The 72,089-nt window shown below is 48.6% G+C and overlaps 1 protein-coding gene and 1 long non-coding RNA gene across 5 annotated transcripts; one reads left to right on the forward strand and one right to left on the reverse strand.

Moving 5' to 3' along the window:
• Window positions 1–4,633: 4,633 nt before the first annotated feature.
• Window positions 4,634–27,204, reverse strand: LOC115083537. The gene is made up of 2 exons (XR_003854353.1): window positions 27,145–27,204; window positions 4,634–7,700 (listed from the first exon to the last, which is right to left on the reverse strand). It is a non-coding gene; the product is annotated as an uncharacterized LOC115083537 (long non-coding RNA).
• An 8,396-nt stretch (window positions 27,205–35,600) lies between these two features.
• Window positions 35,601–53,233, forward strand: LOC115083536. 4 transcript variants are annotated; one of them, XR_003854352.1, is made up of 4 exons: window positions 35,601–35,652; window positions 38,254–38,369; window positions 44,845–44,950; window positions 50,912–51,962. XR_003854352.1 is itself a non-coding variant. In XM_029587419.1 (4 exons), the coding sequence occupies exons 3-4, from the start codon at window positions 45,064–45,066 to the stop codon at window positions 52,035–52,037; spliced, it is 6,042 nt and encodes a 2,013-aa protein (XP_029443279.1). In that variant the 5' UTR covers window positions 35,601–35,652; window positions 38,254–38,369; window positions 44,845–45,063; the 3' UTR covers window positions 52,038–53,233. The 4 variants fall into 4 exon arrangements, 3 of the variants coding, with proteins under 3 accessions (XP_029443279.1, XP_029443277.1, XP_029443278.1); XM_029587419.1 differs by adding an exon at window positions 51,987–53,233 and having other exon boundaries at window positions 44,845–51,054; XM_029587417.1 differs by having other exon boundaries at window positions 44,845–51,962.
• Window positions 53,234–72,089: the final 18,856 nt, after the last annotated feature.

Genomic DNA, 72,089 nt, shown 5'->3' on the forward strand with positions numbered 1-72,089 from the left:
TTTTGATCACTGCTATGCAACCTTGGATGGATAAAGGAAGAGACTGCCATTCCGCCAGTTTCTTAGCCGCCTTCTCAATAGCAGGAGGAACATTAAGAGGTAGATCTTCAAACAATACGCGCGCGCGAACAAAAGTACACCAGATTTTATAAGATACGCGCGTATCTTATAAAATCCAGGGTCGGCGCGCGCAAGGCTGCGCAAAATCGGCAGCCTGCTCGCACCGAGCCGCGCAGCCTGCCTCCATTCCCTCCGAGGCCGCTCCAAAATCAGAGCGGCCTCGGAGGGAACTTTCCTTCCAATCCCCGCACCTTCCCTTCCCCTACCTAACCCCCCCTACCTTTGTCAGCAAAGTTACGCCTGCTTTCAGCAGGCGTAACTTTACGCGCGCCGGCTGCCCTGCTTCGTGTTCCGGTCCCGGGGGCTGGTCCGGAGGCCGCAACCACGCTCCCGGAATGCCCCTGGGCCGAAACCACGCCTACATCGCCGCCCCCAAAATGCCGTGTCATTCGGCAACGCCCCCGACACGCCCCTTTTACAAAGCCCCGGGACTTACACGCGTCCTGGAGCTGTGCGCGCGCCGGCGGCCTATGCAAAATAGGCCGCCGGCGCGCGAGGGCCCTGCGCGCGTAAATCCGGGCGGATTTACGTGCGCAGGGCATTTAAAATCCGCCCCTAAGCGCATACCACTTCTTTGGGACAGGATGGATAAGAATACCCAAGTATTTGATAGTGGAGCCTACCCATTTCACTGGAAAGTCCGGCCACTTTTCTTTCAAGGTCTCAGAACATCTAAGGCCTGTTTTATCTAAATTTAGTTTAAACCTGGATTGTGCCTGATATGTGGAAAAAACACCCAAAGCCTTTGGAAGAGCAATACGGGCATGCTTATTTATTTATTTAAGTGTTTTTTTATACCGGGATAAGTTGGGAACATCATCTCGGTTTACAGTTAACTTAATACAGCAAGGAGCTTTACAGAGAACAGATAATGTGTAATAAGTGGATACTGCATATAGAGTAGATTAACTGTGAAGAAGGAAGGAGTATAATGGGGGAATTACGAGGCATATATACAGTAAAGAATAGCATAAATGTGAATGAGGAAGGAATTTACAGGAGGGATTACAAGGCATATATATATATGAGTCATATTTACAAAGGCATTTAAGCTTGGTATATTTACAGGGGGGGGGGGGGAGGGTGCAGAGGGGGAAACATAGCGTGGGGTTTGGGTGTAGGCCTGTTTAAAGAGCCAGGTCTTGAGGTTCTGTTTGAATCTTTTAGGGCAAGGTTCTTGGCGAACACTAGCGGGCATCTTGTTCCAGAGGGTGGGTCCGGCAAGGAGAGGGCACATTCTTTGGTGGATTTAAGTTTGGACAGTTTAGGTGAGAGTGTGTAGCGTGGCAAGGTGTTGAGCTCTGGTGGGTCTGTCGTGGGTACGGAGTTGGAGGTGCTCTTTGAACCAGGGTATGTCATGGTTGTAGATGACTTTGTGGATGATGGTTAGGGATTTGTAAATGTGGTAATAAAAGTAAAATATCGTCTGCAAACAGAAGTGTGAGGTATGTTTAGGGTCTGACTGAAATACCTGTGACTCCTGGAGTTGTTTTCAATTTGCTCACAAGAGGTTCAACAGTCATTATGAACAGGAGAGTTGAAAGGGTCATCCCTGACGGCTGCCACGTTCCAAATAAAATTCCTCCGATAATATACCATTGACCAGTACACGTGCCGCAGGGTGAGAATAGAGTAAGGTAATATAGTCATACATTTTTCCTAGAAAACCCATCTTTTGAAGAACCTGTTTTAAGAACAGCCATGTGACCCTGTCGAAGGCCTCCACATCACACGTCACTAGCAGCGGGTCAGTATGGGGTAAGGAGTGACAGTTTTCCAGAACAGATAACACTTTATGTAGGTTTACAGTGGACCACCTCCCAGCCACAAAGCCCACGTGGTCAGGAGAGATTAGCAGTGGCATAATAGGTTTCAGCCTATTCCCAAGATTTTTAGCATATATTATAATATCCAGATTTCACAGGGAGATCGGCCTACAAGAGAAGGGAAGTAATGGATCCCTCCCAGTTTTAGGAAGAACAACTATAGTAGCCACCCGCATAGTGGCTGGCATCATCTTGTGATCAGACAGGCATTTAAACACCACCCGGAGTACTGGTACCATGTCTGCTGATAGGGATTTATAAAAAATAGCAGTCATGCCATCTGGCCCTGGGGCTTTGTTATCAGGTAGGGTTTTTATGGCTTCCAAAATTTCTTCTGTCCCAATGGGCCACTGCAGTCGAAGCTGTTGTTCTTCCATCAGACTGGGCAAGGAAACTGTCTGCAGGAACTCAGTTATGGCCATTTCATCTACCAGATCTGCAGAGTATAAAGAGCGATAATAATCTGAGAATATTTTTGTTATATCTTTTGAGGACGATTTAATTGTCCCCTGAGGGGTTCAGAGACTGGCAATAAACTTAGAGGATTCTTGTGCTTTTAAAAGATGGGCAAGGAGGCGTCTCGCTTTATTGCCAAAATGAAAAAAAGTGAATTGCTTATGCCGCAAAGTTTTGACAGCTCTGACACTTGGGTGGCCTTTTACTGTGAAAGTATCGCTTCATCTCCTTGCATATTTATCTTACGTTTAAGAGCCCTCATCTGCTTTTCCAGGGAAATAATGTCCTTATCTAATTTCTTGGAAACGGGTGTGCGTTTCACCACTTTTAAATGCTTTTTTTCCCTCCCTTCCTTTCAATACAGAAATGAGAAATGTGTTTAAATCTATAGACTGTATGAATACATTTAAAGGTTCGGCACGGATTAAGTTATGTGATAATGGACAGAAACCTATATTAAAGAACTCACCGCAATCTCAAAATAAAATCTTTATTAACCAGCTGGAGGATAAACTACATTGGCTTAGACTGATTAAAAAAATAAACAAGATTGCTCTGCTTGCAATATTAAAAGACATTAATCATCAATGTGAAACTATTTGAAATGATTTTGGATACCCATGCTCATATCAGACACCCAAGCTCTGAACATGAAATTGATGAAATGTGTTTTGTTTTAATCAAACTGTCATAGTTTTGCCTGCTGTGCAGTTTTCACTGTACCTGACTGCAATGATGCCTCCTTGCCTAGAACCTTGCTTAAGCATGTCCTTACTGGGTACATCTTGCTCAAACCTCAGCCCTGTTTTGTCCAGCCTTACCATGGCATTGATGCCTCTTCATGAAACCACCCTGGGCTCGCTTTCCTGACTACTTCATGCCTTGTGACCTTCAGGCCTGTTCTTACCTTGTCTTGCAGCCAATTTAGACTTTTCCTCCCTGTCCAGCCAAACCTCAGCTTGCCTGTCCAGACTTGCACTCCTGTACGGCTTTTGTGTGTGTGGGGGAGGGGGAGGGATCTTTATTCCAGCCTTAATTTCACATTGCAGTGTACCTTTTTAACAGATCTAACTGTATTGCCAGGAACACATTAACATCAAGTATCACTTTCCCCACCTGCTGCCAAAGAAGCCATGAAGAAAAGCCAAGATCTATTTCAGCCGCTAAATTTTTCACCCCATCAACATTGACCCCCAGATGCCCAAAACAGCAAACTGTTGAACTGTTCCTGCAATGAATGAACCTGCTCTGCATGTTCATTGCTGGTGGGGACTTGCACCCCCACATTACAGATGAATTGGCATGCTTAGACCCTCCATCTAATCTTGAGAAGTTACTCACTCTCTGTGTAAGGAGAGATGCCTTGGAGAGCGGGCTCATGAGAAAGAAAGAGACACACCAGTCATTAAAGGAAGAAAAAGGGCAGTGCCACCATAAGTCACGCTTGTATTGTGGCCTTCCACAACATTTTCAAAATGTCTGCTCCAGTAAACATCGATGTCCAAGGTGCTCCCTACAGGGAAATACCACCTTCTCAGCCCCTGCAGAAGGAATTAGGCAGGAGGTGGATGCCGCATGAGCGTGAATACAGCCCTGTCCCATGCTAATGAAGTGGTCCTGGGAAAATCAACAAATTTCACTGCGCGCCATGACTGAGTCCAGAGAATCTATCTGCTTCTTAGATTTAACATTTGCGCAGCAATATCAGATTCTGGTACAACCTAAAGGGACAAGTATCATACCCATTAATGGTTCCCACCTAGCCCTGGAAACTGTAACCTTTGAAACTCAGCCAATCTCTGGCTACACTGGTTCTTATAAATTACCTGTTGGGTGCAGAGTAGCTTTCTTGTTTTTACATCCAGTTCTTCAAGATACTTAGGAGGCAAGGCTGCTGTTCCAAAACAGCATACAAATGCAACGATTCCAATCTGGTTAGTATAGTGTGTATCATATTTTGGGGCTTTAAGGCATTCTTCAACAACAGCTTCTCTTTTATATAATATGCTTTATGCTCTCAATACTTTATGATGAATGTTATCATCTTCCTCTATTCCTAGATATTTATATATGCCTTCCTGCTCCAGTTCATTTATATTGCAATCTCACTCGTGTAAATTCTTTCATATTGTATTAACTGGAAATTCTGACTGTCATGAGTATGGCATGAGTATGGTTTCTCAGCTATGGGGATTCCTTTATGCCTTGTAAAAAAAAAAAAAAAAAACAGATTTCAGACAAAACATTTATTACATTGAGAACATTTAAATGGTTTCTGAGCAGCATGAATTTTTTCAGGCTGTAGTAAAATGGGAAATATGGCTGAAACATTTATCTCATTCAGAATATGTAAATCATCTCACTGCAGTGTGGATTCTTTGAGATATTGGTAATGTAGATTTCCACTTGAAACTTATATCACATTAAATGTTCTGAAATATTTTCTTCCCTCCCTCCCCCCCCCCCCGGGCGATTTCATGGCACAGACTATTTCTTTTCGAATGGAAATATTTATAGCATTCAGCATATTTAAATTGTTTCTTTACAGTATGAATTCTTGGTTGTGCTAATTAGAAATTCTATCCAAAGCATGTAACACATGCAGAACAGTGAAGTGGTTTCTCACCTATGTAGATTCTTTAATGCCTTGAACAAGCAGATTTCAGATTGAATTATTTATCACATTTAAAGGTACTTCACCATTGTGAATTCTTATATGCCTTGTAAGACTAGATTTCAGATTAAATATTCTGAATGTGATAAAAGTTTCAAACTGATTCTCTTTGCTGTGGGGTCATTTCATGTAATTACGAATTAGGTTGCTGACTGAAATAGTATCACATTCAAAACATTCCAAAGGTTTTTCACCATTGTGAATTCTTATATGCCTTGTAAGACCAGATTTATGATTGAAACATTTATCACATTGACAACATTACATTGCTTCTAGTCCCTGTGGGTCATTTTAAGTAATCACAGATAGCTTTCCTGACAAACATTTATCCCATACAGAATATTTAGATGGTTTCTCACTGGTGCAGTTTCTCTGAAGTATTGCTAGTAGAAATTTGTAATTGAAACACATTATTCAGTACATTTAAATGGTTTCCCACCACTGTGAATTCTTTCATGTTCTATTTACTTGAAATTCAGACATAAAAATTATAAATCGAGAACATTTAAATAGTTTGTGTCCCATGTGGATTTTTTCAAGGCTAGTAAAATCAGATTTTAAAAAAAATCACACATTCAGAATGTAATGGTTTCTCATCTGTTTCAATTCTTTCCTGTCATTATTAAAGGCAATTATGGCTAAGATTTCACACATACAAAATATTTAAATAGATTCACTCCAGTGTGCATTCTTTCCTGTGTTGCTAATGGAGATTTGCCACTGAAGCTTTGCTCACATTCATAACATTTAAAGTGTTGTCTCCCATAGGTCATTTCATGTAATACCTGTTTTCTTCTCTGACTCAAATGTTCATCACATTCAAAATGTCATATTGAAATATTTATCACATTGAGAACATTTAAATAGCTTCTCTGCAGTGTGGATTCTTTGCTGTGTTGCTAATGTAGATTTGCGCCTTACAATTTTATCATATTCAGAACCTTAAAATGCTTTCTCTTTCACATGGGACATTTCATGCACAGGCTGATTTCTTTTTAGACTAGAATTATTATCAAACTCAGCATATTAAAACTGATGAGAAACTATGTGAACGCTATTGTCTTGACTGGAAATTATGACCAAAATATTTATCACATTAAGAAGATTTAAATGGATTCTCTTCGGTGTGGTTTATTTCATGCTTTGTTAGATCACATTTCAGATTGAAATACGTAACACATTCTGAACATTTAAATGATTTCTCCCCCGGTGGATTTCTTCATGCCTTGCAAGACCAAATGCAGTATTGAAACATTTAGCACATTGAGAACATTTAAATGGTTTTTCACCAGTGTGAATTCTTTTATGCTGGTTAAGATGGCATTTCAAACGGAAATATTTATCACATTCAAAACATTTAAAGGGCTTCATTCCAATATGGATTCTTTGATGTGTCACTAGTGTAGATTTCCATTTGAAGCTTTTATCACATTCAGAACATTTAAATGGCTTCACTGCATTGTGGATTCTTTGATGTATTGCTAGTGTAGATTTGCAATTACATTTTTTATCGCATTGAGAACATTTAAATGGTTTTTCACCGGTGTGAATTCTTTCATGTCTTATCAACTGAAAATTCTGTCCAAAACATTTCTCGCATTCAGAACACTTAAATGGTTTCTCACCTGTGTGGATTTTTTGATGCTTGCCAAGATTAGATTTCTGATTGAAGCACTTATCGCATTCAGAACATTTAAATGGTTTCTCTCCAGTGTGAATTCTTTCATGTTGTACTAAAAGGCTATTGCAACTGAAGCATTTATCACACTGAGAACATTTAAATGGCATCACTTGGGAGTGGATTATTTGATGCATTGCTAGTGTAGGTTTACTAGTATAGCTCTTATCACAGTCAGAACATTTAAATCGTTTCCCTCACCAGTGGGTCCTTCCATGCAGCAGCAGACTGCTTTTCTGATTGAAACACTTCTCACATTCAGAACACTGAAATGGTTTCTCACCTGTGTGAATTCTTTCATGTCTTCTAAAATCAGACTTCTGATTGAAACATTTCTCACACTGAGGACATTTAAATCGCTTCTCACCAGTGAGTATTTTTTTTTGCTGGCTAAAATTAGATTTCAAACTGAAACATTTATCACATTCAGAATATTGAAGTTGTTTTTCTTTTCCTGGGGTCATGTTATGCAACAGCAGATTTCTTCGGTGCACTTTTAGACTTTTCCTCTGACTGAACCTTTTCCCACATTTACTGCATAGAAATGGTGTTTTGAGTGGGTGGGATTTCTGGTGCAAAGCCTTTTCCATAGACATCACACAGAAAGGATTTCTTCCCTTTTCCCTGTGTCTGGTGAAGATCGGAAGTTATTTGATCACTGTTATTACTTTGGAAGTGTCTGCTCTCAGCTGTCTCTGCTGCTCATGGATATTTGTGACTTCCCTGTCATTTCCCTCAAACTCAGTAACTCCATCTGGTGAGTCTCCTGTAGGGTCTCGCTGTTTTCTCTCCGATTCTTGCTGACTATTCCTTGTGTTTCTCCTCTCAGTCCTCTGCGAAACATTGTCACATGCATTTCTTAATTCTCTTGCGATCAGTCCTATTTCTATCGGATAGTCTTCTCGATTCTCCTCCTTTTTTATATTCTGTGTCATCTCATCACTTGCTGGCGATAAAAGAAGACAATCATGCATTAGTGAACATGCAAATGTTTCTGATCCTATAATCACTGCTCTAGAATTGTCACACAGTGATACAACTGTACATTTCTGACCAATCACCGGGGTCCATGAACATCTACCCATGATGGGCGGCCTGCACCAAAAGCCCTAAGAGATAAGACTTGATGACCTAAATGTGTGTACACCCTAGGAGGCTTATGCAATAATGTGGATGTTAGACCCATGTACTGAAAAATCAAGGCACTGTTTCTTAAGTCACAATCGTGAAGTAAGGTGGGAGGGCAACTGGAAGTGTCCCAGAGCAGGCAGGCCCCTGGCACCCCTAAACTTGCTTACATTGACCAACAGCTGCCTATATTTTTTTTTGAAATTTACGTTTTTATTGGTTTTCAACGGTAACATACAAACAACCGGCATAGTAAGTCATACAGGATAGAAAAATCCAGGCATAGCACAGCTGTCATACATGCTGATAAGTAATCAAACTAACAAATAAGACACCCCTCCCCAAACCCTCCCCCACCCTCCCCCCTGTCAGAGTACCAGGCCATGAGCACACAGCTAACCATATTGGTCAGGAAACAGGTTAACCAAAAGCAATAAGAAAATAAGTATAATCCTACAGCAATAAGCAAATAAAACATAATCCTACAGGAATAAGGTCCTTCACTGGAAAGAGCGTTGGGTATTAGCATAGCAAGTTCTGAAGAAGGGAGCACCGGTCAACAAGTCCCGTAAAGGCCCCGTCTGACGCGCTAGAAATCCAGCAGGGTATAGCTCAGCTAGTCGAACCAGGAGATCCAAGACGAGTCGTATAATCCAAAAATGGTGTCCATGTTTTAAGATAGGAAGGCATAGTATTATGTTTATAAGCTGTTAAAAGAGCCAATCTCTGATAGCGATGTAATAAAGTAAAGATAGCCGAAAGACTCGGAACTGTGACAGACCTCCAGTTCCTGGCAATTAAAGTACGGGTGGCAATAAACACTTGCATACAAAAGCGCTGTGAGTGCTTAGGAACTGTATCAGGGAATATTTGCAATAATGCAGTTTCAGCAGCAATCATTAGCGGTACATTCAGAACCTTAGTCAGCCATGTAAACACTTCCTCCCACACTGGAGCCAGAACAGAGCATCCCCACCATATATGCAAGAAAGTACCACGATGTCCACAGCCACGCCAACATGAGTCAGACACCGTGGAGGAAAAATGTCGTATCCTATCCGGGGTATAATACCACCTATAAATAATCTTGTAGCAGTTTTCTTGCATGTGGGCTGAAATAGAACACTTCCGGGCATGAAGGTAGACCTCGTCCCAAGCCTGCCTCCCCAATGGTCTACCCAAGTCAGCCTCCCATTGAGTAAGATAGGGACCTGGTACCTCTTGTGGGGGAAAAAGTAACTGGTAAACCTTAGAAATTATACCCTTGAGCCAGTCACTGTGAAGACAATATGTTTCCAAGAGAGATCTCCCCTGGCGTAATAACCCATCACTTTGCAAACCTCGAACAAAATGAGTTGCTTGGGCATAAGCTAAGTAATCCCGGTAATCTAGCTGATGAAGCGCAAAAAATTGTTCCCGTTTAGGGGCACTACCCCCTACGAGAATATGCCCAATTGTGGTAATTCCCAAGGCGCGCCAGTGGTTAAACCTCCTTGACTGATACCCACAAGGGAAGTTAACGTTATGCATCAGTGAGGTATGATAAAAATACTGGTGGTCGCCCAAAAAGTGGCGTTTATTATTAGCCCAAACTTTGAGAGTAACCCCCAGGGACCATGGCATATCCAATATCGTCCGCCACGTATTCCGGGGTTGCCACGGCATAGCAGAGAGTGCCATGGGGCCAACAATCGACTGCTCTACGGATACCCACTGTTTAATAGTACTCTTGCGATGGATATCAATAACCGCTCGAAGTTGAGAAGCTATAAAATAGCTCCTGAGGTTGGGTACCCCCAGTCCACCCTGCAATTTAGGTAAACAAAGCACCGACCGGGCTACCCTCGGTGGTCTCCGCCTCCATATAAAATCAAAAATTCTTTTCTGCCAATTACGTAGTATCGGAGACGGAATATAAACTGGCAAGGAGGAAAATAAGTATAAAAGCTTGGGCAGAATAGTCATTTTAGATATGGCAACTCTACCAAGCCAAGAGAAGCCTCTCTTATTCCAGCGGCTCATATCAAGGGTAATGTTGGAGATGAGTGGGAGATAATTTAACGTGTATAACTCGGCTGGGTTGGGAGACAAATGTACGCCCAAGTACTTGACATGAGATTTAGCCCATTTAAAAGGAAACCGTGTCTTAAGGGCCTGCACCGTCCGTGGCTCCAAGTTAACATTAAGGAGCTCAGATTTCTCGAAATTCACCCGTAGGCCGGCCACCCTGCTGAAGGCATTAAGTTCGTGCATCACCCCCTGGAGGGAACGTTCAGGGTCGGTGAGCATCAACAAGACATCGTCTGCGAAAAGGGAAAGGATGTAATGGGCATCTCCCAACCGTACCCCATGGATTTCCGAGGAAGCTCTAATCCGTGCAGTGAGGGGTTCCATATATAGGGCAAACAACAATGGGGAGAGGGGGCACCCCTGGCGCGTGCCCCGACCAATGGGGAACGCCGGTCCATAACCATTATTGACTTTTACCCTGGCCTGTGGCCGGTCATAAAGCTTCTGAATCCAATTTACAAAATAAGGACCAAAGGCCAATTTATGCAGTGTGGAAAACAAAAACGGCCAGTGCACTAAATCGAACGCTTTTTCAGCATCCAAAGATAGTAGCACCGCCGGTATCTGTTTTTGGCGCACCCACCAGATTAGATCAATAACTTTTCGGATATTGTCTGCCGCCATGCGTTGGGGGACAAAGCCGACCTGGTCGGTGTGTACCAGGCTTGGCAGAAATCTGTTAAGGCGCATGGCTAAGATACGGGCTAGGAGTTTTAAATCAACATTTATGAGTGAAATTGGCCGGTAGGAACTGCACAACATAGGGTCCCGGCCCGGCTTAGCGAGAACCGTGACTCCCGCTGTATTAGCATGTCTATCTATAGTTCCACCTTCCCTCAAACTGTTGAAATATGCTGTTAAGGGTTCAACCAAGGTGCCCGAGCATTTTTTGTAATAGGCCCCGGAGAACCCATCCAAACCGGGGGCTTTGCCCATCTTAATAGACTTGATCGCAGAGGCTACTTCCTCCGCGGTGATGGGGGCATTGTTGAGATTACTTACCTGGTAATCTTGTTTTCCTTAGTGTAGACAGATGGACTCAGGACAAATGGGATAGTATCCGCGTGCTAGCAGTTGGAGACGGATCTGACGTCAGCACAGGGGCGTGTATATATCCCCACAGGAAGCGCAGCTGTTCAGTAATCTTCCTTGCAAAAGCTGTTACAGATGTGTGTACTGACGCTCAATGAAAAGTAAAGAAAAAAGTGAAAACAGGCCTCCCCCGACCGATTGACAGTGGCCGGAGACCGCCAGCCTTCCCAACCGGAAGGCGTGGATATAGGCAGAGTGTACGCTCTTAGGAACACAAAAGTCAAAGGCGTACCCGGAATCAGGGAAACCCATGTACACAGGCAGCTGGGCGGGATGCTGAGTCCATCTGTCTACACTAAGGAAAACAAGATTACCAGGTAAGTAATCTGAACATTTCCTGGCGTGTAGCCAGATGGACTCAGGACAAATGGGATGTACCAAGCTTTACACCCCGCCAGGGCGGGAGGCTGCCTGAGGACCATGCAGTACCCGCCCTCGCAAAGGCCGAGCCCTCCCTGGCCAGGACATCCAGACGGTAGAACCGAGAAAAGGTATGGAGGGAGGACCATGTCGCCGCTTTACAGATGTCCGCCGGCGACAGCATCCGGGATTCAGCCCAAGACGCCGCTTGGGCCCTGGTAGAACGAGCCTTAACCTGTAGAGGCGGAGCCTTCCCAGCCGCCACGTAGGCGGCTCTGACCACGTCTTTAATCCAGCGGGCAATGGTGGGCCGAGAGGCCGCTTCACCTTGCTTCTTCCCGCTGTGTAGGACGAACAGATGGTCTGTCTTCCGCAGGTCTTGAGTCATTGTCAGATACCTGGGCCGCAATCTGCCGATGTCGAGATGGCGTAATAAACGGCCTTCTTCAGATTTCTTCAAACCTACCGTGGTAGGCAAGGATATGGTTTGGTTAAGATGAAACTGTGAAACCACTTTAGGGAGAAAGGAGGGAACCGTCCGAAGATGGATAGACTCCGAAGTGATACGTAGAAAGGGATCACGGCAGGACAGCGCTTGTAGTTCAGAGACGCGGCGTGCGGAGCATACGGCCAGCAGGAATACCAACTTCAGGGTTAGAGACCGTAGAGACAAGCCCCGAAGGGGTCGGAAGGTGGATCCCGCCAGGAAATCCAGAACCAGATTAAGGTTCCATAAGGGTATAGGCCACTTTAGTGGCGGACGAAGATGCTGGACGCCTTGCAGGAAACGAGAAACATCAGGGTGCTTGGCGATAGTCTTGCCACCTCTCCCGGGTCCAGAGCACGATAGTGCCGCTACCTGAACCTTGATGGAGCTGAGGGAGAGACCCTTCTGAAGCCCATCCTGCAAGAAATCCAACACAATAGGAATAGTGGCGGCATGTGGACTGGTGCCATGAGAGTCGCACCATGCTTCAAAGATTCTCCAGATCCGTACGTAGGTGAGGGAAGTGGAAAACTTGCGAGCCCGGAGGAGTGTAGTAATCACAGGCCCCGAGTAACCCTTTTTCTTCAGTCGAGCCCTCTCAATGGCCAGACCGTAAGAGAGAACTGAGCCGGATCCTCGTGCAGAATGGGACCTTGACGTAGAAGGTCCCGGAGAGGAGGCAGGGGGAGAGGCTCCCCTGCCAGCAGGCGTCTGAGGTCCGCGTACCAGGGTCTTCTCGGCCAGTCCGGGGCCACCAGAAGAACTAGGCCCTGGTGTGACCGAATCCTGTGGATGAGGGCACCCAGTAGAGGCCACGGGGGAAAGGCATATAGAAGAGTCCCCGGAGGCCACGGCTGGACCAGAGCATCGATGCCGTGCGAGCACGGGTCGCGCCTGCGGCTGAAGTATCTGGGTACCTCAGCAGTGGACTCGTCTGCCAGTAAATCCATGGCCGGGATCCCCCAGTGATCGACAATCATCTGGAAAGCTGTGGGGGACAGCTGCCACTCGCCTGGATTCAGGCGTCCCCTGCTGAGGAAGTCTGCTGTGGTATTGTCCTTCCCGGCAATGTGGACGGCGGAGATGTCCCGCAGATTCGCCTCTGCCCAAACCATGAGCGGGGCGATTTCCAGAGATACCTGTCGGCTTCTGGTTCCGCCCTGACGGTTGATGTAGGCCACCGTGGTGGCGTTGTCGGACATCACCCTGACAGCTCTGTGCCGCAGCCGTGGAGCGAAACGAAGGCAGGCCAGTCTGACTGCCCGGGCTTCCAGGCGATTGATGTTCCATGTGGACTCCTCCCTGTTCCAACACCCTTGCGCAGTGAGTTCTTCGCAATGTGCTCCCCAGCCGCTGAGGCTGGCATCCGTGGTGAGCAAGATCCACGTGGGCGAGGACATCCGCGATCCCCTGCTCAGGTGGTCGGACCGCAACCACCACTGCAGCTGGGTCCGAACATGGACCGGCAGAGGGAGGTGCGTGGAATAGGCTCGGTGATGGGGGCTCCAGCGAGAGAGCAGGGAATGCTGTAGTGGTCTCATATGGGCCCGTGCCCAAGGCACCACGTCCAGAGTGGAGGCCATGAGACCCAGAACTTGCAGATAATCCCAAGCTAACGGCCGACTGGTTCCCAACAGATACTGGATACGCTGCCGAAGTTTCAACTGTCTCTTGGACGTAAGACTGACCGTGTCCGCCCGAGTGTCGAACCTTACCCCCAGATATTCTATGGACTGGGAAGGCTGTAGGCAGCTCTTGCTGAGGTTGATGACCCAGCCCAAGCTTTCCAGAAGGGCGATCACCCTGTCGGTTGTCCGCAGGCTCTCCGCACGGGACTTCGCCCTGATCAACCAGTCGTCTAGGTAGGGATGGACCAAGATCCCGTCCCGCCTGAGTGCCGCCGCCACAACCACGATCACCTTGGTGAATGTCCTCGGGGAGGTGGCCAACCCGAAGGGGAGAGCTCGAAACTGGAAGTGGCGGTCCAGAACCTTGAAGCGGAGGAAGCGCTGATGATCTGGATGTATCGGAATATGAAGATAGGCTTCGGACAGGTCTAATGCCGTGAGGAACTCTCCGGCTGGACTGCGGCTTTGACGGAGCGCAAGAGTTTCCATGCGAAACCTCGGCACCCGTAAGTACACCGATTGAGGGATTTGAGGTCCAGCACAGGCCGAAAAGTGCCCTCTTTCTTGGGTACTATGAAATAAATGGAATAGTGTCCAGAATTCACTTCCCAGGCAGGCACTGGGAGGATGGCGTTCAAGGTCAGGAGCCTCGTCAGGGTGGCCGCCAATGCTGCCTTCTTGAGCGGGGAACATGAAGACTCCACAAACTTGTCCGGAGGAAGATGATGAAAGTCCAGATAATACCCCTCTCGGATAACTGCGAGGACCCACTGGTCTGACGTGAGCTCGACCCATCTGGGGTAGAAGAGGGTCAACCTGCCCCCTATGGCTTCGTCCCCCAGATGAATCGGCAAATTCTCATTGTGGGATGCGACCGGGACCCCCGCCCGGCCCGTTCCCCCGTCTGGGCAGCCTGGACCGAAAGGACTGATTCCTGGCCGGAGGACGCGGCGTCTGGTAGCGCCCTCTATATGGAACAAATCGCTGTGAACCCCTGCCCCTGGAGGGCCGGGGACCGGAGCGCTGTCCCCTCCTGGACCGGTCTTCTGGTAGGCGAGGCACAGGAGAGGCACCCCAGGAAGCGACAAGCTTATCAAGGTCACTGCCAAACAGAAACGAGCCCTGAAAAGGCAATTTGGTGAGGCGAGACTTGGAAGGGGTATCAGCGGACCATGGCTGGATCCAGAGGTGTCTCCTGGCGGCCACGGAAGACGAGATCCCCTTAGCCGTGGTTCGAACCAAATCCGATGCGGCATCGGTGAGGAAGGAAAGAGCGGGCTCCATGTCAGCCGCCGGAGCGTTGTTCCGGACCTGAGACAAGCAGGCACGAGTGACCACCGTGCAACAGGCCGCAATCCTCAAAGAAAGAGCTGCCACCTCAAAATTTTGCTTCAGAATGGGCGTCCATCCGCCTGTCCTGGGGCTCCCTGAGGGCCAAACCCCCTTCCACAGGAATGGTAGTGCGCTTGACCACAGCGCTAATTAAGGCGTCCACCTGAGGGCATGCCAGGAGGTCCTGGAGAGCCGGTGCCAATGGGTACATGCCTTTCAGGGCCCGGCCCCCTTGAAATGAGGCCACCGGTGCTGCCCATTCCAAATCAATGAGTTGCTGAGCTGCCTGCAAGAAAGGAAAATGGCGGGCTGTAGGACGAAGACCTTCCAGCAGGGGGTTCTGCGCAGAAGGAGTCGAAGCACTGGGGTCCAGTGATCTCCACTCCGCCAGACACTGAGACACGAGGTCCGAGAGGTCCTCCTTAGGGAAAAAGCGCCGCATTGTCCTGTATGGCGCAATCCCCGGGGGGAGGTCCCCTTTGTCCGGGAGTTCGGACTCGTCCGGTGAAAACTCCTGGTCCGAGTGATCGGGACTGTCCAATAGCGGGAGGTCCCGCTCCCGAGAAGGCTGCGAGGGTCCCGGAACCGGATCCCTAGAGGCTGCCATCAGGCGGCAGCCCGCAGTAATGCGCGGAGACGCCGCCCCCGGCAGGAACCGCAGCAACCGCCGGAAGAACAGGCGCAGCAAGGACCGTAGGGGCAGGATGCGAAGCCGTCTGCATCTGGACAAAGGCATGAATACCCTGAAAAAGATCCACCCAGGAAATGGAAGCCGCCTCAAAAACGCCAGGGTACCAGATCCCCCGGGATTCCCGAGCGGTCGAGACCACCTCCCAAATCCGGGTAGCCGCAGGTGAAACTATCAAAAAACTGTGCTGAGATTGGTCCTGGCCGGAGGGTCCCCCGGCCGCCGCACATTGGTAACACAAGGAGTCGGGTCAGTACCCGCGCGTGGCACGAAGGTGGCACGCGGAGCAGAGGCCCAGAGCTGAAACGTCTAGGGCAAGTGGCGGCGCAGCCGCGGCTGCGGCTGCGAGCTGATCCATGAGCAGAATATAGCAAGCGTGCGCTTCCTATGCGGCAGCAATAGGTGCAGGCTAGAACAGGCGCACAATAGCAATAGGATGCGGCAGCAATAGGCGCTGAATAGAGCAAGCGCACAATAGCAAAGGTAAGCGGCAACAGTAGGCGCTGAGCAAAAACAAGCGCACAATAGCAATAGGAAGCGGCAGCAATAGGCGCTGAGCAAAACAAGCGCACAATAGCAATAGGAAGCGGCAGCAATAGGCGCTGAGCAAAACAAGCGCACAATAGCAATAGTAAGCGGCAGCAATAGGCGCTGAGTAGGAACAGGCGCCCAATAGCAAGAGTATGCGACAGCAATAGGCGCTGAAAAAACAGCCGCACAATACGAAGCAGGTAGCAATATACACCTAAGGGCAGTCAATAGACATACAGCAGCAATATGCGGCACATACTCACAGTGGCAGCCAAGAAGCAAGAACAAGGAGGAAAAAAATAAAAGCCGCGCCCATTACAGGCACGGAATACCTGAGTAAGGCCACAAATGGCGTCCTCCACGGCTTGCCACGCCGCCGGTCCTCTAGATAGCGGAGACCTGGGTGAAGAGACGTACGCCGTACCAAATCTTCAGCGCTGCCGGGCAGGATCACAGGCGGTCTCCGGCTGCGAGGGGAAAGGGCCGATACCTTTCACCGCCGCGGTTGAGGCACTGCACAGCAAACCCGCTACCCCCCGCCTCTTCCACGCCGGGAGCGAGGGCCTCGGCTGAACCGAGGACTTACACCTCCGGGGGACCACGGCAGTCACCACCCCGGGAAGCTCAACTGGGGGGCACGGCCAGAACGGCCCCTGAGGAGCGCGGGGCTCAAAAAGGTGGTGAAGAAAGGTAAAGTAGAATCAAGAAGAGAAGTCTTGGAAAGCACGCTGAACCAGCGTGCAGGCACTCCAAACTGCTTTGGAGACGGAAATTACTGAACAGCTGCGCTTCCTGTGGGGATATATACACGCCCCTGTGCTGACGTCAGATCCGTCTCCAACTGCTAGCACGCGGATACTATCCCATTTGTCCTGAGTCCATCTGGCTACACGCCAGGAAACTAACAATTGCTGTTGTTCCAGTGTCAAGGAGGGGAGGGCTACCCCGTCAAGATAATCTACAATATCGGGAGCTGAAACATTCGCTTGAGCATGATACAGGGAGCTATAAAAGTCCGAGAAAGTCTTTCTAATATCCGACGCAGTGGTCTGAGTAAGGCCAGCGTCACTCTTAATTTTAGAAATATTATTTTGTGTAAGCTTTGTGCGCAGCTGACGGGCCAGCAAGCGACCAGCTTTATCTCCCCCTTCATAATAGATCTGTTTAGTGATATCTAGGGCATGTAACACCTGTTGGTTATCTAAGGAAGCAAGATCATCTTTTAAGGCCAGCAGCTTCTGATAACTACGGGTGGATTGGGTCACCATATGCTCCCGGGACACCGCGGTGATTTGCGCTTGTAAGTCATCTCTGGCTTGGGTCCAAGAGCGCTTGCAAAACACTGCTCGGGAAATCAGGATGCCCCGGGCAACAGCCTTCGAGCCCTCCCATAACAAAGCCGGAGTAGTCAGAGGATGTTGGTTGAGACTAAAGTATTCCTGAAGCTGGGAATTCAGCTCCCGGAGAAAACGGTCATCTCGGAGTAGGGACTCGTTCAATTTCCAAAACCGGTCGCCCAGGTCCCCGCTACCCATATATACCTCCATAGTTATCGGGGCGTGGTCCGACCACGTGATAGCTTCTATATCCACGGAGCGTACATTATTACCCAACACCCCGTCCACCAGGAAAAAATCTATACGGGAGTAACTAGCATGGGGTGCCGAGAAATATGAATAAACTCGGCTTTTCGGAAAGCGGCTGCGCCATATATCCAATAAGTTCCAATCCGTCATAAGGTCCCGTAGAGATTTTCTGTTCGTCTGATACATAGAAACATAGAAATGACGGCAGAAGAAGACCAAATGGCCCATCTAGTCTGCCCAGCAAGCTTCACACATATTTTCTCTCATACTTATCTGTTTCTCTTAGCTCTTGGTTCTATTTCCCTTCCACCCCCACCTTTAATGTAGAGAGCAATGATGGGCAGACAAGGACCCTTTAGAATTATCCAGCTCCCGGCATTGCGTGACATTAAAGTCCCCACCAATAAGAATAGAGCCTTCGGCATGGGTCAATAGTAAAGCTTGAATGCCCATCCAGAAACTGACCTGATCCCCGTTAGGGGCATATAAAGACAGCAGAGTGTAGGTCTGAGTTCCCACACGAATCTTCAAAAGCACATACCTCCCCTTGGGATCTAGAACATGTGAAATGTGTTCAAACACCAATTGAGCAGAAATAAGGATCCCCGTCCCGGTGTACTTATTCTGCAGGCCACTGGCCGCCAAGTAAACATGAGGATATTCCTTAAATGTTAATAGATGATCATACCTTCTTTTCAGATGCGTTTCTTGAAGAACGCTATCTCTGGCCTAAGAGATTGAAGTTCCTCTCTAAGGAGACAACGTTTTCTACAGGTATTTAACCCTTTAACGTTCAGGGATACTATGCGCACCATGATAGTGGAGTGTTAGAAAGGAAATCCCCACTTAGAGACCCACCAGAGGACTTCCTCGTTAGCCGCATCTGGAAACGTATAGGACCCCTGATTCCTGTATACAGTAGGTGGAGTGGTAAAAAAGAAAATACTCGTCTACGCTCGAGTATTCCCATCCCCTGGCACTCAAACCCCATTCCCAAATAGTAGCGATTCTCTTGGACTGCGCGAATCATAGTGGGAGATGCTCAAAGAACAACACTGACAGCCCGCCCAGGCCGCCACCCCCCAGAGTAACCATGTTAGCATCGTGAGGCATATTTTCAATAACATTTACATTCTGTCTAACTAGTAACAACAAATGTAATGAAACACTTCAGAGAAACACTCATAAGCTGAGCAACAGTAAAAAATGGCAAAACTGTCAACTGCTTGGTGGGTAAATTTTCCCACAGAGTAGCAAAACCTCAGCTAGGCAGACATTCAACCCTTCTCCGCCGGATGTTCTCCCTTCCAGGATTGTTGGCGGCGCAGTCGCCCGCGTCCCGGCCCTGGTCTCTTCCATCTCGGTGTTGGATCCACAGGTGGGCCCCGCCGTGGCGGAGCAGCAGTAGCAAACGGAATCTCCAGGCCCGCCTTGGTGAAACTCTCAGCGGCTTCCTCCAGAGTACGCACTCGGTAGGTGATGCCCTTTCGCTGAAAAATAAGGGCAAAAGGGAAGCCCCAGCAATATCGAATGTCCTCATTACGGAGGGCAGCTGCAACTTCCCGCATGGAGTACCTCCTTTGTAGGGTGGAAGGAGCAAGGTCGTTGTATATAGCAATATTGTGGGTCTCCCAGGCCCATTGCTGCTGAACCCTGGCACTTTTAAGGACTTCCTCTTTTATCCGGAAATTGTGGAATTTAATTATTATGTCCCTCGGTTGATTGTCTCTGCGGGGACCCAGCGCTCGATGGGCTCGCTCCAGCTCAATATCTGTATTGTCAGCATCAGAAGTCGAAGAGCCTTTAGCAAGTATAAATTTACAAATGGCCGCCGCCGTTTTCATGCAGTCAGTGTAGGGCTCAGTTTCAGGTATCCCGCGCACGCGAAGATTCGCCCGCCGAGAGCGGTTCTCTAAGTCCTCGAGTTTCTCATTTACCCGTTCCAATTCGGCTTGTATATCCTTATTTTGGCCCGTGAGCACCTCAATGGCCTCGCTGTGCGTGTCAGCCCGGATGTCTAAGTCGTCCACGCGATTTCCCATCGCATGTAGATCCTCGCGCATGTCTGCGATAGAGGCAAGCAGTTCAGCTTTGTGCGCCTTGAGGTCGGACCAAAATTCCACAAACCAGGTCCTCATCTCCGCTCGGGTCGGGAAATCAGGGAGCGTTGTTGCAATTACCGGGTCCCCAGGCTCTATACCATTCTCTGGGGCTTCTACGCCATTTCCCTCCTCGTGGCTGCTCGCGGCCTGTTCCTCCTCATCGGGCAGAAGTTCCGCCGCAGCTTTAGTGAAGGAGAACTGTTTCAAATCAGTCAGTCGCTTGCGGGCAGCCATCTCGAAGCCTTCCCCTGCAGAATATTTTATAAACGGGCGCTCTCGCGGTGAAATTACTGTTAGATAAATGCCTCAATATTATTTGGGGAGCGGAGCTAACGTCTCAGGCAGCCATCATCAGCGCTGCTCACCAGCGCCCCCCCTGCCTATATTTTTTAATATTAATCAGAGGTTGTTTTTATTAAAAAATAAGATGAGAATGCTGGAGAATAGTATAAAAAAAAAAAAAAAAAGGCAGGTGAGAGGCTTTTAAACATGATTGGATGTTTTAATGTTTCACGGTTCATGAAGAGCAATGCTAACAAATCCAAAACAGCGCATGTCTATGCCAGGAAGCAGCGTTTACAGACGCAAAATTAAAAGTCTAAATGAACAGGAAGAGGCAGTACACACACAGGGCAGGATGCTCAGCACCCAAGTAGGGTTTTGTGTTTGGGTCTTTCAAAATGGGAAAAAGCAGATAGGGCACCTATTCGTATAGAGCCGGATTTTAAAAGGGTTAACCCTTTTAAAACGCCCCTGCGCGCGCCGAGCCTATTTTGCATAGGCTCGGCGGCGCACAAGCACCGTAAGCGCGTAAGTCTGGGGCTTGCAAAAAGGGGCCGTCGGGGGCGTGGCCAGGGGGCAGAGCCTGTGTCGGGGCCTGCCGCACCAGCAGACAGCCGGCGCGCGTACGTTACTGCTGCTCGGAGGCAGGCGTAACGTCGCGGATAAAGGTGGGGAGGGGTTTAGATAGGGCCGGGGAGGAGGAAGGAACAGGCAGTGCGAGCAGGGCTCGGCGCACGCAAGGTGCACAAATGTGCGCCCCCCTAGCGCGCTCCGAGCCCGGATTTCATAAGATACGCGCGGCTATCTTTATAAAATCTACCCCCTAGCTTTTAAAATGTTGCTGTATGTTTTATACTAATAGATTAACTGTCTTTTGCTAACAGTTGCCTGCGGGTCTACGTTCTCACGTGTATTTTAAGGCAGTGGCCGTTTTCAGATGCCTTCTCTGTTTCAACCCCCACAGCTCAAGAACCAGGTACTGCTCGGAGCTCTGAGCTGAAGAACGGGATACAACCAAAAAAACGTAGCTAGTAGAAAAGAATAGGGATGACCTCAGAAGAGACCAATAAGCCGTGGCAAGCTGTTCCTTCATCGATGGAGCTCTTTTTTTTTTTTTTTAACACACATTAGCACGGGTAGGCATTAACATGTTTTAAACACGTTTGTGTTTCACTTCACAGCTCAAGAGCCAAGTACGGCCAAAAACCCTGCACATCAGATGGTCTACGAAGCCAAAAGGATAAAAGCAAGCACGGCAAAAAAAAAAGGAAACAAAACAACCCAAAAACATAGCGACTCTACGAAAACAGAGTACAGACCTGGAAACTGTGAGCCGTAAAGTGTTTTCCTTTTATTTTCTTGTTTTCCTGGTTTACTTTAAGTGTGCCCAAAGCGACCGAGCATCGGCAGGCCCCCTGCGGAAAGGCAGGCATCGCGAAAGCCCTCCCCCGAAGCAGCAAAGGAAGAGGGGCGACGGATACAGCCTCACCGGAGAAGGACCGGAACCGACTGCGAGTCAGAGAGAGTGCGGGACCTTTCTGCCATCCCCTCGGGAGGGACTGCTTTCAAACGGTGTGATCTAGCCAGGCGCATGGAAAATATCGCGCCGCTCAGGGAAGCCGTACGTCTGGGAATTCAACAAGCTTTAGAAGAGATAAAGTAGCAGAGCAGAGTCCGATGATTACCTGCAAATACGAGGGGCGTACAGCAGAGAGGTCCTAACTGCAGATTGTATTGTCGCTCTAAAGAATAAGAACATAAGACATTGCCATGCTGGGTCAGACCAAGGGTCCATCAAGCCCAGCATCCTGATTCCAACAGTGGCCAATCCAGGTCACAGGTACCCGGCAGGATTCCTAAATTACATAAGAACATAAGAAATTGCCATGCTGGGTCAGACCAAGGGTCCATCAAGCCCAGCATCCTGTTTCCAACAGTGGCCAATCCAGGCCATAAGATCCTGGCAATTACCCAAACACTAAGAAGATCCCATGCTACTGATACAATTAATAGCAGTGGCTATTCCCTAAGCAAACTTGATTAATAGCCGTTAATGGACTTCTCCAAGAACTTATCCAAACCTTTTTTGAACCCAGCTACACTAACTGCACTCACCACATCCTCTGGCAACAAATTCCAGAGCTTAATTGTGCGTTGAGTAAAAAAGAATTTTCTCCGATTAGTCTTAAATGTGCCCCATGCTAACTTCATGGAGTGTCCCCTAGTCCTTCTACAATTCGAAAGTGTAAATAACCGAGTCACATCTACTGTTTAGCCACACACATGATACTGGCACAAAAAAAAAAAAAGGAAAGAGGTCAACTGCTTGACTAAAATGCTGTGCGATAAATGGGAATCCTACAGAGAAAAGGGGGATCAGTGTAAGGGAAAGCACTGAAAGGCTGTGGCGAAGAGCTGCTGAAAGGTGAGAGACACATGCGCTTCATGGCAAAGCCAGGCAATCCTAAAGTTTCAGAAAAAGGATGTTATCTCGTGACTGCTAACGTCTGCAGGAAGAGGGGGTGCACGAGCCCAATTCCATCTTTGCCCCAGGCCTTTACCAAGAACAGAAATGGGAATCTGCGGGCTCAGACAGGCGGCTTATTTTGCAGTCTCTTTAGAAAAGCAATGCCGCTTTTGAGAAGGGGGATTTGAGATTCTTAAGCTGCACGTGAAAAACACGGCCAGAAACATAGCCCGAGATGTAATGGGGCGTGTGAGCGCATCCGTTCTGAAGAAGATGGATGGCGCCGGCCAGATGGGACCAGGGTTGGCTGTGATTTGAAGAAAAAGTACCAATTGACAGAGGCTTCTACAGGGGCCTCCTGAACCTTGTAACAGAGAGAAGCACGAGGCCATCGTGCCTCGGAAGCGCAAGACGAGAACGGACGTCTCCAGGAAGAAGGATGTAGTTGAACACGGCGTCACGGCGTTTGTGCACCAAGAGTCGGAAGGGTGTGTTAAATTGAGGTTTAACCTGCTTCAGCTGTCATAGCCCCCAAACCAATCTTGGAAACATTTCTGTAGAAATGTCACCGCTTTCGTCTCTTATCAGAAACCGCACCTTTGGACTTTTTGTAACGCCAGCCGCGGTGAAGATTACGTTGATTTCAATAATAACGCTGCTGTTACCTGACCTGAAAGAGGGTGGCTCTGACCTCGACGTGGGAGTCAGAGTAAGTCCTGGTGAACTACCCTGTGGCCTCTCTGTTCAGTCAGCCGGATGTCCGCCCCCTGGGATTAGTGGTGAATATGCACCCCTGCGACCTTCCCGGCGAGCACTGCAGGACCGGGTTGGGGAATGAGCTTCGAAGCTGTACTCTCAACTTTTTGTCAGTGGGGTTCCTAAGAAAGGAGGAGAGGTATCCCCACGCCATACACGACGGGTGTCCCTTGGTTCACCGGAAGCCTGCCAGCTGCCTGGGCTGCGTAATACGTTCTGTAAACCGTGTACTCTTTATACACATCCATGTTAAAAAAAAAATCCTCAGCTTTGCCAGGTCGCAGATGACGTTTAAGGATCCCCTTCCTGTAGCGGAACTGAGACGTGCATGTTCTGACCCATCTTTATTTCAAACGCGATGGCATGGACGTGCTTTTTGTTCGCAGGAATGTAAGGAGGCTTAGCATAAGGGAAGGTAATAAACTTGTCCCTGGGACCCTTGACGGGGACGCAGCATAGCAATGGTCTCCTACTAACCGATATTGGTGTACAGATACAAGGTGTTAAATCTCCTGTAATATCCACAGGTACACATAAAGCATGGAAGAGACGTCAAGGCTTTAACCCCATCGGACTATCAGCCTATGCCACACCACCAGTACCCTAGCAGAATGGACCTCCCCACCCCCAGGGATGGGAGCGCCCCTTACAAATATAGGCCAAGATGATGGCCTCCTTCAACCATCGCACAATGGTCGCCTTGGAAGCCTCGATCCCTTTGGACCAAGCCCCCAAACAGTACAAAGAAGTGATCAGACTAACAAAAACTGTTGATTGATCTTCAAAAATCGCAACAGCACCCACCACACCAGCAACTCCCGCACAGTGTGGCCTCAAAAACATCCACATTTTGAAAGGCTGGAAGAGTTACTGTTTGACCAAGGTGGAAAAAGGGATACCACTTTCATCAAAACATGACGGCATCGCCCTCTAGGACATTCCTGCCGCTGAAGGGACCCCTTCAAAACAATGCCTGAGGTTCCTGAATCCTTTCAGTGCAACAAATTGCCACCAGAACCAAAAAAAATATTCAATGAAGCCTGGCATAGTGGCTCAAACAGAGGATCACAGAGTACCCTCAACTCTAAAGTTAAGGTTTCATGAGGTAAACACCCGCCTTTCAAGTCTGTAACAAGGACAGACGACCTCCTCTGAATAGTTCCTCAAATGTCAAGCCACAAGGTGAGCTGCCTGATCCAAAGAAAACTGGACCTCAATGGAGCAGACGCAGTAGATGTCAGAGTCTTAGGGTCCGTCCATTGCCAGATTTACGAGATCCGTGAGCCATGGGCAGTTCAGCCATGCTGGAGCTCCCAGAGTCCCCCTTCCCCCAGGCGAGTCTCGATATGCTTCGGCACTCTTCCAACTAAGATCCATGGAGGAAACAGAGAGGAGAATCCTGCAAGACCACGTTCAAACCAGAGCATCAAACCCCCTACGGCACCCACCCCTTCCTGAAGATTTGGCGCGCCGTGGCAGTCTGCTTCAAGGCCCATCAAGTGCAACCGAGGAACCCCGCCATCTGGTCCGAACGAGATCCATCGCCCCCCTTCCACAAGCTCTCATTCTCCTGGATCCACAACACTGCAACCGAGCAAGTCTGCATGAATGTTCTCTGCTCTGGCTACCTGGGAGGCTGTTCAAGCCAGCAGGTACTGTTCTGCCCACCAAAAACAGCTCCTATGCCTCTTGAGATAGCAATTTGGCTGCAGATTCCTCCTGCATGGAGGACATAAGAACATAAGAAGATGCCATACTGGGTCAGACCAAGGGTCCATCAAGCCCAGCATCCTGTTTCCAACAGAGGCCAATCCAGGCCAAAAGAACCTGGCAAGTACCCAAAAACTAAGTCTATTTCATGTAACCATTGCTAATGGCAGTGGCTATTCTCTAAGTGAACTTAATAGCAGGTAACGGACTTCTCCTCCAAGAACTTATCCAATCCTTTTTTAAACACGGCTATACTAACTGCACTAACCACATCCTCTGGCAACAAATTCCAGAGTTTAATTGTGCGTTGAGTAAAAAATAACTTTCTCCGATTAGTTTTAAATGTGCCCCATGCTAACTTCATGGAGTGCCCCCTAGTCTTTCTACTATCCGAAAGAGTAAATAACCGATTCACATCTGCCTGTTCTAGACTTCTCATGATTTTAAACACCTCTATCATATCCCCCCTCAGCCGTCTCTTCTCCAAGCTGAAAAGTCCTAACCATAAGCCATTGCGGTCACATTGTCTAACAAAACTTCTACCACTCACCCACGCAAATGTGGAAGAAAGAAGAATGCTTGGTAAGCTGCTCTCGTTTCCAAATGACTGTTGGACCATGATGCGTCTTCCACCTACCCCCGGCCCTGCGCGATTTGCCCCTGGCAGATGGATCCACCCCCTAGACCTGAAGGCTGGCACCGGTGATCAATGCTGCCCACTCCAGGATTCCCAACGCCACGCCCATCTCCCGATTTAACTGGGAAAGCCACCAGGAGTCCCCCTTTTTAAGGGTAGCCGAAGCTGAAAAAACCTCCTCTGACTGGGGCTGCCAGCGGGAACAGAAGTGCCCTCTGCAGAGGGCAGGACAGACGCGCCCTGGGCAGCGAATTCCCAGGGAACTAGATGGCGCACAGATGCCATAAAATCCAGGACCGGCAAATACACCCTGGCCCTGGAACCGACAGATGTAACAATCTGCGGACTCTCTCTCTCCACCACAGCAACACGTTGCCAAGGGCAGTAGCAAAACGGGCTCCCAGGTGAGGATTGGGTGGGAACCAAGTGACTCCTTGCTATAATCGACCACCAAGTTAAGAGACTGCAACAGCTGCGTCACTCGGTGACCCGAGCGTTGAAGGAGCTGCTTTGACTTTGCCAGAAGAGTCGGTCACCCCAATAGGGATGCACTAAAATGACTGCCCTCCGCGGTGCTGCAACTGCGACCATCGTTTCCCTGGTGAATGTCTCCTGCCCGTCCGCGAGTCCAAATGGGAGCGCTCGAAACTAAAAAAATGTTCCCCTAGCAGAGCGAACCACAGAAAACCACTGATGTTTCTGCCCTATTGGGCTGTGCTGCTGCGCTTCCATGAGATACACAGAGGCCAGGAACGCCCCTTTGCAAGCAGCTGCAATCCCAGATTGTAAGTTTCCCAATTGGAAAAGAGGCATTCATAGAAGCACGCTCATTTTCTGGAGGACCAGAATAGGCCGAAAGGCCCCTTTCTTCTTCAGAACCACGAAGTAGATGAAGTGTCTTCCGTGCTCCAGATGGCACGGGCACCTCCAGTTGTGTTAACCGGTCGTATCGCCCAAACCGCCACTAGCTTTTCCATGGAAGTGCAGGGAGAGACCATGAAAGCAGGTAACACAGTAGAGTTCAAGAGAGGACTTCACAAGTTGCTGAAGGAAGAGTCCATAAACACTTATTAAGCATGTAGACTTGGGAAGTAGTACTTACTACTACTTTACACTTCTATAGTGCTACACGAGCTAAGCAGCGCTGTAAGTCATCACTGATTCCTAGGCGTGAGACACAAGAAACAGATCAGCAGCCGCTGGGGACATGCAAGCTTCTTGTGACCTGGAATGGACACAGTGGACCTTGGTCTGACCCAGCAGGGCGCTTCTTATGTTCTTAACTTTATGGAAGCTCACCAGCAAGTGTCCTCTGGTGAGCTATCAAAATATATGTAAGTCTGTTCTGAGGCTCCCTCTCTCAGCAGAAACAGGGCTGGCAGGGGCTGCTCTCAAGTGAAAAAACACAAACCAATCTCAGATACCGGCCTAGACACAGAGCAATTATGGAGTTGGATTTAGGAGAAAAAAGAATAATGACCCTCAGTAAATCAGTCCCTGTGTCTGATAAAGATTCAGATAACGCAATCCTTACCCAGGGAGCTCAGGGTCTCATAATTCTCCTTCATCACCTCCCTGTAAAGCTCCTTCTGCCCTTCATCTAAATACTCCCACTCCTCCTGGGAGAAAGAGACAGCGATGTCCTCAAACGTCACCGGCACCTGAAACACAAACCAGAAACATGAGGAGGGGCTCAGCGTGCATTAGATCTCAGCTGGATTTCTTCTCCTAATGTTTTACCATGGAACAGAGGATGCCTGCTCCCCTCTCCCCCAGGAACTGCCAGACTTTAAGAACATAAGAAAATGCCATACTGAGTCAGACCAAGGGTCCATCAAGCCCACCATCCTGTCTGCAACAGTGGCCAATCCAGGCCATAAGAACCTGGCAAGTACCCAAAAACTAAATCTATTCCATGTAACCATTGCTAATGGCAGTGGCTATTCTCTAAGTGAACTTAATAGTAGGTAATGGACTTCTCCTCCAAGAACTTATCCAATCCTTTTTTAAACACAGCTATACTAACTGCACTAACCACATCCTCTGGCAACAAATTCCAGAGTTTAATTGTGCGTTCAGTAAAAAAGAACTTTCTCTGATTACTTTTAAATGTGCCACATGCTAACTTCATGGAGTGCCCCCTAGTCTTTCTACTATCCGAAAGAGTAAATAACTGATTCACATCTACCCTATCTCTCTTGATTTTAAACACCTCTATCATATCCCCCCTCAGTCGTCTCTTCTCCAGGCTGAAAAGTCCTAACCTCTTTAGTCTTTCCTCATAGGGGAGTTGTTCCATTCCCCTTATGAGACTGGAAAATTGAGACTGGAAAATTGGGCATCCAAATGGCAGATGAAATTTAATGTGGATAAGTGCAAGGTGATGCATATAGGGAAAACTAACCCATGCTATAATTACACAATGTTGGGTTCCATATTAGGTGCTACAACCCAAGAATGAGATCTAGGCGTCATAGTGGATAACACATTGAAATCGTCGGTGCAGTGTGCTGCAGCAGTCAAAAAAGCAAACAGAATGTTGGGAATTATTAGAAAGGGAATGGTGAACAAAACGGAAAATGTCATAATGCCTCTGTATCGCTCCATGGTGAGACCGCACCTTGAATACTGTGTACAATTCTGGTCGTCGCATCTCAAAAAAGATATAGTTGCAATGGAGAAGGTACAGAGAAGGGCAACCAAAATGATAAAGGGGATGGAACAGCTCCCCTATGAGGAAAGGCTGAATAGGTTAGGGCTGTTCCGCATGGAGAAGAGACGGCTGAGGGGGGATATGATAGAGGTGTTTAAAATCATGAGAGGTCTGGAACTGGTAGATGTGAATCGGTTATTTACTCTTTCGGATAGTAGAAAGACTAGGGGGCACTCCATGAAGTTAGCATGGGGCACATTTAAAACTAATTGGAGAAAGTTCTTTTTTACTCAACGCACAATTAAACTCTGGAATTTGTTGCCAGAGGATGTGGTTAGTGCAGTTAGTGTAGCTGTGTTTAAAAAAGGATTGGATAAGTTCTTGGAGGAAGAGTCCATTACCTGCTATTAAGTTCACTTAGAGAATAGCCACTGCCATTAGCAACGGTAACATGGGAATAGACTTAGTTTTTGGGTACTTGCCAGGTTCTTATGGCCTGGATTGGCCACTGTTGGAAACAGGATGCTGGGCTTGATGGACCCTTGGTCTGACTCAGTATGGCATATTATGTTCTTACGTTATTTGCTAACTTCATGGAATGCCCCCTAATCCTTCTATTATTGAAAGTGTAAATAACCAAGTCACATCTACTCGTTCAAGACCTCTCATGATCTTAAAGACCTCTACCATATCCCCCCTCAGCGTCTCTTCTCCAAGCTGAACAGCCCTAACCTCTTCAGCCTTTCCTCATAGGGGAGCTGTTCCATACCCTTTATCATTTTGGTTGCCCTTCTCTGTACCTTCTCCATCGCAATTATATCTTTTTTGAGATGTGGCGACCAGAATTGTACACAGTATTCAAGGTGCGGTCTCACCATGGAGCGATACAGAGGCATTATGACATTTTCCGTTTTGTTCACCATTCCCTTTCTAATAATTCCCAACATTCTGTTTGCTTTTTTGACTGCTGCAGCACACTGCACCGACGATTTCAATGTGTTATCCACTATGACGCCTAGATCTCATTCTTGGGTTGTAGCACCTAATATGGAACCCAACATTGTGTAATTATAGCATGGGTTAGTTTGTTTGTTTTTTTGACTGCTGCAGCACACTGAGCCGACGATTTTAAAGTATTATCCACTATGATGCCTAGATCTTTTTCTGCTGAGCAGAAAGCCCTGCAGCCATTCTCCTGCCCCTTCTCCAGAGCAGGATTTCCAGCCCCGGCTCCCTCCCTGCACGATCCCCCCTAGGGTTGGAGGCAGCTTTGAGCTGTACTGAGTAAAGGCGCTCAGTTTTCCCGTCGATAGCAGGCTGAATTAGCCCTGCTGTCATGGGACTGTCCATCAGGCCCGGGAGGCGGAGCTTCCTAAGCGATGTCAGAGCTTTGCTCTGAGGCTGCGCGTGGGTTCCCGCGCCGGATTAACAGTTCTCCTCAGTCTGTTTTTCCGCGCGCGGGATCGCACGCGGAGCTTCTATACTCCTCAGTATAAATAACAGATACCAGTAAAAAAAAAAAAAAAAAAAAATGTCTGACACACAACGACCGCCGAGACCCTCAGGATTCAAACCATGTGAATGCGGCAAGGTAATGTCCATTACGGACACACATTCCCTCTGCTATCGCTGTCTAGGGCCAAACCATGACACTGATAATTGCCCTTCATGTGGCCGTATGTCTCCGAGGGCACAAAGAATGAGAGCGGAAAAGATAAGAGTGCTGACACACCTCCGTGAGACAGCTAACAGTGTATCGGACACAAAATCTTCTCCGGGTCCGGGAACTACTCCTCCTCAAACGCAGAGAGGACGTTCCACAAAACATGTTAGCCAACACAAATTAAAATCTAAAAGAAATGAGGAGCGTAGGCACAGGGATCGCCCGCCCTCACGAATGAGATCTTCTTCAAGATCGAATAGCTCCCCCTCAAAGAAGAAAGCACTCACCAAACATTCAAAACAGCCATCTACTGACGCGACTCAGGGGGCAGTGAGGCAGAGCGAAAAGGCGCAATCCGGCGCCGTGAAGGACGGCGCAGCTCTCACTGGCGCGAGGCACGCTACTGAATCCCTTCTCAATACAAACCACGTGAGCCCGACGCATCGACGCGGCGCACCATGTGACTCCATTCATCCAGTCACGGCGCACCACGGCGCTTCAGACCGCACGAGCCGGCACGGCTCAATTGTAAATAAAAAATCTCAACGGGGAACCTTAAAGAAACAGTACCCCCCTCAATCGACAGGCAAAGATAAAAGAATAAAAAGGATTGGGGCAGACAGGGATACACAGTCTATACAACCTACAACCTCAGGTCACACAAGACCTGCAGCACACCCCATTCATACTGTCCCTTCACAGTCACCTCCCCAATGGAACACTACAGAGGAGTCGGACGTGCCCTCTTGTTCCTCCTCCTCCTCCTATTCCTCAATGGGCAGGTCATCTAACCTTACCCAGCCCAAATACTCAAAACAAGCATCTTTTCAAGAACCACTCAATAAAAAGAGAAAATTATCTAAAGATGCTAAACCTACACAAAATCCTGCCTCTCACGCTTCAACAGGCAACAAACCTCAAATGACAGGGCAAGCACAAGATGCTTTTCATACACTGTCATTAGCCTTATCTGGATTTTTTGAAGCCATGCAAGCCTCCTATCACATGCCAACATCTGTAGATGCTGAACGTCAGTCCACTTCAACTCACACTATAAATCCTGGAAGTCAACAGGACACCTCTCCGAGTCCCCGGGGTACAATTACTCTTTCACCGCCACATCACAACCCACATCTACCACTTCCGCAATCCTCAATACCACATGATGGTACACGAGATGCACAGCATACGTCTCACAGTCATTTCCATTCATTAGACACGGATGTGTCTCCTGATTCTTCCACAGGATATCCATCAGATCCAGAGGAAGCTTCCCAGGAGCCTTATTCTCCTCCGGAAGATTTAACTTACCCAAAATTCCTGGAGAAAATGGGAACGGCTTTAAACATTCCTATCCAGAAGATACCGGATCCGAGAGCAGACACACTTGATCTGCTAAAAATATTTGATGTGCCAACAGAACCCACTGCATTACCCTCGCATGCAGTTTTGAATGCATTGTTGGAAAAATCATGGGAAACTCCCTTCACAACACAAGCTGTATCCAAGAAAATAGATTTAAAATATAAGATACAAAAATCTCCATATTATTCCACCTCCCAACTACCTCATGCATCACTTGTAGTTGAATCAGCAATGACTAAAGCACGGAAACAGAGGTTACATTCTACATCTCCTCCTATCAAAGATCTTCGCACCCTAGACGACTTTGCAAAACGAGCCTTTCAAGGAGCACGTATAAGTCATCATCAATTTTATCTAGCGCAATACTTATTCAATTGTGTCCAACAGCTGAAGACGGAACACAACCTGGTCGGAGTCACGCCCCTCCAAGATATAGAAGAGGCCATACGCCATCTGCTACGTACGGTATACGAAAATTTTGATACGACTTCCAGAGTATCGGCAAGTGCCTTGGCAGCACGTCAGCTGGCATGGTTAAAAGCTAGTTCCATACGTGAAGATGTTCACACCAAACTCACCAACTTACCGTGTCGAGGTGACAACCTCTTCGGAGACAAACTACAAGACACAGTAGCACAACTTAAAGAACAATCGGTGGCGGTACAATCTCTTACTACACCTTCAACGTATAGTACTAATAGACGATACTTCCCCCAATACCGTCGACCTACGTTCCAACGTCGACCATACCGACCATATACCTCTTATCGACCACAACCTTATCAACCACCAGCCAGACAACAAAATACTCAAAACCAGTCTCGACGGGGACGTCCACGTCCACAACGACAACAACAACAACAGCAAACTACGCAATCCAAACCAGTGCAATCTTTTTAGTGATACCCCCGCCACTACCACAAAAAGTCATTGCGGGAGGTATTTCCTCTCACCTACATCAATGGGAGGCCATAACGACAGACCAATGGGTCCTTCACATCGTACAATATGGATATCAAATCCCCTTTCACCTACTACCCACCCTACCACATCCACCACCAAAGAATCATCATCCCCACACGATTCAAATGGAAATGGAATTGACACTGTTATTACAGCAACAAGCAATTCAACCTCTTCCCAAAGGGTCATGGAATTCGGGTTTTTACTCCCCGTACTTCCTCATTCCGAAAAAGTCCGGGGATCTACGTCCAATTTTAGATCTACGGGAACTCAACAAATTCGTAGTAAACGAAAAATTCAAAATGATATCTCTCAAATCAATCTTACCCTTAATACACCACAAAGCCTGGATGTGCAGCATAGATCTAAAGGATGCATACACCCACATTCCAATGCACCCCTCTTCATGGCAATACCTCTCGTTTCGAGCCAACAACAATCACTTCCAATACAAAGTACTACCGTTCGGACTCTCGACGGCTCCCAGAGTTTTCACCAAATGCATGGCAGTGGTAGTGGCACATCTCCGTCAACAAGGGATCATGATTTTTCCATACCTGGACGACTGGCTATTGGTAGCAACAGATCCCACCACACTTCGTCAAAATCTTACGGACACCATTCATTGCCTGAACACGCTAGGACTTCAAGTCAATTACCAAAAGTCTCAATTACAACCAACACAGATCCTACAATTCATCGGAGTTATATTGGACACCACCAAACACAGAGTATTCCTTCCACAAGACAGGAGACTGACCATGAGACAGATATTTCTCCATTTGCGAACGCTTCATACAACATCAGCCCGCCAAATCTTAGTCGCGTTGGGTCACATGGCGGCTTCCATTTACACGGTCAACAACACCCGTCTACACATGCGCATACTTCAATGGCATCTACGACGACAATGGACACAACATTCACAACCTCTCTCTTGGAGGGTAACTCTTACGCCACCCATGATCACTCAACTCGATTGGTGGCTCCAGAATCACACCTTGACCAACGGAGCACCGTTTACAGTACTACCCCACAATGCCGTAGTCACCACGGACGCCTCCAAGAAAGGATGGGGAGCACATTTCAATCATCTCCAGACACAAGGCCTCTGGTCGACCATAGAAAGGACTTTTCAAATCAACCTTCTGGAACTCAGAGCGATTCGTTACGCACTACGGACATTTCTTCCGTATTTACATGGCCACAGAGTAATGATTTATACGGACAATCAGGTTGCAATGTTTTATATCAACAAACAGGGGGGAACAGGATCCTGGCCCCTATGCAACGAAGCCATAAAGATCTGGAATTGGGCATGCCAGCACTCCATATACCTACAAGCAACCTACATTCCGGGCATAGCGAACACTCGAGCAGACAAGCTGAGCCGGGTGTTTCATCCCCACGAATGGTCACTGAATCAAGACGTAGCAGACTCGATCTTTGCAACGTGGGGATACCCGTCCATCGACCTATTTGCAACCGAACACAATCGCAAAGTGGACAGGTTCTGTTCAGTATGGCCCAGTCAGCTACGACAAACACAAGATGCATTTCTCCTTCCTTGGACGGAACCGCTGATGTACGCGTTTCCCCCAATACCCTTGATCACACGTACGCTACAAAAGTGCATGTTAGATGCGACTCAAATGATTCTCATTGCACCGGCCTGGCCACGGCAACATTGGTACACACATCTACTCCAACTGTCCATCGAACAACCAATCCGTCTACCACATCGGGTGGACCTACTTTCTCAGGAACAAGGTTCCCTGCTACACCCTCTACACTCCTCTCTTCATCTCACGGCATGGAGACTGAACGGATCCTCCTTACCGAACAAGGTGTCTCCTTATCTGTACAGGAAGTAATCCTGGCAGCCAGGAAACCATCTACAAGACGTAATTACCAATTTAAATGGAAACGTTATGCAATCTGGTGTACAACGGAACGTTTAGACCCCCTATCTTGTTCCCCATCCAGACTACTGGATTACCTCCACACGTTATATGTAGCAGGACTTGCAACCGCGTCAGTACGCGTTCATCTCAGCGCGATAGCGGCCAGACATAGACCTTATAAAGGTCAATCAATTTCTCTACATCCAATGATATCCAAATTCTTGAAAGGGCTCAATCACTTGCGACCACCAGTCGTCAAACCTCCAATTCAATGGGACTTAAACATGGTTCTCAATCAACTGATGAAGCCACCCTTTGAACCCATACATACCGCTCACCCGAAATACCTGACATGGAAAACGGTGTTTCTAGTAGCCATTACCTCAGCACGGAGGGTGAGTGAATTACAAGCCCTGGTACATTATTCGCCATATCTTCAATTTCACCCACAAAAGGTGACACTTCGACCTCATCCATCCTTTCTACCAAAGGTAGTAACTCCATTTCATCTTAATCAGTCTATAGACCTACCAACGTTCTATCCAGAACCTCATGCTTCTGAACACGAAAAACTTCTACACACTTTAGACTGCAAAAGGACTTTGGCAATCTACACCTTAAGAACCCAATCGCCATCTCGTCCCTCGCAACTATTTCTTTCCTATAACCCAACCACACCAGAAAAACCGGTTGCGAAACGAACCATAGCCAGTTGGATAGCTCAATGTATCCAATTTTGTCATACCAAACAGAACATCACTTTGCACGTTCGACCAAAAGCTCACCAAACACGACAGGTGGCAACCTCTCTGGCATATCTCACACAGGTCCCTCTTCTGGACATATGTAAAGCAGCAACATGGGCATCTCTACATACCTTTGCAGCCCATTACTGTCTTCATCAACAAGCCACAAATGATGCACAAGTGGGTCAATCGGTCCTACAGTCATCACTTTCACTAAAACCAGGGTCGACAGCCACTTAGTCACGCCATGCTACGAGACAGAATCACAAATTCAGCGTGACAGAGAGCTGTGGACTCCCATGACAGCAGGGCTAATTCAGCCTGCTATCGACGGGAAAGAGCAAGTTTGCTTACCGTAAACGGTGTTTCCGTAGATAGCAGGATGAATTAGCCATGCTGACCCACCCACCTCCCTGGCTATCGACCGATCTACACGATCACGCTTGCTATATCACAGACTGAGGAGAACTGTTAATCCGGCGCGGGAACCCACGCGCAGCCTCAGAGCAAAGCTCTGACATGGCTTAGGAAGCTCCGCCTCCCGGGCCTGACGGACAGTCCCATGACAGTATGGCTAATTCATCCTGCTATCTACGGAAACACCGTTTACGGTAAGCAAACTTGCTCTTCTCTGCAGCGTTTCCGGGTCTCAGCACTGCTTCCTGCCACAGGAAGCACCGCCCCCTTCCAACAGGAAGTGACATCAGCAGCCATAGAAAAGCGGAATTGAAAGCGCCAGGCGCCGGAGGTAAGGAGCAGGCAGGATCGACTCTGCGAAACGTAGCTCTGCCCCGCGGATGGTGGTGAAAGGACGCGCTTTGTTGCAATGTAAATAAACCCGGCTCCCTCGCTGAGAAGCAAAACGGGTCAGGCTGCTCCCGACCGAGTGCAGGGAGAGGAGAGGAGAGGAGAGGGGCGGGGGTTACCTTGCACCGCAATGTGCGCTCTAACCTGCTGGTCGTCACCCCCCCCCAGCCAATCAGAGCCTGGCCTACGCGCCTTCTGGCCTCCGTCCTCCAATCCGCTGCCTGTCCTTTGTCATGAAGGGGCGGGGCGTGCAGGCGCTGCGCCCTCGAGCGACTTTTTTCCCGCCGTCCCAGCCCTGCTTCTTCCCTTCCCGGCGGGGACCCGGCGCGTGGCCTCGTCTTCCCGCCTCTGCCGGTGCCTTCCCCACTCTCTCTCTCTCTCCCTCCCTCCCTATCGTCACCAGGGGCGGCCCTTCCCCTGCCGAGACTCTTCCTCCGTCCCATGGCCGGCCCTCTTCTCTGGCAGCCAGAGGCGGACCATTCAGCTCGGGAAAGAAGACTTTTTTTGTAAAGAAAGGGAAACAAATCATCGTACCTTGCTGCTTAGCCAGTTGGAATTACCTGGTGTTTAAACAAAAAATGTATTGTTCCCTCCTCTCTGCCCAGCATCCCCTCTTTTCCCCTCCCCCTGCCCAGCACCCCCAGCCGTGACCCCGTTCTCCCACTTCCCTGCCCAGTGTCGCCCTGCTTTCCTGAGAACTGGTGCTGGGCCCCAGGCAGACCCAGGGGTCATGGGGGAGGGTCCCTGGGTCAGCTGCTGCCTAGGGACTAAGGAGGGCTCATGCCATTGCATTGCTTACGAGCAGTGCTGGCACCAGTGCCCACCCCTTCTAAAGAAAGGGAAAAGCCATCTTAGCTTGCTGCTTAGCCAGTTGGAATTACATGGTGTTAAACAAAAACGTATTGTCCCCTCCCTCCCTCCTCTCTGCCCAGCATCCCCTCTATTCCCCTCCCCCTGCCCAGCACCCCCAGCCATGAACCTGTTCTCCCACTTTCCTGCCCAGTGTTGCCCTGCTTTTCTGAGAACTGCTGCTGGGCCCCGGGCAGACCCAGGGATCATGGCCGGTCATGGGGGGGGTCCCCCTGGCTGCCATGACTGGCCAACTCAGTCAGCTGCTGCCTAGAGACTAAGGAGGGCTCATGCCATTACAGTGCTGGCCCCAGCATGGGCGTCCAGTGCTCACCCCTTCTAACAGGCCTGGCCCACTCTCTTTTCCCCCTTCCCTGCCTGGCATCCCTCTTGAGAGTGTGTGCGAGGAAGGAAGCATGCATATTTGTGAGTGGCAGAGAGGAAGGGTGTGAGAGTGTATATAAAAGAGAGGAGAGACCCACATGCTGCCTCCAATAATCCACAACAATCTCAGGGTGACTGGAAATCAGAAGGTCTCGGGTATGGACAGCAGGGGATTTGTCATCGGTACTTTGTAAACCGTTGTGATGGTGAAACCGAACCACGGTATATAAAACTCAATAAAATAAATACATTTTAAAAAATCCTTATGTTTTAATTACTGGGTGTCAGGCGATGTGTCAGCTGTTTGAAATATTGTATGGATGTTGGGGGAAATTTAAATACTTTTTTTTTAAATTTATACTTTTTAAATTTTACATCAAATATAATGATACAAAACAAAGAAGTACAACAAACTAACATAGCAGTCCTCTAAGATATACATCCTGCTTCATGGAGGTAAAGAAAATCTTATCAAGCCACATTACAAGGAGAAGCCTACCAGCAAGAAAAATATTAGAATATTTAATCTCCCACCTTATTGTGGATCATTAGGATTTATCAGCAATAAATGTAAAGTGTGAGGGGTCCAAAAAATGAACTAATTCCCCCTAAATGTTACCAGACCCTTAATAGGGGAATTTCAGGAAAAATGTTGCTCCCATAGAAAGTACTTGCTTGTGTCTATAGAGACATCAGGAAAAATCCAAAACTTTTTGGCCACAGAATAACGAATTCTTATATTTAAAATATTGTCGGAATACCTAATCTCTATCAATCTCAGAAGAAAAAGATACTACCAACGTATCCCCAGATGTGATAACATCCTCCTTGAAGGAACTGGGAGAAATCAGGGCTTGATACAGGGCAAATACATCGGAAGCTCCCTGATCAGTGCCTGGAATTCTCAACAGATTAGGAATATAGCAATTAATCCAAGGAAACAGGTAGAAATTGTAATACCTCTGTAATATAACATTTGAAAAACTCATTCCCAGAGAGCAATCTAGACCTAGTAAAATTCAAAATTCTTAAATTCCTAAATCTAATTCGATTTTCCACCATCTCCGAATGATAAGATATATTCAAATTATCATTAACCATTGCTGTTTATACATTTTGTGAAGACTTAATTGACATTTGACATGCTTGTATGGTTTCACCAAGAGGATAATTGAGACTCTACAACTCCCATTTTAGAGTTTAAGTCCAACAATTTTGCAGCTGATCCCTCTGAAAAAGAACACAGATCATTAACCATCTTCACTAGAGAATTATCAATTCTATTAACTACCTTCCAAATGTCTTTTAGAGTGACCTCTTCTGGTTCTCCATCATGTGAAGCCCCAGAAGCCGAAAGAAGACAAGGGGCCACAGGAGTAGGACCTTGCAATACACTTGTAGGTAGAATCCTGGTAGAGTTCAGAGGTATGTATATAACTGCTTATGCTGGAAACCTGAAAGACACTGAACTGTTGGACTTTGCACACTGAGCATGATAAAGGATGACAAGCTGGCACAAGGAAAGTTGCACGTATACAGAAACCTGAGCTGAAAACTGGCAACCTGTGATTGGAGGAATGTTTATTTATTTATTTAAAATCTTTTCTATACCGTCGCTAAGTCATATACCATTGCAACGGTTTACATGTAGGCCCATAAATTAACGTAAGTGAGGGCGTACAATAGTGCATTCTAACAGGTGCCGCTAAAGGTTCGGTTACAATATATCATTAAAGACAATTGTTTAGTGTAGTAGGTCATGACCAATTGTACCAGTAAGGTACTGTTCACGGGTAAAATTCACTATTCATAGTGTTACAATTATGTTTATAGTGATGTAGAGTTCGTGGACCATTCTACTGTACAATCCTAAGTGCTGTGTGCCAGCGTTCTTCTGCCTGTTTCTAAATATTTTCTATTCTCCCGTCTCTTTATAAAATGCTTGTTTGAAAAGCCATTTTCCTAGCATGTAGCAGATGGACTCAGGACCAATGGGTATAGTGTACTCCTGCTAGCAGTTGGAGACGGATCAGATTTCAATCTGACGTCAGCCCCTAGTACATATACCCCTGCAGGAAGTGCAGCTCTTCAGTATTTTCCATCTCCATAGCAGTTAGGGACTATCTGCATGCTCTCACAGCATTTGAACCAAATTCAAAGAAGAAAACCAAAATTTAAAGGAGAAACCTACCTGAAGACGAGCCCCGCTCTCCTGCGATGATACCCTCCCCCAGTTGAGATTCCCGAGATGATTTCCGTGGTCCCTTGGAGGTGAGCCTCAGTCCGGCGGCCGAATCGCAGCGAGGACCTAGCCCCAGATCCTCAGGCGCAGCTGAGAGGCAGCGGGTGCACCTTTGAGTGTGGTGGTGAAGGTATTTGCCCTCTCCCCCCGCAGACAGAGACCGCCCGGGACGAAACCGGGAAGCGCCGAAGACAAGGTAAGGTAGAAATCTTCTGCTTGAATTCGGTCTCTGAGGATCGAGGAGGAGCACAGGTCACCGGCCGGGACCAGTGCCACCAGGTTGATCCGCCTTAGAAGGGCCTGGCCCCGGCTATTTCCAAGGGTCTACCCACGTGGAGACCCTCCGAGGGGGTTGCCATATTGCCCGCGTGCTCGCCGTCGCCATCTTGGCCCTATTCGCTGCGCTGTTCGCCGTTTGGCCCGAGCGCACAAATCCGAGCTAGGCGCACAAAGCACATGTGCCAATAGACTTACACGCACATAATCCCTGTGCGCATAAGTTGCACGCACAAGGGCCGGACTCACAAGAATACGTGCGCCCTGCATGCCTACCGAGCTGTGCGCATATCGACGGCTGGACGCACAGCTGCGTGCACAACTCTGACGCACATCTTAGGTGCACCAGAGCGCATAAGAGTTTACGCGCTGACAACCATGGCACCACCAGAATCAGGGCTCAAGGCCTCTGCCCAGCATGTCACATCAGAGCCGCACAAAGCGAGGAGGCCGACACCCTGTGCACCCAATGTGAGGAGGCCCTGGGAGATCGAGTTCAGGGCCAGTCCCACCCAGGGCTGAGTACTAGCTCCTCAGGGGGCACCCCGGACCTAGCAGATCCCAGGGGGACCCCCAGGGAACCAGCGCCCCTCAGCTTGGATCCAGCGTCGATCTCATGAGTGGAGTTCTTCAAAGGGATTCTCGCCTTTGTTCAAATGCAAACTGAACCTCTGGCTGATCAGCCACATGCTCCACCGGAGGACCCTCATGCCCCAGGCCCTTCAAGACCTAGGCACAGGCTTCCACTACCCAGAAGCCCCACCTATGGGGTCACTGACATCTCTGAGGAGGAAGCCGGGCCCCTAGAAGAGGGGGAGCTCCCCCCGGGGACAGAGCCTCACCGAGCCATGAGACGCTTCTTCACAAAGGACGAGCTCCCGGACCTGGTCACCCAATGCCTGACGAAGCTCGCTATCCCGGGCCCAGGTACTTCGGGGGAACCTAAACCGAACCCCCTGCTGGAGGGTCTTCGCCAGACTTCTCGCCATTTCCCCCTGTTAACAAGCGGCACAACAGCTGATTAACTTGGAATGGAATGCTCCGGAGTCCACATTCAAAGGGGGACGGGCTTTGGCAGCCCTGTACCCCCTGGACCCGGCAACCAAAGATCTTCTTGCATGCCCAAGAGTTGATGACATGGTCTGCGCGGTCTCTAAGCGCACCACTATCCCAGTAGAGGGAGGAGCAGCGCTCAAGGATGCTCATGTAACCGGCGTCTGGAATCCATCCTCAAACAGTCATTTGACGTAGCCGCTATGTCTCTACAAATTGTGTCCTGCTGCACCGTGGTGATACATGCCTGCTTATCCCAAACCAGGAACAACACCCCGGTAGAAGTCATGGAACCAGCAGTATCATTCCTCGCGGATGCTGCCTCCGACCTAGTGCGCACAGCGGCCAGAGGAGTGTCATCTGCAGTGGCGGCCAGGAGGCAACTCTGGCTCTGAAGCTGGTTGGCTGACGCATCTTCCAAAACGTGCCTCACAAGAATGCCCTTCAAAGGATCCCTCCTGTTCGGCAGCAAACTAGAGAAACTGGCTGACAAATGGGGCGAGTCCCCATTGCCGCGCCTGCCGGAGGATAAGACGAAGAGAAGCCAGCGACCCTTCCCCAGGTCCTCCAGGGGCAGAAGTTCACAGTGCTTCAATCCTTACAGGAGCAACTATCGAGCGCCACGCCCTACAGGCAGGAACCAGTCCTTTCGGAACAAGCACAGCAAGAGGGGGATCCAGCTCGGGTAGAGGCCCCAGCCAAACCCCACAATGAGATTCAGCCGACCCGTCCAAGGGAAGAAGACATAGGGGGCAGACTAGCCCTATTCTACCGCAGATGGGTTGCGATAACTTCGGACAAGTGGATCCTAGCCATCATTTGGGAGGGGTACTACCTGGATTTTCTACGAACCCCTCCAGACATGTTCGTGGAGTCCCCCTGCCTCGACCTCTTCAAGAGGGCGGCAGTGGAAGCTACACTGTCCAGACTACTGGCTCTCGAGGCCATAACCCCAGTGCCTCCACAAGAAATAAATACTGGACATTATTCGATTAATTTTATCGTCCCCAAGAAAGAGGGAACATTCAGGCCCATCCTGGACCTCGTCGGTCAACCGCCACCTGAGGATTCCCCGCTTCCGCATGGAAACCCTACGATCCGTAATAAGGGCGATACAGCTGGGAGAGTTTCTCACATCCCTGGATCTTTCGGAGGCCTACCTACACATTCCAATTCATCAGGAACACCAGCGCTACCTACGCTTCAAAGTCCTGGACCACCACTACCAGTTCCGGGCACTACCCTTCGGGTTAGCCACAGCACCCCGGATGTTCACCAAGATAATAGTAGTGGTGGCAGCAACACTGAGGAAGGAAGGAATCCTCGTTCACCCTTACCTAGACAATTGGCTGATCAGGGCAAAGTCACCGGAGGAAAGCCACCAAGCAACCAGGAGAGTCATAAATCTACTGGAGAGCCTAGGATGGGTGGTCAACACAAACAAAAGTTTCCTACAGCCCTCACAGTCGTTGGAATACCTAGGAGTCCGATTCGACACCAAAGAAGACAAGGTCAGCCTGACCCCCACAAGGAGATCAAAACTGTGGAACTGGTTGCAAACCTTGTGAACGATCCTCATTCCACAGCATGGGATTACCTGCAAGTCCTCGGGCTGATGGCATCCACACTGGAAGTTGTGCCATGGGCGCGAGCCCACATGAGGCCCCTACAGCGCTCACTTCTATCACGGTGGAGCTCATGGTCCCAGAACTACACCGTACGTCTGTCACTCCCGGGCAGAGTCCGGACCCAGCTTCAGTGGTGGCTGCAGGCCAGCCACATGAGCCGGGGATCAAGACTATCCTCCCCAACCTGGACCCTACTCACCACAGATGTCAGTCTACGAGGATGGGGAGCACACTGCGAGGGGTTAACCGCCCAAGGGCAGTGGAACGCAGAAGAGGCGGAATGGAACATCAATCGCCTAGAAGCACGGGCAGTCGGACTAGCCTGTCTGCAGTTCGCTCACAGACTTCGAGACAAAGCGGTCAGAGTAATGTCGGACAATGCCACAACAGTGGCCTACATCAACCGACAGGGGGGAACCAGAAGCCAACAGTTGTCCCTAGAAATAGACCCTCTGATGGCGTGGGCGGAAGCAAATCTCCAGGAGATCTCCGTTGTCCACATCGCCGGGAAAGACAACATCACGGCGGCTATCTCAGCAGGGAAAGTCTAGACCTAGGAGAATGGAGGCTGTCATCCGCAGCCTTCCAAATGATAGTGAATCGGTGGGGGACACCGGACATGGACCTTCTGGCAAACAGATCCAATGCCCAAGTTCCCAGGTACTTCAGCCGCAGGCGGGAACCGCAGTCCCAAGGGATCAATGCCCTGGTACAGACTGGCCGCCGTGGCCCTTATTGGGCGCAATCATTCACAAGATACAGCTACACAGGGGGCTAGTTCTTCTGGTGGCTCCGGATTGGCCAAGAAGACCCTGGTACGCAGACATGAGAAGACTACTGGCAGGGAACCCCCTATCCCTGCCTCCACACAGGGACCTGCTACAACAAGGTCCGATCCTCCACGAGAACCCAGCTCAATTCTCTCTTACGGTCTGGCCATTGAGAGAGCCTGCCTGAGAGAGAGCGGATACTCGGGGGCTGTAATCAACACCCTCCTCCAAGCACGCAAGTTCTCCACATTAACGTACATAAGGATTTGGAGAGTATTTGAAGCCTGGTGCGAAGACCACAACATCAAGCCACACTCATTTAAAGTTCCCGTGATCCTGGAATTCTTACAGAAGGGACTGTCCCTCAACTCCATCAAGGTACAGGTGGCCGCATTGTCATGCTGCGGCTCCAAGAGCGAGGGCGACAGCATAGCTTCTCACCCAGACGTGTCACGCTTCCTGAAAGGAATCAAACACATTTGCCCACCACTAAAGTGGCCGGTATCTCTGTGGAATCTCAATCTCGTTTTGGATTTCCTAGCGGGAACCGCCTTCAGACCCCTCCGAGGCCTGTCCCTCTGCCTGTTAACCTTAAAGACGGTGTTTTTGCTGGCAGTTTGTTCAGCCCGCTGCATCTCGGAGCTACAAGCACTGTCCTGCCCTGAGCCATTCCTCAGGCTCACCCCAGGATCCATCCAACTACGCACGGTTCCCTCCTTCCTCCCCAAAGTGGTCTCGCACTTCCACCTTAACCAGACCATCTCGCTACCAATGGTGAATTGCTTGAAGAATTCGGAAGAAGCCCGTAGTCTACGCCACCTCAACATCGGCAGACTCCGATCCAGATACCTGGAAATGTCCAAACCCGTACGAAAAACGGACCACCTTTTCGTCCTTCACAGCGGGAAGCGACAAGGAGAAGCGGCCTCGCGAGCAACAATAGCCCACTGGATCAAGGAAGTCATCAAGGCGGCCTATGTAGAAGCAGGCAAGCCTCCGCCTCTACAGGTCAAGGCCCATTCTACCAGAGCCCAGGCAGTATCCTGGGCAGAAACCAGAATGCTGTCACCCGCCGAGATCTGCAGGGCGGCGACATGGTCCTCCATACCTTCTCCAGATTTTACCGTCTGGATGTTCAGGCTCGGGAGGACACTGCATTTGCAAGGGCAGTACTAAGTGGGTCACTGGCAGCCTCTCACCCAGTAGGGGAGTAGCTTTTGTACATCCCATTGGTCCTGAGTCCATCTGCTACACACTAGGAAATGGATAAATTACTTACCTGATAATTTCATTTTCCTTAGTGTAGACAGATGGACTCAGCATCCCACCCTTAGCTGCCGTTATACATGGTTTTTCAATGAATCAAGGGTAAGCCATGTTTTCATTTACCTAGGGCATCCACCCTGCCGGGTGTTGACGCTTTCCGGTTGAGTACACTGGCGGTCTCCAGCTATAGTCAATCAACCAGTTCAAGTTACTCAAGTTTTAACATTTAACCAAGTTATGACGTTATTCAAGTTAATCAAATTATAAAGTTAATCAATTACTCAGTCACACATATATCCACAATGCTTTTCGAGGAGAATACTGAAGAGCTGCACTTCCTGCAGGGGTATATGTACTAGGGGCTGACATCAGATTGAAATCTGATCCATCTCAAACTGCTATCAGGAGTACACTATACCCATTGGTCCTGAGTCCATCTGTCTACACTAAGGAAAACGAAATTATCAGGTAAATAATTTCTCCAGTTGAAATCAGCCAAGGCTGAAAAACAAAGAGATTGTAAAAATAAATTACATATAAGTGAAGGCTATGTGGAGGTAGAACTGAGTAGATTTTGGGACTTCCCCTGTTTGCTAGCAAAGCCCGCTACTCCCCAGAAACTCTGTGCTTGCCATTCTTGCTCTAATAAAGAATTTGTTTCACAGATATTTTTGGGTTGGTATTGAATGAGCGCGTACGGAACATTTTGGTGCCCCCAACATGATCCCGAAATAAGGGTAAGATAGCGCTACCCAGACCCCCGTGATAGGGGTAAGTACTAGTGTATATGCTACGTATATTTCTGGTTTGTGTTTAGCTAGTATTTTAAGTTTCTTTTGCCTGTTGCTGTGTTTTATTTTATTTTTTTTATTTTTGCTGTTATTATGAAACACTTTAAGAAAGATAGGGGTGAGTCCACTGCGGAGCAGGACTCCACTGTCCCAGTACAACAAGTTATCACCTACCAGAAGCCAAATGAGAAATTGATTTGTAAAGTTCATGACAAATGGGTTAAGTGGGCGGACGCGGATGCCTTCTTAGCCTGGCCGGCTGGAGGGTCATTCCAGACATCCCACTTAATACAGATGTTACAGTTTATACGGAATAAGTATAAAACTAAGGATAAGAGCTTAGCCAGTCATATACAGGTACACAGCTGGTTTATTTTGACCAAAACATATTTAGAAAGTCAGAATAAGTTGCCTGTGGATGTTAAAATTGAGTCTAATGTGGAAAATGAACTTCCACCATGTTATGCTAGCGGTTTGACTTTAGAACCACGGAAGGACATCCTTCAGCCTCAGAGCATTAAGGTTTTGCAGCCAGGTTCCGGCTTTCAGTCATTACCGCCTACTTCTGTAGCTCCTGATCCACCTATTACGGCAGTTGGATATAAATCTTTATATCCAGATGTTTCTCAGGTTGGCAAGGACGGAGTTAAAGGCACTCCTTGTCCTGCCGAGTGCCCTCCCCGACCCTCGAGTGTTTCAGGAGCCCGCATAGAGGGGGGTGAGGAACGGGCGTGGTTTGATATCGCAGGCCGAGTGGAATGTAGACCTGTGGAACCAGACTGTGGGTTAGACGAGCAGGTTAAGGGGATGAAAAACTTTAATGTAAAGCATGGTCAAGAGAGATCCCGTCACAGTATCAATATGCCTACTAAAGAAGATTGGGATAAGATAAAGGAAGATCAAATTGCTGCACAAAGGATTCAGTTGAGTGATGCATTGGAGCTTCAGCAGTTAGAACATCAGGGAGAAGTGCTGGAACATCATTTAAAGTCACCGATGAATACTCCCATAACGCAGATGCATCTTCCTGCAGCGCCTGTTGCCTCTGGCGCTGTACCCAAAATATCCAAATCTAAGCCATCGAAAACACATTCTATGGAGCTGCGGGATAGGACAGCACCTGCCGCAGTTCCTCTCTTGCAGGATTCTGAAAAGGATTTCATAGGAGTTACGTGTGCCCAGAGAGAGCCCCTCCTTCCCCGTGATTATGTTGCTAGGGAAGAATCATCGAGCTTTTATGTTGTGCCCTGGGTTACTCATCTGAATGTGTGGACTTCCCAGTTGCCCCCCCAGATGTCCACGTACCCGTTAGAAGGTGATTTGACACATGAAGGAATGAATGCTGCCCGTAGTGCTATCCGGGGCACGCCCAGTCCTGACTGGTCGCATAAGTTGCAATCATATATGCATACGGGATTGACTGTTTGGGAAAAATATGAGGGTAAATATCCATCCAATGGTCCTCTTGGTGTGTCAGAATCTGGAAAAGCTTTATCTATTTTGATAAAACAAACGTCTCCGGTACAGCCACCTATGAATGTATATTCCCCGTGGTCTTTTGCTGATTTGCAGACATTGCTAGACAAGTTGCCCAGTATTTTGCGAGGTGCAGGGCCATGGATAAGTGAATTTGAGAAACATACGAGCAGCTATCAATTGGCGGTGGGAGATTTAAAGGCAGTTTTGGCACAGACCCCTGGGATGAAGCCCACGCTTGTGTGGACAACCGCTGGGAGGGCGAGAGTTATAGATTCTAACTTATATGATGGGGAGGGGTTTAACCAGCACCGAGCTGCCCTGTGGCAGAGCCTGCGCCAGTTATATCCACAGCAGTGTGACTTCACCCGTTTAACAGCGGCACGCTGGAATCCAAAGTTTAAAACGTTTGATGAGCATTTGCATGGGTTTCAAACTATTTATCAGCAGGAGATGGGGGAGCCGTTCAGCTCTCCTAATCAGCTGCCAATGTTTAGCTATATGTTTGTGCAATCATTACCAGAGAAAATGCGGACCCCTCTTTTAAACGTGGTAGGTTTGGAGAGCATGGATTGGCCCGCTATGAACAGCCATTTCTTCCATTATTTGCAGAAGTACGAAGAAGAGGTTGCAAAACCAGGAGATGAGTTAGTTAGATTGCAAGCTAAATTATGTTCTTTGCAAATTGCAAACAATGGGGTTTCACGGTCTCCTGCCACGGTGGCTAACCAAGGTTTACCGGAGGGAAGGAATTTGCATGATTTGCAACATGCGATGTACGTTAATGCCCCTTTGCCAGGGAACGATATCCCACGGTCGTTCCAGCGAGGAAGGGGCGGACCGCCCCGGGGCCGGGGTTATGACCGTAGAAGGGATGATAGATCATGGGACTACGCCCCTGATTGTCCATCTCCACAGAGGCGTAAACCACAGCTGCAATGTTGGCAGTGTGGTAACTTTGGTCATTTAGCAAGAGAATGTAAGGAAAGAGACGTGAATCATATTTCCAGAAGGGGCAATTCATTTGGTAGATTTCATGAAAGTCCCCAATGTCAGCCGGGTGCAATTGTCGCTTTGAGTTCGGTCCAAATTGGTTTATCAGATTCCCAAGTTACACTGTCCATTAATAGTCAACCGGTGTCTTTTCTGGTAGATATGGGGGCTGCGTATTCGGTTTTGCAAAAGCTTCCCCTTACTGTTAAATTGACACAAAAGACCTCTGCTATTACGGGTTTCTCTGGAGTAACTACCAATATGCCTTTTACTCAGGAATGTCAAATTCGGTGGTGTGATCAAACGCAGCAAGGAGATTTTATATATGCCCCACATTGCCCTGTAAATCTATTAGGTCGTGATTTACTAACAAAGTTTCAAGTGCAGTTGCAGTGCGGCGTGTTTGAAGAAGGACCCTCGTCTTCCCTCCTGGTAGGAATAGCAGCAGCAGCGCAAAGCGCCCGGGATCAAATGTTAAGTCAGTTACCCCCGTCCCTTTGGTCCTCTGCAGATTTAGGGGAAGTTGGGTTGAGTAAAACAGCTGCGGCTCATTGCATTCGCTTGAAACAGAAGGGTACGGGCCCGATGCAGGAGCAGTATCGTCTTCCTCCTGAGGCCCGCCCGTATATTCAAAAGGAGATCGATATGTTAATAAAAGAAGGCGTATTGGAAAACTCCATTTCCCCCTTTAACAGCCCATTATGTCCAGTTAAAAAAAAAGATGGGCGTTGGCGCATGGTACAGGATCTACGAGCCTTAAACGATTTAACGATTCCGGTGTTTCCCAATGTAGCGAATCCGGTCACGCTATTACATACTACTCCGATTTATGATTATAAAACCACGATTGATTTAGCTCACGCTCTTTTTTGTATTCCCTTGCAGAGTGAGTCACGCCCCCTCACTGCGTTTCGATTTGGCTCCCAAGCGTACCAATGGACTCGCTTACCCCAAGGGTATCGTGATAGCTCTACACTCCTTAGTACCCAGATAGGTCGGGATCTGGCTGAATTTGAGAGACAATTGCCTGATTCAGTAACTTTGCTCCAGTATGTAGATGATATATTGTTGACAGCTCAAACGGAGACCCTAGCGTTACAATATACACACCAGCTATTGCAGTTACTGTTTGATTATGGTTATAAAGTGAATCGTAAAAAGTTAAAGATTGCACAACGTACAGTAACTTTTTTAGGGAACCAATTGAGTCCTAACTCACGAATGATTAGTAGTGATATTGTAAAAGCTTTGGTAAACAAGCAGGTCCCAGAAACACTTACAGCAGTCCGTTCAGTATTGGGTCTTCTGAACTTCTGCCGTTTGTGGATACCAGGCTTTAGTCAACGAGCACTTTTTTTATATGATCATTGTAAAGGTCCTGGGAAGTCTCCGGTTTCCCTGACTTTAGATGAACGACAGCAGTTGCATCAATTAATTGTTGACGCGTGCACAGTCCCATTGCATTTATACGATCACACGATGCCCATTGAATTGTGGGTCACCCACGGGACTGATACATGGGCAGCCGTGGGCTTGCAATCAGGTCAAACAGTCATGTTTTTGTCAGGCATATTTTCCCGGGTTGAGAAAGGCATGACTTCATGTGAGCGAGATATAGTGGCAGCGGCTGTTGCCAGGGAGAAAACTCAGCATCAGATTCCTTATGCAGATGTTGTTTTACATTCCTCTCACGATATTGCCTTTTTGTTAAATTCTTCCCAGTTAATGTTGACAGACTCGAGAATAGGAAAATATAAGGCCCTTTTAGTATCTTCTAATACCACTTTAAAACCATGGGGAAAGAAAGTGCCTCCTCAGGTTGTTGTGTTACAGGATATATTGAAGGCAGGGATAGCGAAGGATCATGTGTGCACTACAGCAGAAATGAAAGATGAGCTAATTATTTTATCGACCCCGATACCAGAAGGTTCTCATTGGTTTGTTGGTGCAGGGGGAGGTCTAGGCACTGGAACAGGGTTTGGCGCAGTACGCTTGGACTATGAGCAGGATCATGTGATACAAAGGGAATCCTTTAAATTGCCTAACGAATGGTCAGCACAAGAGGCAGAGTTATGTGCTGTTTCTTGGGCATGTACCAATCATTATATGTCAGTAGACAATCCGGATGCCCTGAAACCTGCTCTAACTGTATACACAGATTCTCATTATGTATATGCTTCAATTCATCATTGTCGCAAGAAATGGAAAAGGAGAGGGATGTTGTCTAGCACAGGGACTTCCCTAGCTTCCTTGTCTATGTGGGAGCGGTTGTTTACTGTATTGGCAGAATACTCTGAGGCTCAGATTCCAGTAAGCATAGTATGGGTTAAAGCACATCAACCTCCTGATGCCTCATGGCAAGCCCTTGGTAATTACTTGGCAGACCAGGCAGCGGGGACTGCTGCTGGCACTAATGTTTTAGTTACAGCAAGGGCACAGGCCAGTCAGCAGGACTGGATGCAAGATCAGAATGAAGGGAGTTTTACAGAAGCTCCTCCCGATGTAGGAGACAGCTGGCCGGAGGAGGAAGACTTCATTCACAGAAGAAGTCCAGTACAAATTATATATGATTTACAACAGCAGTATACGCAGGATGAAAGACAAATGTGGGAAATGGCAGGAGCCATTCTTCAACCTTTTCCTCAGGATGATTGTTTACTTTATATTCATCCTTCTGGTAAGCCATGTCTACCTATAGCTGCTATGCATAAATTATTACCCTATTTGCATTTACCTGCACACGCGCCTGCTACACAGTTAAGTCAACAATTACAAGAAAAGTGGTGGGCCCCACAATTATCTCGTGTGTGTCATAGTTATGTACAAGCTTGTACGGTATGTCAGACTGCGATACCGTGTAGAGGAGTTAAGGTACAATCGGGGACCATTCCAAAGCCTATGGGGCCTGGTCTTGAGTGGCATTGTGATTTCACAGATATGGGTGAGAGAGTTTGTCGATATCGATATTTACTTGTTTGTGTAGATGCCTACTCTCAGTGGGTTGAGGCCTTTCCTTGCAAGAAAGAGACAGTTGCACAAATGGCAAAAGCCTTATGCACTGAGATTATTCCCCGATTTGGATTTCCAACAACTATAGTAACTGATAATAGTTCGCATTTCGCCAATAATTTAATGACATCCCTGATACAAAATCTGCAATGCCACCACCGACGAGTTTCAATGTACCGCCCCACCAGCAATGGGCTGGTGGAGCGCTGTAATGGACTTTTACAAAATAGACTTCGTGTACTTATGATGGAGCTCAAGACAAGTTGGTTAAATTGTTTACCATGGGCCTTGATGTATTTACGTCAGGCTCCGTCTTCTAAGCATAATTTGTCTCCTCACCAAATTAGTACCGGACGTCCTGTGCCCTGGAAGTCATTGACAGACATTGTTACTCCTGATCGATTCCCTGTTTATTGGGCAAATGTTTTATCTGCTTTGAAATATATTTCTTCTGTTCTAACAGCTCCTAAATCCCCACTTAAGGAGAAGGGGAAGACTACTATCAAGATTGGCGATTTGGTCTGGCGCACACATTTTACACACAAGACTTGGAAAGACCCGGTGTATCTGGGTCCTTTTCAAGTTGAAGCCGTTACACCTACTGCCGTACGTTTGAAGGGAGAGATGGTGTGGACTCATACTAGAGACATACGTCAGTAGTATTATTTGGACAAGACCGAGAAGAGAGAAAAACTATCCATTTATTATTCAGATATCTGATATAAGCATCACGATGTGGATGATAACTAGTAGTTTTGTTTGGGGCATTTCAAGGTGTGAATGTTTCCTATGAGAGGTGTTGGTGCAACATATATGAATAATATATGGGTTCAAACAGTCCAGGAATTGACCAAAGCTTTACCTGAGAATATTTCAGATTGTATTATTTGTACTCCTTTCCAATTGCTATGAATCATTTGCCAGCTGTTGCCTCGCCTGTAAGATTATGCCAGATTATAGGATTTAATGCGTGCGGTCATGCAAATGTGTCATTGGACCTCTTGGCAGGTAAATTATGGTCCCAATATGTAGGGAGAACGAAATTCCCACCATTGTCGGCTAGTTTGCCACCTAGAGGATACCTCTGTACCAACAATCATACAGAGCCTAATCCTATTTCATGTAATTATACATATTTTAGAACTAATAATTCATGGGTGGTAACTAAAGGTACAGTTCTGCCTAGACCCCCAATTTCTGACTGTATGAATATGGTCAGTACAAGGAAACCTAAGAAGACTGATTTCCTGGACACTAACAGCAAGTGCAAATGGCAGAACAAGCACCCCAGCAACAAAGCACGTACACACATAAAATTTACTAATTGGACAAGGGATAAGGGGCGGGTAAACGCAGACACCTGTTGATTGGCTGAAGTTAAATCCTTATAAAGCTGTGCACTAGCAATAGATCTCTGAGTGGGTTTGAGCTTACACCACCTGCTTTGTAATGCTTGCTACTCCTAAAGAAACCACGCCTTTCTTTATAATAAACTTCACTGTTTGACTTTTAAAGATGGTCTTTATTGGTCTTTCTAGTCCAAGGATTTTTACATATGGTGCCGTGACTCGGATCCCGGGAAGCCCTGATCAAGCCTCCACAGGACATCCGTTTCCGGTATTGGGCATGCGGCGGCTGCCCAACGCTACCGACGGGTGCCAGGCGCTTCGGGCGTGACTGTTGTCAGTAAGCAGCACCCAGGAGTGGTGCAAACAGGGCCGTGACACGTCCTGGCACCCGTATGACGGGTCCATGACAGGTTCTGGAGCCTGAGTTCTTTTTTTGGCCTCGTCCGAGACGTCTGAGCAGGTAAGGCCCTGGGTCCCTTTCTTATAAAAGGGGTCTCAACTATTGTTGTTGTTATATTTGTATGTTTCTGCGTAGATTTTTCTATCAGAGTAGATTTCTCAGTCTCTGCCTCATTTGCATTTTCTAAGCTTATTCAGTTTTCTAGATTTCGCTCGCATCAGGCCCCCACCTTTTCGGAGGCGGGTCTCTGTGAAGTGCCACTTGTCTGCATGGCTCAGAGGTTTGCTAGCTCAGTGAGATATCCAGCGGTTTCATATTTCATGACAGGCTGCTGGGAGCTGGAGTCTTACCTTGGCCCCCACAGTTGGAATTCTTTTGTGTCGGGCAGAGAGAGGGTGCTGGGGTGATTCCCACCCCCTTCACTTTCGTTTTAGTTTTCACAACTGTGTAGTTAGTTTCCAGGCGCCTTTCTCTAAGACAGAGTTCTGAGAAATTCATTTTCTTGCTGTTTATCTAGTGGCATTTTTTGTTCCCTGCGCTGCGTCATGCTTGTGAAAAAAAAATGTTTATTTAAAGCTACTGTCATTTAATAATTGGATTTGATTTACTATTAGAAGAGGATGTATTGTTTCTCCTTGTTTCAGAGTTCCCAAGGTGTTAATTACTAGTGTTAAAGTTTACAACTCGAGTACAACTCGAGTACAACTTGAGTAGCAGTGCAGAAGGGGGGATCAGCTGAGTGGGAATGCAGAGAGACGGACAGAGAGTCAGAGGAAAAAAGAGAGACTCTATTTTAATGAATTGATCAGTTTAGTTTAGAAACAGATTGGCAAGGAATTAGAAGATATTAAGAAGAAGAATAGCCTTGAGTTAGCAAGAATATTTAGTTTCGTTTACAGTGAAAAGAAAAACTGGCACACTTAGGGGCGGATTTTAAAAGGCGCGCGAATAGCCTACTTTTGTTTGCGCTCCAGGCGCAAACAAAAGTACGCTGGATTTTAGTAGATACGCGCGGAGCCGCGCATATCTGCTAAAAACCTGGATCGGCGCGCGCAAGGCTATCGATTTTGTATAGCCGGCACGCGCCGAGCCGCGCAGCCTACCCCCGTTCCCTCCAAGGCCGCTCCGAAATCGGAGCGGCCTTGGAGGGAATCCTCTAACGCCCTCCCCTCACCTTCCCCTCCCTTCTTCTACCTAACCCACCCGCCCGGCCCTGTCTACACCCCCCCCCTTACCTTTCTCCGGGGATTTACGCCTCCCGGAGGGAGAAGTAAATCCCCGCGCGCGAGCGGGCCTCCTGCGCGCCGGGCCGCGACCTGGGGGCGGGTACGGAGGGCATGGCCACGCCCCCGGACCGCCCCGGGCCGTAGCCACGCCCCCGTACCCGCCCCCAAAACGCTGCCGACACGCCCCCGAAATGCCGCGACGACCGGGCCCTCCCCCCGACATGCCCCCCTCGGAGAACCCCGGGACTTACGCGAGTCCCGGGGCTCTGCGCGCGCCGGGAGGCCTATGTAAAATAGGCTTCCCGGCGAGCAGGGCTCTGAAAATCCGCCCCTTAAAGTACATCCCTAAGCCTTTTCTTGCAAATTTATAATTGCCCTTATGTAAAAGTTATATGTCAAAATTAACAATGATTTGTCATTTCACAGAGGAGAGAGACTTCCCCAGAAGCGAAAGAGTTATCTGAGTAACAAAAGATTCTGTTGCAGGAGTGTATTCCAGAAGAGAAAAGAAAAAATCTGCAGCTGAGCATTAATGAGTATAGCGCCTCCTAGAGGCACAGCAATATAAAATAAAGAAGGTAGCTTTATGACTGCAATTTGCTGAATTAATATCAGAATGATTAGTTTCAATTGAGCTGTAATTTCTCTAACCTTTATGTTGCCAGATTTTATATTTGTTCCAGGTTAATAGCAGATGAAACGTTTGAAGATTGTTGGAGATTACATTTTCTTCTTTTTTCCCAGTTTTTCATTTTTACACAGATCTATTTTTGATTTTTACTTTTGTTTTATTCTAGATCGATCTAGCCACTACTTAAATATTGTTTTTCAAACACTTTTTTGGCCTAATTTATTTTTGATCAGCGGTTTGAGCTCAAAAGAAAACATATGTGTTACTTGTTGTTTGTTTTCTGTGTTGTGTGTCTTTACACCTGAAGAGTGAATGAAGTTGTGTGTCAAAGTTTAATGTTCTGTGTAATGACTGATGGAATCTTCTCACTGATTAATCTGAATTTGTTTTGCTCTTATGTTAGATTCTGATCAAGTAACATACCTAGTGCTGAATTGAAAGGCTGTGCTTCAATGTCACTGAAGTGCACTAAGCCGAGAGAACTGTTTGCCCCGCATGCATCATTGAATTCAAAGATTATCCCATCCTTATAACTGCATCCTTTGCCATGGAATTGGACTGTGAACTGTTTTCAAAGAAAGCCATCGTACACCTTTCATCATACATTTCATCATTTTATTTTCTTTTGTGTGTGTATTGCTTTGTGTTTTGCTCAGATGCTGTTTGGACCTATTTGCAAATGCCATTATTTAGACAGAATTAATGCAGTTTTTCCAAGTTTTGTAGCATTTTCTAGTCTAACTTCCACTACTTATATGCATTTCTTCGCTGAATCAGCTAAATGATTATGTAATATGTCTTTTTTTACCTTTGTCTATGAAAGCTGCTTTGATCACATTACTCAAATACCATATCCCACTGTTTGCCCTCTTAGAGTGAGATATGTCTGAGTGTGGATCAAATGTTTTCTTGAATTCCTTATTCTTTGAGTATCTGTCTTTTTCTCTGGATCTTCTTTTTTCTTATAGCGTCTTTTACTTCCCTAAATGTTTCTAATTGTTATGTTTGTGGGGGAACCAATATGGGAGATAATTGGCCTTGGGAAGCAAAAGAATGGGATTGGAAAGCACCCTATAATGTTTCTAGTATTCAATTACCACCCAGATATGGGAAAGCACAGTGGATATTGGCCCACTCCATTGTTGCAACATGGTACATCCATAGACCTTACACAGTATTGCACACTATAGCTGTAGGCAATTCATCTTGCTTGTCACAATCTTCCCTCAACTTTACCACAAAAGCTCAAATGGTAATTTCCTATTGGCCCAATTCTTCTGTAACTCCGAACTTTACTGGTTGGGAAGGTGAGCCTTTCCTCTCCCTGAGAAATGGACTAACACTCCCGAGCTGGTTTGCTCCGAATGGATTATATTGTATGGTTTGGAACCTGTACCATGGGAACCATTCGTCCCTCATTTTTCTTATTCCCCCTAAAAATGGGTCAACAACTAGGGATGCCCCTGTATAGCATCTATTCTAGCCTCAGAAAGAAGCATGACCTTAAGATAGGTAACTGGAAGGATGAAGTATTGTGGCCTATTATGACCCTGCCGCCTGGGCTCAGGATGGCTCTTGGGGTTATAGAACTCATAAACATAAACATAGAAATGACGGCAGAAGAAGACCAACCGGTCCATCCAGTCTGCCCAGCAAGCCTCACACATTTGTTCTCATACTTAACTGTTTCTCTTGGCTCTTAGTAACCTTATGTTCCAATTCCCTTTTCACCCCCACCATTAATGTAGAGAGCAGTGCTGGAGCTGCTTCCAAGTGAAATATTAAGTTTGATTAGTTGGGTAAGCGGCAGCATAGCTCTCTGCCATGAAGCAGAGGGCAATGCTGGAAATGTGTGAAGTATCAGTTTTTCTTTTCCCCTGTCATTGAAGCAAGGAGTCATGCCGGACATGCACCGAAAGTGAAGAATGCCTTAAATCGTATTATCAGACTGCAAGCTGTTGAAATAATTATTAATGAAACTCTAAAAGCACTGAGAATACTAGCTACACAGCAAAAGGGATTCCGGAATGCCATTTACCAGAACTGTCTAGCATTAGATTACATACTAGCTTCAGAAGGTGGACTGTGTGGAAGATTTAACCTCAGTAACTGTTGTCTTCAAATAGATGACAAGGGTGAAGTAATTGAAGAGATCACCCGAAACATGTCGTCAATTGCTCATGTGCCGGTGTAAACCTGGAAAGGACTGGATGTCCGTGATCCTTTTGGATCCCTTGGATCATGGTTCTCTAGATTAGGCTCAGGTTTAAAAATTCTAATTGGCTCTGTACGTACAATTGTCATACTAGGACTTGCTGTCTGCCTCTGCTTGCCATGCCTTTGTATCTGCCTACGACGATCTCGCGATCAAGTGTCTGAAATGTTGGTAACTCAGACGAGTGCACGGATCATGCTGAACCAAGCAGAGACTTTGAACCTGATGCTCTTGAATTCCAATGACATCAACGCATCAATCCCCACCACAAATAATAGCTATCTGTGAAAAATGAGCACATTGGTACGAGGACGGGTAAGTCTCTAGCCACTAAGGAATAGCCTTGGTCAGGCGGAACAACCTAAGACAGGCGATGTGCGACGCAGATAGGTGTGAAGGTTTCCTAGGAGAAACCCTTCAAAGGGGGGAATATATGATTATGGTCAGTACAAGAGACATTAGAGCTGAGAAAACAAAACCTAAGAAGACTGCTTTCCTGGAAACTTAACAGCAAGTGTAAATGGCAGAACAAGCACCCCAGCAACAAAGCACGTACACACACAAAATTTACTGATTGGACAAGGGATAAGGGGCGGGTAAACGCAGACACCTGTTGATTGGCTGAAGGTAAACCCTTATAAAGCTGTGCACTAGCAATAGATCTCTGAGTAGGTTTGAGCTTACACCACTTGCTTTGTAACACTTGCTACTCCTAAAAAAAAACACGCCTTTCTTTATAATAAACTTCACTGTTTGACTTTTAAAGATGGTCTTTATTGGTCTTTCTAGTCCGAGGTTTTTTACATGACCTTAAACAGCAGTGTAATTGTTCCAACTCTATTTCGTCCAGCCGACCCGACCAGATATAGGTTCGCGTGTTCGGCGCACTCCCGCCAGGGAGAGAGCCTCTTTGTGCGGACCCAGGCCGTCCCGCTGCTGGGTCTCCGGGACCCAGGCCGTCCTGGAGACCCAGCAGCGCCTCGCAGGCCATAGCAACGCGGTCAGGCCTTAGCCGCGCCCCTTGATTCGGCACGCCCAATCGCAGCACAGCCAGAGACGAATGACACAGATCGGGGACGCAGGGTGAGCCCTTTAAATTTTAATGCTCACCGGCAGCGCCTTCTTTTTGTCCAGCCGACCCGACCCGATATAGGCTCGCAAGTTCGACACACTCCCGCCGGGGACAGAGCCTCTTTGTGCGGACCCAGGCCGACACGGAGACCCAGCAGCGCCTCGCAAGCCACAGCAACGCGGTCAGGCCTTAGCCACGCCCCCTGATTTGGCACGCCCAATCGCAGCACAACCAGAGACGGACGACACAGATCGGGGTCGCAGGATGAGCCCTTTAAATTTTAATGCTCACCGGCAGCGCCTTCTTTTTGTCCAGCTGACCCAATATAGGCTCGCGCGTTTGGCGCACTCCTGCCGGGGAGAGAGCCTCTTTGGGCGGACCCAGGCCACCCCGGAGACCCAGCAGCGCCTCGCAGGCCATAGCAACGCAGTCAGGCCTTAGCCGCACCCCCTGATTCAGCACACCCAATCGTAGCCCAGCCAGAGACCAACGACACAAATTGGGGACGCAGGGTGAGCCCTTTAAATTTTAATGCTCAACAGCGGCGCCGGGTGGCGCACGCACAAAGGAGCGCGACCTAAGGGGCATGCCCCTTAGTGCGCCCCTGCGTGCGACCCTTCATCACATCACAGTCACACCAAGCGTCAAAGAGACCATTCCTGTGAACTGCACGCGTGAACGGCAAGTGGATCAGGTTTCTATACCTAACAGGATTCTATTAAGACTGTTCGGCGTCTAATCCCCTCTCCACTCATATTTGTCTCCCCCATTCACCCCCCACCCTCCAAAAGTCTTTTACTCTCTGTCGCAAACGTGCCTTTCGTGCCGTATTTGTGCCCCACTCTCCCCTCATCCCCTGCCCTCTGACCCTATTGCAGGATGTCCCACCCCTCCACTCCCGTGCACGATCACCAGGGAGCTCATTAATGCGAAGCCACCCTGGTTTGGATCAACACTGGGCCCATGAGGCATCGTTCCTTGTGACTCGCACTAAATTGATTTCGTTGCAATAGACACTAGTCTTGTTCAGATACTGTTTAGATTGTTTTCTTTGTAGCCTAACTTCTGACATTGCTTGGTACCCTGTAGCTTAACTAGTTCAGATATTGCCTAGATTGTTCTCTTTGTAGCCCAATTTCAGGCATTGCTCATTACTCTGTAGCTTAGCCAGACCTCCCATTTTGTACTTATCTAAGTATCCCACCTGCTGTCTTGAAATGTGTATTTCGACCATTCCTATCTTGCACCACCCATCCATGCGCATAACCAACATAACTCAGACACACCCAGCCACATCCCGGAAATCACTAGTGCCCATCATGATCACACCCCTCACCCAATTTCTAGGCCTAGCCACACTGGCCATAACCTTAATCAATGTACAATCTATCCTTAAAAAAGCACCCATCCTACACGACTTGCTCACTGATGACAATCCTGATATATGCGCCATTACTGAATCTTGGCTCAGATCATGTTTTCATCAACCAGCTCCCCCTACAAGCCTACGATATCTTCTCCATCCCGAGACCTAAAAAAAGAGGTGGAGGGCTACTCCTAGCTGCCAAAAAACACCTCAACCTTAAATTGCAACCCTCCAATCCCCCCCCCCCCCCCCGATTAGAAATTGGGCTATTTAAATCTACCGCCCTTCAGGTCTGCCTCATCTATGCCCCTCCCAATTTACTCGAGCATGACCCTTCCCCTCATCGAATTTATTGTAGACTCCCTCAAGCCTGACCTCCCTACAGTTATACTCGGAAACTTCAATCTCCATGTGGATGCCAGTCCTACATCACCTGCATGTGAAACACTCCTGCTCGCCCTCAAAGCCTTAGGCTTCAGACAGCTTATAGCCACGCCAACACACAAAGCAGGGCATACCCTTGATCTCCTCTTTGTTAACTCCTACATCCAAGCACCTAACACCCCCTCAGCCTCCCCCATCCCCTGGTCAGACCACTTCCTTATCAATGCCTGTATCACTTTCATCACCCCCTCATTGCCCTCCCAAACACAGAAGAAAACTCTCTCGTTCCGTAAACCATGCTCCACAGAGGCTCTCACCCTAGCATTTGAAAAAGCAACTCGGAACCTTGACCTCTCCAATCCTGATGCAGCCCTGCACTCCTGGAACAACATCACCAACACAATAGCCGATGAACTCTGCCCCATGACTCGTAAAGAAATCCCCAACTCACAGAATAAAAAAAAACCATGGTATACCAGTGAACTGAAAAAGATAAAACAGGAGCTCAGATCCAAGGAACGTATCTGGCGCAGACAACACTCCCCTACACACAAAGCAATATGTAAACACACACTACACAACTACCGTCAAGCCACCATCCAAGCCAAACGGGACTTCTACTCATCTAAAATCCATGGCTACCAATTCAACTCTAATGCTCTATTCTCTTATGTTGAAGATCTCACAAAACCATCTCCGCCCACCGCACACGAAGAAAACCCCAAGGAAAAATGTGAAGAACTTGCAAAGTACTTCCATAACAAAATCTCCAATATCCTCCTCCGCTTCCCCACTAAGCCCACCCACACTCCCCCTCTCCCTAACCACAATGGCAGCTGTCTTGGTGCCCTCGACCTCACAACAACCCTGGAGATAGAAACTATCTTTAAAAAGATGAAACCGGCGTCACACATAGCAGACACAATCCCCTCAAAAACCCTATTCTCCATACCCACCACCATTGCTAAACCCCTTGCCGATATAATACATTGCTCACTGACTTCTGGCAAAGTCCCAGACCCCCTCAAACTTGCCGTCGTCAAGCTCCTCCTTAAAAAGTCCACCCTCGACCCCTCCGACCCAGCAAACTATCTGCCCATCTCCAACCTGCCTCTCCTCTCCAAGATCCTTGAAAAGGTAGTCAACGCTCAACTCACAGACTACCTTGAAGACCAAAATATCCTACACCCATCCCAATTTGGCTTCCGTAAAGGTCGCAATACCGAGAATCTCTTGTTAGCAATCACAGATACTATACTCATAGGTATGGTCCAAGGAAAAGCGTTTCTACTTGCCATCCTAGATATCTCAGCAGCATTTGACATGGTCAACCACCAAATCCTTTCCCGGCTGGCAGAGATAGGCATCTCTGACACAGCACTCTCATGGTTCTCCTCCTATCTCTCAAACAGAGAATATGTAGTAAAAATTGACAAGTCTGAATCTTCCCACTTTCCTCTCATGCAAGGCATTCCCCAAGGGTCCTCCCTATCCTCTACCCTCGTCAATATCTATCTCTTGCCCCTCTGCCACCTCCTCGCCGACCTAGGCCTCAACTTCTTGTATGCCGATGATGTGCAAGTTCTCATCCCCATTCAAAATACCCTCAAATAATCCCTGCAATTCTGGGAATCCTGCCTAGCCTCCATTAACTCGCTATTAACCAACCCCCACCTTACACTTAATGCAGCAAAAACAGAAATCCTCTTCATCACTAATCAACCAGAATCTACATCTTCATCCACCCTTACCCACTCCACACTGCCCTCTGTAAGAAACCTAGGAGTCACCCTTGACCAACACCTTAACTTTAAACCGCACATTAAGTCGTTACTAAAGGGGGGTTTCTACAAACTCCGCATCCTCCAAAAGCTTAAACCCCCTTCTCCATGCCCAGGATTTCCGCCTAGTCTTGCAAACGACCATCCTCGCTAAATTAGACTACTGCAATTCCCTGCTTATAGGTCTCTCATATTCCACTATTAAACCCCTGCAAATCCTACAGAACGCCATGGCTAGAATCATAACCAACACACGTAAGAGAGAACACATCACCCCTATACTAAAGGATCTGCACTGGCTACCCATCCCTTTCCGCATTCAATATAAAACCCTCACCATCCTCCACAATGCCATGCCATGCGCACCATAAAAATAAGTCCGCTTGGCTCAAGATAATGCCCCACTTCCATTCCTCTAAGCGCCCTGTGAGGATCCGCCCTTGCGGGCACCCTACACATACCACCCCTCAAAACTGCACGTCTTACTACGACCAGAGAAAGAGCCTTTACTATTGCGGGCCCGACCCTCTGGAACTCACTCCCCACCCATCTACGTCTTGAACCATCTTTGCACACTTTCAAAAAAGGCATCAAGACATGGCTTTTCAGGCAGGCCTACCCTGATGCCAATCAAACCTAGTTCTCCTCCCCCTACCACTCAGAATTCGTCCACCCCCCTATTTTTATGCTCTATGATTATGATGTCAATTTTTCCTTTAACTGTTCATGTGTCATTACCCTACCCTATGTACTCCGCCCCCCGTTGATGTAATTTAAAGAAATGATGTAAATAAGTTCCCTATGCTACTATTATGATTGTTCCTTTTTTCTCTTACTTCTGCCCTTTCTCCGTCTCCTCTCTTTCTCTCTCCCCTTCCTGTTCCCTTTTTTCTCGCCTGCTCCCACTCCCTGCTCCTCGTTCATTGTAATTCCTCCTTTCCTGAGTTAATTGTAAACCGGTGTGATGTGTCTCACGAACATCGGTATATTAAAAGTTCTTAAATAAAATAAAATAAATAAAATTGTAGTACCAATTCAAATTATAGCAGTGGTCCTGACGGTTGTTTACAGTGTGTTCTTAGCCTTGTAAATACCGTTAAAAGAGCAACTGAGACCTTTGCGACCGTACAATTTAAATCTAGTTATATAGCCTGTAGCGTTCTTAGGAGCAGTAATGAAATCAATGCGACCTTTGCGACCCCCTTGTATACAAATTGCAGACTGAGATGGGCTTGCTAGTCCTTTTATATATGAACCTAATAGTGGTAATGCAACTTTATTAGTAATTTTACCAATTTATATGTAGGACACTGTTGGTTGATGGACACTATTTATATTTATTTGTAGGACACTATTGATTGATGGACCCTTAGTCTGACCCAGTATGGCATGTTCTTATGGTTGTGTGACAAATTGGTGTATCTTTCTTTGCCTGAGGATTATTATTTCTGTGTTCTAGTGACTTTTAACTATTTCTCTAGGATAATACCTTTGCAGACACCAGCTCACCTTCAACATCGTGTTCGCAGGAGCATTCCATCAGCAATACCTGAAGGAGAGGCAATTAAAATGTCTCTTGCATATCTAAATGCCACATACCCTCTTACTAAAGCCCGATTAGATGGATTATCTTGGACAGCCTGGATTCCCATTTTCAGCCTCCTGCAGTAGCTGCTGAGTTGGGAATAGCAATCCGAAGGTTGCAATCATTATTCCATGTTCCCTGTACGTACCTGGATCAGTCCATACAGTGGGTTATATCCCCCGACCAGCAGATGGAGTCAGAACAGAGTTTGAGAGCGTCAGCATATAGAGTAGTGCACCCTCTGCTGGAGCTCAGTATTCTTCTGACTCCAGCAGATGTGAGTGGGGGGATCCACTAGCTCCCCCAGATTGACAGGGTTTCTTCATTTTTGGTTATTCTTCTTTTTCCTCCACAGTATTCCCTGTCTTATGTTTCTCTTCATTTTGGATCCTTAAAAATTTAAAAAAAACAAAAACAAAACACTTTTCAATTTTTGAGGAGGCGTGTGTCTGTGGCTCTGCCTTCTCTATTCTGTACTCCTTTCCTCTTCCGTTGGGGTAAGTGGAAGTTTTTTGAGTTTCTTTCTCCACAGGTTTGCTTCTTTTTGGTGGTGCCCCCGTGGATGCTGGTGGTTCCGGCCGCTCCACGCGTCCGTTTGTGGGTCCCGCGGTTCGCAAGCTCCGCCCGCAGGTGTGTGCTCAACTGAAACGGGGGTTTTCCCCCCGCAGTTCCTGGACCCCTTCGGTGGGTTGTTAGGGCCATTCCAGGCCCCCCCGCGGCACTAGCTTGTGTTTGGCCCCCCCCCCCCCGAGGCTTTTTTCCCAGTGCTGAACATGCCGCTGTCCTCAAGGTGTGAGGCCCTGCGGCGAACCGGGGAATCAATTTCTGAGGGAGGGGCTTTGTGAGCGGGTGCTTCCTCCCCGACGGGGGAAGGCACCCGCAGTCCTTTGGTGCGATTCGGACCTGCCTCCTCCTCAGCCCGGGCGGCGCGGGCCGGTCACGACGCCGCCTTTGGCGGGAACGGCGGCCATTTTAGGGGGACAGCGATGAGACGGACTTGCTCCCAGATGCAGACAGGATTGGTTGCACTGGCTCTCAACAGGCTTTGCCCCCGGCGGGGGGTTTGCCCGACCGGGACTCCCAGGACGGTCCCCCCCCAGGGATTCCAATCAGCTCCCGTTTTTCTCACCTGATTTTATTCTGGCAATGCACATGGCTTATTTGCAGGGTATGGGAGCGCAGGCGCCGAATCCCCTGGGGGCCCCTCCCCCAAGGTTCCTAAACTTGCTGTTGGTCTCACCGCCTCGCCCGTTATGCCTGGATCCCTGCCGGGTCCCTCTCCCGTGCCACCCCGGCGTACCACGGGGGCGGCTTCGCCGGTGAGAGACGACTCCCCGGAATCCCCGGAGGCGCATCCGGATGGACATACGGAGGGGGGACGACCCTCGAGCCGTACGGATTTTTCAAAAAGAAGAGCTGGATGAACTCATCCACCATATTATTCAGGAGCTGGACCTCGACCCACCTCCAGATCCGCCGATCCCTGTGGCTCCTGCCGTCGCCACCTTCTTCTCGCAAAGGGGATCCAGTACTTGGCCGCCCTCCGTCCTAGGGCAAGGGCTTTCCCTATCCATGAGTCCTTCCTACAGCTTCTCACCAGGGAGTGGGACACTCCCGAGGCGTCCTTGAAAGTCACACGCGCCATGGAAAAGCTATACCCGCTCCCTGAGGATTTTTTTGGATCTTATCAAGGTGCCCAAGGTGGATTCAGCGGTGTCGGCAGTGACCAAGAGGACGAACCATCCCGGTCACGGGTGGAACGGCCCTGCGGGATACGCAGGGACCGTAAACTAGAAACCTTCCTCAAGAGGGTCTTCGAAGTCTCCGCCCTAGGTAATGCGGGCCGTGATGTGCAGTTCGCTCGCTGCAAAGGGCCAGCTTACTCTGGGTACAGCAGCTTCTCACCTCTCAGGAATTTGCCCCCCGAAGAGGCCGCCCAGGCGGACCGTCTGGAATCTGCTATAGCATACGGGGCGGACGCCCTTGTATGATCTCTTTCGCGTAATGGTGCGGTCCATGGTTTCGGTTGTAGCAGCCCGACGGCTCTTGTGGCTTCGCAACTGGGTGGCGGATGCTTCCTCCAAGTCGAGCCTTGGCTCCCTCCCCTTTCGGGGAAGTTTTTATTTGGAGAGGACCTGGATCAGATCATCAAGTCACTGGGGGAAAATTCGGTGCATCGGCTGCCGGAGGATAGACAGCGTTCCTTCAGGTCATTTTCTTCCGGTAGAACCAGGGCCAGGGCACAGCGACGTTATAGGTCTTACCGGCAGTCCGGTTCCCGGACTACAGCCGACAAGATCCCAGCCTTGGTCTCAGTTCCTTTCGTGGGCGGAGGCCCGCGAGAGAGGGTCCAGGGCAGGGAATCCGCCCACAAAGTCATCCCAATGATGCCAAAGGAGCCCACTTCTCACCTCCCCGGATCGGAGGCCGCCTCATGGACTTCTACGAGGAGTGGGGCAGTTATCTCCACGGACCAGTGGGTGCTGGACACCATAAGAGACGGTTACGCCTTGGAAGTTTGTCCTGCCCCCCGAGGGACCGGTTCATCTTCTCCCCCTGCGGTTCGGATCTCAAGAGGATAGCGGTTCAACAAACTACTAGACCGACTGCAGGAAATAGGGGCCATCGTTCCCGTCCCCTTCGACGAGGTGGGCTTGGGCCACTATTCCATTTACTTCATCGTTCCCAAAAAGGACGGTTCCTTTTCGGCCCATCCTGGACTTGAAGGAGGGTAAACAAGGCCCTCAGGGTCAGCCAGGTTCCGCATGGAGACTCTTCGATCAGTGATTGCCGCAGTGCACAAGGGAGAATTCCTCGCTTCACTGGATCTCTCGGAAGCATACTTGCACATTCCCATCCTGCCGGCTCACCGGCGGTATCTTCGCTTCAAGATTCTCGGTCAACACTTTCAGTTCAAGGCGCTTCCCTTCGGTTTGGCAACCGCACCTCGGACCTTCACAAAGATCATGGTAGTGGTGGCGGCGGCCCTCCGCAAGGAGGGTATCCTAGTACATCCGTACCTAGACGACTGGCTGATTCGAGCGAAGTCCTTCTCACATGGTCAGACCTCAGTGGCCTAGAGTAGTACAATTCCTACGCTCTCTGGGCTGGGTGGTGAACCTTCCAAAGAGTTCCCTTGTGCCCTCGCAACACCTGGATTTCTTAGGAGCGAGCTTTGATACCCGGCGGGGTATGGTGTTCCTGCGCCAGGACAAGGCGCAAGCCCTGAGGGAGCACGTGTCTCGGTTTTCGGCTTTGGAAGAACCAACCGCCTGGAATTATCTGCAGCTCCTGGGAGTAATGGCCTCCACCATCGACATGGTACCCTGGGCGTTTGCACACCTGCGTCCACTGCAAGCGTCCCTGCTATCCCGTTGGAAACCAGTCTCCCAGGAGTATCAGGTGATCCTGCCGCTTCCACCATTAGCCAGGAAAAGCCTGGATTGGTGGCTTGTCCCCTCGCATCTGGCTCGGGGAGTCTCGCTCGAGGTTCCCAATTGGGTGGTGGTGACCACCGATGCCAGCCTCGTGGGATGGGGCGCCGTCTGCGAAAGAAGCGCCACGCAGGGACTTGGACGCCAGAGGAGGCAAAGTGGCCGATCAATCGCCTAGGAAACGAGAGCCGTGCGTTTCGCTCTCAGCGTTTTCTTCCCCTGGTGCGACACAGAGAGGTGAGGATCCTCTCGGACAACGCCACCACCGTGGCCTACATCAATCGTCAAGGGGGGACAAGAAGCAAGCATGTCTCCCTCGAGTCAACTCCCCTGATGGAGTGGGCGGAGGGCAATCTCGTCCGGATAGCGGCCTCTCACATCGCCGGGGTGGACAACGTTCAGGCGGACTTCCTGAGTCGTCAACAGCTAGACCCCGGCGAGTGGGCTCTCTCCGACGAGGCAATGCATCTCATCATCCGTCGTTGGGGGACTCCACGCCTCGATCTAATGGCGACCTTTCTCAACGCCAAGGCTCCACGCTTCTTCAGCCGCAGAAGAGAGCGGCGCGGAGGGGGGTGGATGCCCTCGCCCTTCCGTGGCCGTCGGATCAACTGCTCTATGTGTTTCCTCCTTGGCCTCTGGTCGGCAAGGTTCTCCGCAGGTTGAACATCATCGAGGGACTGTAATTCTCGTCGCCCCGGAATGGCCCCGTCGGCCATGGTTCGCAGATCTACTTCAGATGACGGTGGACGGCCCACTTCGCCTGTCCCATCTTCCTCATCTTCTGCGCCAGGGGCCGGTATTTTTCGAGCAGGCAGAACTCTTCTGTCTTGCGGCCTGGCTTTTGAACGGTCGCCAGTCTCCGCCACAGAGGCTACCCGGAGACAGTGATCTCAATGATGCTTCGTTCCCGCAAGCCTTCGACCTCCGTCGCTTACGTTCGAGTTTGGAAGGTCTTCGAAGCATGGTGCTCCGACCGCGGAGTCCAAACCATGGAGGCGACTGTCCCGCTGATCCTTCATTTCCTACAGGATGGTCTGGATAAGGGTCTCGCCTATAATTCGCTCCGGGTTCAGGTGGCGGCCTTGAATGTCTTGGTACAGAAGGACTGCTCTCTACCCCCTTCAGCCGGATATCGCACGTTTTCTGAAGGGTGCCAAACACCTACGGCCACCGGTCAGGGATCCTTTCCCTTCTTGGAGCCTCAACTTGGTGCTGCGAACGCTGTCGGGCCCTCCTTTTGAACCCCTGAGGGGTCCTCCCCTCAAGGACCTGACCCTCAAGACGGTTTTCCTGGTAGCCATCTCTTCTGCTCGCCGGATCTCAGAGCTTCCAAGCCTTGTCCTGCGGGACCCTTATCTGCGTTTCTCCGACTCCGGGGTTTCCCTTCGTACGGTGCCATCCTTCCTACTAAAGGTGGTCTCGGCCTTCCACGTCAATCAAACGGTGGAGCTTCCAGCGTTCGCTCCAGAGGAACCCCGGTCTCTCCGGCTCCTGGACGTCAAGCGTGTTGCTGCTCCGTTACCTGGAGGTTACCAATGACTTCCGGGTATCCGATCATTTGTTTGTCCTCTGGTCAGGACCGAGGAGAGGTTCTCAGGCATCCAAGACGACTATTGCGCGCTGGATAAAGGCCGCCATCTCATCAGCTTACATTGTGGCGGGGCGGGTGCCGCCTCGCAGCGTGTCGGCTCATTCCACGCGATCCCAGGCGGCGTCCTGGGCGAAATCTCGCTCCGTTTCCTCCCAGGAAATCTGCCGTGCGGCGACGTGGAAGTCGTTGCACACTTTTTCCAGACATTACAGACTACACCTGGCGCCTCAGTACACGGGTTCTTTTGGCGATCAAGTTCTCCGAGCAGGTCTCTCAGGACCCCACCCGGTTTAGGGAAGCTTGGGTACATCCCACTGTCTGGACTGATCCAGGTACGTACAGGGAAAAGAAAATTATTCCTTACCTGCTAATTTTCGTTCCTGTAGTACCATGGATCAGTCCAGACGCCCGCCACTAGGGGTTTCATTAGGTCCTGCTTGGAATCTTCCAGGTAACTTTCATTCTGTTTGTCTCTGATTATTGTTACTGTTCACAGCTCACAAGTTGACTGTTGGTGGTCCCGTTGACCGTTTGTTTACTTATATCTTTCTCTGTTCCTTTTTGGGGACGGATCTGGATCCAAAATGTTGTGTTTTGCTTTTGGGCTTTGCTATGCATAATACTGAGCTCCAGCAGAGGGTGCACTACTCTATATGCTGACGCTCTCAAACTCTGTTCTGACTCCATCTGCTGGTCGAGGGATATAACCCACTGTCTGGAATGATCCATGGTACTACAGGAACGAAAATTAGCAGGTAAGGAATAATTTTCTTTTATGACTTTTGAAATGAATAAAGCAATGATAGCTCTTCAGTCACAGATTGATGAGCTTAATATTGTTACCAAATATAATAGACAAGGACTAGATTATATTTTGCCAAGGAAGGAGGGTTATTTATTTATTTAAAACTTTTTCTATACCAAAGTTCAGGTAACAGAGTTACTTATCACTCCGGTTTACATTGTAACAGATATAAATATTAAACAATGACAACAGTGTCTTACAGAGAACAGGGAAAAACCAACTTGGATAACATAACTGGGAGCAAGAACATTACAAACTATTAATGCGAAAACAAGCCATGGAGAGGGAGATTAGCTATTGGTGTCTACAGTCAGTGGGAGTTTAAGAGTACTTAGCAAGTTATGGGAATGCTATATTGAATAGCCATGTCTTGAGTCTTTTTTTGAATGTGCTGTGGCAGTGTTATGTACTATGCTTAATAGCATAGAATGTTGCACTGTAGTGGTTAATCGTTCAGAGATTGTGAAGAATGCCATGGAAAAAATCCAAAACTTAGCGAGATTGAAGGTAGAAGATTTTCAGGGTGGTTTAGATATTAATTAGATATTAATATTTATATGCTCCCATTATGTAAACTACTATCAGATCTTAAATTCCCTGTACGTACCAGGATCAGTCCAGACTGCTGGGTTATGCCTCCCTTCCAGCAGATGGAGTCAGAGAAAAGCTGAAAAGCACCTCCCATATAACCCGGTGTGCCACCTGCGATCCCTCAGTATTTTCTCTGACTCCAGCAGATTGAGAGGTATAACCTGTGGTCCTGATTCTCAAAATTCCTGGGGACTTGCCCCGACAGGTTTGAATTTATCAACAAAAAAAAATAAATAAATAAATATATATATATATATAGACCTTTTGACTAGATCATTTAAAAAAAAAAAAAAAAGGGTGTTAGTTTATGTTTCTTTCCGTACCTTTTCAGAAGTTTCTGCAGCAGCCAGCCAAGGGCAGGCAAGGCAGGGCATTGCCCTACAGCCAATTCCCGGAGTTGTTATAGCAGTAGCCCGGTGAGCAGAGGGGGAAGATTTACCAGTGGGCCGGTCACTCTCCCCCTCCCTCAGAGATGACTCAATTCCTCTGCCGCCCCCCCCCCCCCCCCCCCAAGTGCTGTCCCCTGAGGGCTGAGTAGTTAATTTTCAAAAAAAAAAAAAGGATTTAAATCTTAATTGGTTTTTAGCAATTTATTCTTTTAACCAGGGTTCTTACCTCAGCCGTGCCTGCCAACAGTCTCCCGGGCCTCCGGAGTGGGTGGAGCTTCCACCCGGCTGCAAGTGATTCCGAGAGGGATGGCTTGTAAATCTTGTGGAGAGCCAGGGCTCCAGCTCTCCCGCGAAGGTCTCTGCTCCCCGGTGTCTCCCCAGGGGCGAGGGGCCTTCGCGACGATCGGTTCTGGCGCAGGGGGCGGCCATGTCACGGCTGAAAGTTTTGCACGGCGCTCACGTGGCCGAGGGGCAGAGGCCTGGCTCGCTCCTGATTAGCGCGGGAGCGGCGGCCATCTTGTCTGCCTCGGACGGGGATGCTGATTTCTCTGAGGATGAAGAAGATCTCCCTCCTCTGTCCCCACCGGCTCTAAGTCCGAACAGGCCACGCAGTTTGCTTTCTGACATGGCTCCTCCTCCGTCCATCCCCTGGGGGGGGGGGGCCTTAAGCGGCAGCACCCGTTTTCATCAAATTTATTTTTTTATTGCATAAGGCTTAAATGGAGCCCAGCTAAGAGCCTGAGGGATTCCATGGGTCAGAGAAGGGCGGAATCTCGCATCCCTTACTCTAACCCGGGGGATAGGCTGCCTGACCCGGTGGCCCTGGGGGATCCAGAGTCTCAGGATGCGTTTACCCACGATATGGGCGATAAGGGGGACAATGCCACCAAGGTGGAGGGGGATGATCCCCAGGTCCTCTGTCTTTTCCGAAGGGAGGAGCTGGATCCCTTGATCTCGCACGTGCCTCAGGAGCTGGAACTTCCTCTCCTCACAGGAAAACGTCAGATTTATCTACGGGTGATTCAGCTTTAGCGGGGCTCCGTGCCCCACCGCAAACTTTTCCTTTTCATCTGAAACTGTTCCAGCTTGTATCCCGTGAGTGGGAGATCCCGGAGGCCTCATTAAGGGTTAGCAGAGCCATGGAGAAACTATATCCACTTCCTAATGATTCGCTTGTCCTCCTTAAAGTTCCGAAGGTGGACTTGGTGGTCACGGCCATAGCCAAGCATACTACTATTCTGGTGACAGGAGGCACAGCGCTCAAGGACCTTCAGGATAGGAAGCTGGAAGTGTTGCTCAAGCGAATATTTGACGTGTCCGCCTTAGGGGTCCGAGCCGCAGTAGGTCCGAGCCTTATGCAGCGTAGAGATGTGAATCGGAACTGATATCGGATCCGATTCTGGTTCCGATTCACATCTATAGAGATGTGAATCGGAACTGATATCGGATCCGATTCACATCTCTAACCGAGCTTTGCTACATTGGGTTCAGCAAATGTTGACGGCCCAAGAACTTTCCCCGGGGGGAGGCTGAACAGGCGGACCGCATGGAATCAGTAGTCACCTATACAGCAGATGCCCTGTATGATCTACGTACTTCGGCGCGCACTATGTCTTCAGCCGTGTCCGCAAGGCGTCTCCTATGGCTCCGTAACCTGGGCCGCGGATTCCCTCGTCTAAATCTCAACTGGGGTCCTTCCCTTTCTGGGGTAAGCTGTTGTTTGGAGATGAGCTGGAACAACTCATAAAAGCCTTGGGAGACAACAAGGTGTATAAGCTGCCAGAGGACAAACCCAGATCGGCCCGCTCACCGGGTAGCTACAGGGGCCATTTTAGGGGGCAGCGTCGCTTCCGGTCAGGTAGGGGTGCATCTGGTTATACCCCTAGACAAACAGCTTCAAGAGCACAGTCATGGTCGTATTCCTTTCGGAGCAGACGGCCTCAGGGAGCCGGGGCCCATGCCTTCGCCCACAACAGCAAACTAACACAATGAAGGGGCTCTGGCCCATTCCTCCATACCAAAGATCGGGGGCTGACTATTCCAGTTTCACGAGGAATGGGTCAAAATTACCTCAGACCAGTGGGTCCTAGATATTATAAGTCGCGGTTACGCTTTGGATTTTGCTCGTCCCCTCTGGGATCTCTTTCTAGTGTCTCCTTGCGGACCGCCCCAGAAGCAGCAAGTGGTTCTTCAGACCTTAGCTCGGTTGAGGGCTCTAGGAGCCATTGTGCCAGTTTCCCAGTCAGAATGCCGAACCGGTCGCTACTTCATTTATTTCATGGTGCCCAAGAAGGAAGGAACGTTTCAACCGATTTTGGACCTCAAACAAGTCAACAGGGCGTTGCGGGTACCTCATTTTCGTATGGAAACGTTGAGATCGTTCATTGCGGCAGTACACAAAGATGAGTTTTTGGCTTCTTTGGACTTGACGGAAGCTTACCTCCACATAGGGATCCAAGAGCACCATCAGCGGTTTCTGAGATTCATGATCATTGGGTCAAACACTATCAGTTTTGGCCTCTACCCTTCGGGCTGGCGACTGCTCCCCGTGTGTTCACCAAGGGTGATGGTAGTGGTGGCGGCGAGCTTAAGACGGGAAGGGATTCTAGTACATCCCTATCTGGATGACTGCTCATCCGAGCGAAGTCTGAGGACCTCTGCAGGGGTGCAGTTCGTTCGGTTTTGCGTCACCACCTGCGGTTTCCTGGGCTGGGTTGTCAATTCTTGCAAAGAGCCAGTTGATCCCAACCCAGGTGTTAGAATTTTTTAGGGGCTCGATTCGATACAGTTTGTAGGCAAAGTCTCACTACCCTTGGGGC

Source organism: Rhinatrema bivittatum, chromosome 2, assembly GCF_901001135.1.
Source record: "Rhinatrema bivittatum chromosome 2, aRhiBiv1.1, whole genome shotgun sequence".
NCBI lineage: Eukaryota > Metazoa > Chordata > Amphibia > Gymnophiona > Rhinatrematidae > Rhinatrema > Rhinatrema bivittatum.

What these genes read in the sequence shown, in the direction of transcription:
- LOC115083536 (XM_029587417.1), top strand. Translation starts at nt 45,064, where the DNA reads ATGAAACACTTTAAGAAAGATAGGGGTGAGTCCACTGCGGAGCAGGAC.